Genomic DNA, 72,089 nt, shown 5'->3' on the forward strand with positions numbered 1-72,089 from the left:
TATAACAAACAACGTATTTCGTTATAACGACATACCATATAACGTATTACGTTATAACGTAATGCCATATAACGTATTACGTTATTACGTTATACCTTATAACGTTATACTACATAACGTAATACATTATAACGTTATACCACATAACGTTATGCTATATAACGTAATACGTTATATCGTTATACCGTATAACGTATTACGTTATAACGTTATACCATACAACGTATGACGTTGTAACGTTATACCATATAACGTTATGCTACATAACGTAGTACGTTATAACGTTATACCATATAACGTATTACGTTATAACGTTTTACCATATAACGTATTACGTTATAACGTTATACCATATAACGTATTACGTTATAACGTTATACCATAGAACGTATTAAGTTATAACGTTATACCATATAACGTATTGCGTTTTAACGGTACACCATATACAGTATTACGTTATTACGTTATACCATATAACGTATTGCGTTATAACGTTATACCATATAACGTATTACGTTATAACGTTATACCATATAACGTACTACGTTATAACGTTATACCATAACGTATTACGTTATAAAGTAATACCATATAACGTTATACTATATAACGTTATACGTTATAACGTTATACCATATAACGTAATACGTTATAACGTTATACCATATAACGTATTACGTGATAACGTTATACCATATAACGTATTACGTTATATCGTTATACCATATAACGTTATGCTATATAACGTAATACGTTATAACGTTATACCATATAACCTCATGCTCTATAACGTAATACGTTATAACGTTAAACCATATAACGATATACTATATAACGTAATACGATATAACGTTATACTATATAACGTATTGCGTTTTAACGGTACACCATATAACGTATTACGTTATTACGTTATACCATATAACGTATTACGTGATAACGTTATACCATATAACGTATTACGTTATATCGTTATACCATATAACGTTATGCTATATAACGTAATACGTTATAACGTTATACCATATAACCTCTTGCTCTATAACGTTATACGTTATAACGTTATACCATAAAACGTTATACTATATAACGTAATACGTTATAACGTTATACCATATAACGTTATGCTATATAACGTAATACGTTATAACGGTATACCATATAACGTTATGCTACATAACGTAGTACGTTATAACGTTATACTATATAACGTATTACGTTATAACGTTATACCATATAACGTTATGCTATATAACGTAATACGTTATAACGTTATACCATATAACCTCATACTCTATAACGTTATACGTTATAACGTTATACCATGTAACGTTATGCTACATAACGTAGTACGTTATAACATTATACCATATAACGTATTACGTTATAACGTTATACCATATAACGTACAACGTTATAACGTTATACCATAACGTATTACGTTATAACGTTATACCATATAACGTACTACGTGATAACGTTATGCCATATAACGTATTACGTTATAACGTTATACCATGTAACGTTATGCTATATAACGTAATACGTTATAACGTTATACCATATAACCTCTTGCTCTATAACGTTATACGTTATAACGTTATACCATAAAACGTTATACTATATAACGTAATACGTTATAACGTTATACCATATAACGTTATGCTATATAACGTAATACGTTATAACGGTATACCATATAACGTTATGCTACATAACGTAGTACGTTATAACGTTATACTATATAACGTATTACGTTATAACGTTATACCATATAACGTTATGCTATATAACGTAATACGTTATAACGTTATACAATATAACCTCATACTCTACAACGTTATACGTTATCACGTTATACCATGTAACGTTATGCTACATAACGTAGTACGTTATAACATTATACCATATAACGTATTACGTTATAACGTTATACCATATAACGTACAACGTTATAACGTTATACCATAACGTATTACGTTATAACGTTATACCATATAACGTATTACGTGATAACGTTATGCCATATAACGTATTACGTTATAACGTTATACCATGTAACGTTATGCTATATAACTTAATACGTTATAACGTTATACCATATAACGTTATGCTATACAACGTAATACGTTATAACGTTACACCATATAACGTTATGCTATATAACGTAGTACGTTATAACGTTATACCATATAACGTTATGCTATATTACGTAATACGTTATAACGTTATACCATGTAACGTTATGCTACATAACGTAGTACGTTATAACATTATACCATATAACGTACTACGTTATAACGTTATACCATAACGTATTACGTTATAACGTTATACCATATAACGTATTACGTGATATCGTTATACCATATAACGTATTACGTTATAACGTTATACCATGTAACGTTATGCTATATAACTTAATACGTTATAACGTTATACCATATAACGTTATGCTATGCAACGTAATACGTTATAACGTTATACCATAACGTATTACGTTATAACGATATACCATATAACGTATTACGTGATAACGTTATACCATATAACGTATTACGTTATAACGTTATACCATGTAACGTTATGCTATATAACTTAATACGTTATAACGTTATACCATATAACGTTATACTATATAACGTAATACGTTATAACGTTATACCATATAACGTTATGCTATACAACGTAATACGTTATAACGTTATACCATGTAACGTTATGCTACATAACGTAGTACGTTATAACATTATACCATATAACGTATTACGTTATAACGTTATACCATATAACGTACTACGTTATAACGTTATACCATAACGTATTACGTTATAACGTTATACCATATAACGTATTACGTGATAACGTTATACCATATAACGTATTACGTTATAACGTTATACCATGTAACGTTATGCTATATAACTTAATACGTTATAACGTTATACCATATAACGTTATGCTATATAACGTAATACGTTATAACGTTATACCATATAATCTCATAATCTATAACGTTATACGTTATAACGTTATACCATAAAACGTTATACTATATAACGTAATACGTTATAACGTTATACCATATAACGTTATGATATATAACGTAATACGTTATAACGTTATACCATGTAACGTTATGCTACATAACGTAGTACGTTATAACATTATACCATATAACGTATTACGTTATAACGTTATACCATATAACGCATTACGTTATATCTTTATACCATATAACGTTATGCTACATAACGTAACACGTTATAACGTTATACCATATAACCTCATGCTCTATAACGTTATACGTTATAACGTTATACCATAAAACGTTATACTATATAACGTAATACGTTATAACGTTATACCATATAACGCATTACGTTATAACGTTATACCATATAACGTTATGCTATATAACGTAATACGTTATAACGTTATACCATATAACGTTATACTGTATAACGTAATGCATTATAACGTTATACCATATAACGTATTACGTTATAACGTTATACCATATAACGCTATACAACATAACTTAATACGTTATAACGTTATACCACATAACGCATTACGTTATAACGTTATACCATATAACGTTATGCTATATAACGTAATACGTTATAACGTTATACCATATAACGTATTACGTTATAACGTTATACCAAGTAACGTATTACGTTATAACGACATACCATATAACGTATTACGTTACATAATACGTAATAACGTAATACGTCATAACGTTAATCCATATAACGTATTACGTTATAACGTTATAATATATAAGGTATTACGTTATAACGTCATACCATATAACGTATTACGTTATAACGTTATACCAAGTAACGTATTACGTTATAACGTTATACCATATAACGTATTACGTTATAACGTTATACCATATAACGTATTAGGTTATAACGTTATACAATATAACGTTATGCTATATAACGTAATACGTTATAACGTTATAACGTTATACCACGTAACGTTATAATATATAATCTAATACGCAATAATGTTATACCATATAAGGTTATACTACACAACGTAATACTTTATAACGTTATACCATATAACGTATTACGTTATAACGTTATACCATATAACGTATTACGTTATAACGTTATACCACATAACGCTATACTATATAATCTAATATTCTATAATGTTATACCATATAACGTTATAGTACATAACGTAATATATTATAACGTTATACCATATAACGCTATACAACATAAGTTAATACGTTATAACGTTATACCATATAACGTATTACGTTATAACGTTATACCATATAACGTATTACGTTACAACGTTATACCATACAACGTATTACGTTATAACGTTATACCATATAACGTTATACTGTATAACGTAATGCATTATAACGTTATACCATATAACGTATTACGTTATAACGTTATACCATATAACGCTATACAACATAACTTAATACGTGATAACGTTATACCACATAACGCATTACGTTATAACGTTATACCATATAACGTTATGCTATATAACGTAATACGTTATAACGTTATACCATATAACGTTATACTGTATAACGTAATACATTATAACGTTATACCATATAACGTTATACTGTATAACGTAATACATTATAACGTTATACCATATAACGTATTACGTTATAACGTTATACCATATAACGTATTACTTTACAACGTTATACCATATAACGTTATACCATATAACGTATAACGTTATAACGTTATACCATATAACGTATTACGTTATAACGTTATACCATATAACGTATTACGTTATTACGTTATACCATATAACGTATTACGTTATAACGTTATACCATATAACGTATTACTTTACAACGTTATACCATATAATGTTATACCATATAACGTTATAGTAGATAACGTAATATGTTATAACGTTATACCATATGACGTTATACTATATAACGTAATACGTTATAACGTTATACCATATAACGTTATACTGTATAACATAATACATTATAACGTTATACCATATAACGTATTACGTTATAACGTTATACAATGTAACGTATTCCCTTATAACGTTATACCATATAACGTATTACGTTATAACGTTATACCATATAAATTTATGCTATTTAACGTAATACGTTATAACGAAATACCATATAACGTTATGCTATATAACGTAATACGTTATAACGTTATACCATATAACGTTATACTGTATAACGTAATACATTATAACGTTATACCATATAACGTATTACGTTATAGCATTATCCCATATAACGTATTACGTCATAACGTTATACCAGATAACGTATTATGTTATAGCGTTATCCCATATAACTTTATACTACATAACGTAATACGTTACAACGTAATACCATATAACGTTATGCTATATAACGTAATACGTTATAACGTTATACCATATAACGTTATACTGTATAACGTAATGCATTATAACGTTATACCATATAACGTATTACGTTATAACGTTATACCATATAACGCTATACAACATAACTTAATACGTTATAACGTTATACCACATAACGCATTACGTTATAACGTTATACCATATAACGTTATGCTATATAACGTAATACGTTATAACGTTATACCATATAACGTATTACGTTATAACGTTATACCAAGTAACGTATTACGTTATAACGACATACCATATAACGTATTACGTTATATAATACGTAATAACGTAATACGTCATAACGTTAATCCATATAACGTATTACGTTATAACGTTATAATATATAAGGTATTACGTTATAACGACATACCATATAACGTATTACGTTATAACGTTATACCAAGTAACGTATTACGTTATAACGTTATACCATATAACGTATTACGTTATAACGTTATACCATATAACGTATTAGGTTATAACGTTATACAATATAACGTTATGGTATATAACGTAATACGTTATAACGTTATAATGTTATACCACGTAACGTTATAATATATAATCTAATACGCAATAATGTTATACCATATAACGTTATACTATATAACGTAATACTTTATAACGTTATACCATATAACGTATTACGTTATAACGTTATACCATATAACGTATTACGTTATAACGTTATACCACATAGCGCTATACTATATAATCTAATACTCTATAATGTTATACCATATAACGTTATAGTACATAACGTAATATATTTTAACGTTATACCATATAACGCTATACAACATAACTTAATACGTTATAACGTTATACCACATAACGCATTACGTTATAACGTTATACCATATAACGTTACGCTATATAACGTAATACGTTATAACGTTATACCATATAACGTTATACTGTATAACGTAATACATTATAACGTTATACCATATAACGTTATACTGTATAACGTAATACATTATAACGTTATACCATATAACGTATTACGTTATAACGTTATACCACGTAACGTTATAATATATAATCTAAAACGCAATAATGTTATACCTTATAACGTTATAGTACATAACGTAATACGTTATAACGTTATACCATATGACGTTATACTATATAACGTAAAACGTTATAACGTTATACCATATAACGTATTACGTTATAACGACATACCATATAACGTATTACGTTATAACGTTATACCATATAACGTAATACGTTATATCTTACGTAATAACGTAATACGTTATAACGTTATACCATATGACGTATTACGTTATAACGTTATACCATATAACGTATTACGTTATAGAGTTATACCATATGACGTATTACGTTATAACGTTATACCATATAACGTTATACTACATAACGTAATACGTTATAACGTTATTCCATAAAACGTATTACGTTATTACGTTATACCATATAACGTTATACTACATAACGTAATACGTTATAACGTTATACCATATAACGTATTTCGTTATAACGTTATACCATATAACGTTATACTACATAACGTAATACGTTATAACGTTATTCCATAAAACGTATTACGTTATTACGTTATACCATATAACGTCATACTACATAACGTAATACGTTATAACGTTATACCATATAACGTTATACTATATAACGTTAAATGTTATAACGTTATACCATATAACGTATTACGTTATAGCGTTATCCCATATAACGTATAACGTTATAACGTTATACCAAATAACCTATTACGTTATAACGACATACCATATAACGTATTACGTTATAACGTTATGCCATATAACGTATTACGTTATTACGTTATACCATATAACGTATTACGATATAACGTTATACTACATAACGTAATACGTTATAACGTTATACCATATAACGTTATGCTATATAACGTAATACGTTATAACGTTATACCATATAACGTTATGCTATATAACGTAATACGTCATAACGTTACACCATACAACGTTATGCTATATAACGTAATACGTTATAACGTTATACTGTATAACGTATTACGTCATAACGTCATTCCATATAACGAATTACGTTATAACGTTATACCATATAACGTAATACGTTATAACGTTATACCATATAACGTTATGCTACATAACGTAGTACGTTATAACGTTATACCATATAACGTATTACGTTATAACGTTATACCATATGACGTATTACGTTATAACGACATACCATATAACGTATTACGTTATAACGTTATACCATATAACGTATTAGGTTATAACGCTATACAATATAACGTTATGCTATATAACGTAATACGTTATTACGTTATACCATATAACGTATTACGTTATAACGTTATACCACGTAACGTTATAATATATAATCTAATACGCAATAATGTTATACCATATAACGTTATAGTACATAACGTAATACGTTATAACGTTATACCATATGACGTTATACTATATAACGTAAAACGTTATAACGTTATACCATATAACGTATTACGTTATAGCGTTATCCCATATAACGTATTACGTTATGACGTTATACCAGATAACGTATTACGTTATAACGACATACCATATAACGTATTACGTTATAACGTTATACCATATAACGTATTTCGTTATAACGTTATACCATATAACATTATACTACATAACGTAACACGTTATAACGTTATACCATATAACGTATTACGTTATTACGTTATACCATATAACGTATTACGATATAACGTTATACTACATAACGTAATACGTTATAACGTTATACCATATAACGTTATGCTATATAACGTAATAAGTTATATCGTTATACCGTATAACGTATTACGTTATAACGTTATACCATATAACGTAATACGTTATAACGTTATACCATATAAGGTATTACGTTATAACGTTATACCATATAACGTATTACGATATAACGTTATACCATATAACGTATTACGTTATAACGTTATACCATATAACGTTATGCTATATAACGTAATACGTTATAACGTTATACCATATAACGTTATGCTATATAACGTAATACGTCATAACGTTACATCATACAACGTTATGCTATATAACGTAATACGTTATAACGTTATACCATATAACGATATACTATATAACGTAATAAGTTATAACGTTATACTGTATAACGTATTACGTCATAACGTCATTCCATATAACGAATTAAGTTATAACGTTATACCATATAACGTAATACGTTATAACGTTATACCATATAACGTTATGCTAGATAACGTAGTACGTTATAACGTTATACCATATAACGTATTACGTTATAACGTTATACCATATAACATTATGCTATATAACGTAATACGTTATAACGTTATACCATATAACGTTATGCTATATAACGTAATACGTCATAACGATACACCATACAACGTTATGCTATATAACGTAATACGTTATAACGTTATACCATTTAACGATATACTATATAACGTAATACGTTATAACGTTATACTATATAACGTATTACGTCATAACGTCATTCCATATAACGAATTACGTTATAACGTTATACCATATAACGTAATACGTTATAACGTTATACCATATAACGTTATGCTACATAACGTAGTACGTTATAACGTTATACCATATAACGTATTACGTTATAACGTTATACCATATGACGTATTACGTTATAACGACATACCATATAACGTATTACGTTATAACGTTCTACCATATAACGTGTTAGGTTATAACGCTATACAATATAACGTTATGCTATATAACGTAATACGTTATTACGTTATACCATATAACGTATTACGTTATAACGTTATACCATATAACGTATTTCGTTATAACGTTATACCATATAACATTATACTACATAACGTAACACGTTATAACGTTATACCATATAACGTATTACGTTATTACGTTATACCATATAACGTATTACGATATAACGTTATACTACATAACGTAATACGTTATAACGTTATACCATATAACGTTATGCTATATAACGTAATAAGTTATATCGTTATACCGTATAACGTATTACGTTATAACGTTATACCATATAACGTAATACGTTATAACGTTATACCATATAAGGTATTACGTTATAACGTTATACCATATAACGTATTACGATATAACGTTATACCATATAACGTATTACGTTATAACGTTATACCATATAACGTTATGCTATATAACGTAATACGTTATAACGTTATACCATATAACGTTATGCTATATAACGTAATACGTCATAACGTTACATCATACAACGTTATGCTATATAACGTAATACGTTATAACGTTATACCATATAACGATATACTATATAACGTAATAAGTTATAACGTTATACTGTATAACGTATTACGTCATAACGTCATTCCATATAACGAATTACGTTATAACGTTATACCATATAACGTAATACGTTATAACGCTATACCATATAACGTTATGCTAGATAACGTAGTACGTTATAACGTTATACCATATAACATTATGCTATATAACGTAATACGTTATAACGTTATACCATATAACGTTATGCTATATTACGTAATACGTCATAACGATACACCATACAACGTTATGCTATATAACGTAATACGTTATAACGTTATACCATTTAACGATATACTATATAACGTAATACGTTATAACGTTATACTATATAACGTATTACGTCATAACGTCATTCCATATAACGAATTACGTTATAACGTTATACCATATAACGTAATACGTTATAACGTTATACCATATAACGTTATGCTACATAACGTAGTACGTTATAACGTTATACCATATAACGTATTACGTTATAACGTTATACCATATGACGTATTACGTTATAACGACATACCATATAACGTATTACGTTATAACGTTCTACCATATAACGTGTTAGGTTATAACGCTATACAATATAACGTTATGCTATATAACGTAATACGTTATTACGTTATACCACGTAACGTTATAATATATAATCTAATACGCAATAATGTTATACCATATAACGTTATAGTATATAACGTAATACGTTATAACGTTATACCATATGACGTTATACTATATAACGTAAAACGTTATAACGTTATACCATATAACGTATTACGTTATAGCGTTATCCCATATAACGTATTACGTTATGACTTTATACCAGATAACGTATTACGTTATAACGACATACCATATAACGTATTACGTTATAACGTTATACCATATAACGTATTTCGTTATAACGTTATACCATATAACGTTATACTACATAACGTAATACGTTATAACGTTATACCACACAACGTATTACGTTATTACGTTATACCATATAACGTTATACTACATAACGTAATAAGTTATAACGTTATACTATATAACGTTAAATGTTATAACGTTATACCATATAACGTATTACGTTATAACGTTATACCATATGACGTTATACTATATAACGTAAAACGTTATAACGTTATACCATATAACGTATTACGTTATAGCGTTATCCCATATAACGTATTACGTTATGACGTTATACCAGATAACGTATTACGTTATCACGACATACCATATAACGTATTATGTTATAACGTTATACCATATAACGTATTTCGTTATAACGTTATACCACGTAACGTTATAATATATAATCTAATACGCAATAATGTTATACCATATAACGTTATAGTACATAACGTAATACGTTATAACGTTATACCATATGACGTTATACTATATAACGTAAAACGTTATAACGTTATACCATATAACGTATTACGTTATAACGACATACCATATAACGTATTACGTTATAACGTTATACCATATAACGTAATACGTTATAACGTTATACCATATAACGTTATGCTACATAACGTAGTACGATATAACGTTATACCATATAACGTATTACGTTATAGCGTTACCCCATTTAACGTATTACGTTATAACGTTATACCAAATAACGTATTACGTTATAACGACATACCATATAACGTATTACGTTATAACGTTATGCCATATAACGTATTACGTTATTACGTTATACCTTATAACGTTATACTACATAACGTAATACGTTATAACGTTATACCATATAACGTTATGCTATATAACGTAATACGTTATAATGTTATACCATATAACGTTATGCTACATAACGTAATACGTTATCACGTTATACCATATAACGTAATACGTTATATCGTTATACCATATAACGTATTACGTTATAACGTTATACCATATAACGTAATACGTTATAACGTTATACCATATAACGTTATGCTACATAACGTAGTACGTTATAACGTTATACCATATAACGTATTACGTTATAACGTTATACCATATAACGTATTACGTTATAACGTTATACCATATAACTTATTACGATATAACGTTATACCATATAACGTATAACGTTATAACGTTATACCATATAACGTATTACGTTATAACGTTATACCATATAACATTATGCTATATAACGTAATACGTTATAACGTTATACCATATAACGTTATGCTATATAACGTAATACGTCATAACGATACACCATACAACGTTATGCTATATAACGTAATACGTTATAACGTTATACCATTTAACGATATACTATATAACGTAATACGTTACAACGTTATACTATATAACGTATTACGTCATAACGTCATTCCATATATCGAATTACGTTATAACGTTATACCATATAACGTAATACGTTATAACGTTATACCATATTACGTTATGCTACATAACGTAGTACGTTATAACGTTATACCATATAACGTATTACGTTATAACGTTATACCATATGACGTATTACGTTATAACGACATACCAGATAACGTATTACGTTATAACGTTATACCATATAACGTGTTAGGTTATAACGCTATACAATATAACGTTATGCTATATAACGTAATACTTTATTACGTTATACCATATAACGTATTACGTTATAACGTTATACCACGTAACGTTATAATATATAATCTAATACGCAATAATGTTATACCATATAACGTTATAGTATATAACGTAATACGTTATAACGTTATACCATATGACGTTATACTATATAACGTAAAACGTTATAACGTTATAACATATAACGTATTACGTTATAGCGCTATCCCATATAACGTATTACGTTATGACGTTATACCAGATAACGTATTACGTTATAACGACATACCATATAACGTATTACGTTATAACGTTATACCATATAACGTATTTCGTTATAACGTTATACCATATAACGTTATACTACATAACGTAATACGTTATAACGTTATACCATACAACGTATTACGTTATTACGTTATACCATATAACGTTATACTACATAACGTAATACGTTATAACGTTATACCATATAACGTTATACCATATAACGTTAAATGTTATAACGTTATACCATATAACGTATTACGTTATAACGTTATACCACGTAACGTTATAATATATAATCTAATACGCAATAATGTTATACCATATAACGTTATAGTATATAACGTAATACGTTATAACGTTATACCATATGACGTTATACTATATAACGTAAAACGTTATAACGTTATACCATATAACGTATTACGTTATAGCGTTATCCCATATAACGTATTACGTTATGACGTTATACCAGATAACGTATTACGTTATAACGACATACCATATAACGTATTACGTTATAACGTTATACCATATAACGTATTTCGTTATAACGTTATACCATATAACGTTATACTACATAACGTAATACGTTATAACGTTATACCATACAACGTATTACGTTATTACGTTATACCATATAACGTTATACTACATAACGTAATAAGTTATAACGTTATACTATATAACGTTAAATGTTATAACGTTATACCATATAACGTATTACGTTATAACGTTATACCATATGACGTTATACTATATAACGTAAAACGTTATAACGTTATACCATATAACGTATTACGTTATAGCGTTATCCCATATAACGTATTACGTTATGACGTTATACCAGATAACGTATTACGTTATAACGACATACCATATAACGTATTATGTTATAACGTTATACCATATAACGTATTTCGTTATAACGTTATACCACGTAACGTTATAATATATAATCTAATACGCAATAATGTTATACCATATAACGTTATAGTACATAACGTAATACGTTATAACGTTATACCATATGACGTTATACTATATAACGTAAAACGTTATAACGTTATACCATATAACGTATTACGTTATAACGACATACCATATAACGTATTACGTTATAACGTTATACCATATAACGTAATACGTTATAACGTTATACCATATAACGTTATGCTACATAACGTAGTACGATATAACGTTATACCATATAACGTATTACGTTATAGCGTTACCCCATTTAACGTATTACGTTATAACGTTATACCAAATAACGTATTACGTTATAACGACATACCACATAACGTATTACGTTATAACGTTATGCCATATAACGTATTACGTTATTACGTTATACCTTATAACGTTATACTACATAACGTAATACGTTATAACGTTATACCATATAACGTTATGCTATATAACGTAATACGTTATAATGTTATACCATATAACGTATTACGTTATAGCGTTATCCCATATAACGTATTACGTTATGACGTTATACCATATGACGTTATACTATATAACGTAAAACGTTATAACGTTATACCATATAACGTATTACGTTATAGCGTTATCCCATATAACGTATTACGTTATGACGTTATACCAGATAACGTATTACGTTATAACGACATACCATATAACGTATTATGTTATAACGTTATACCATATAACGTATTTCGTTATAACGTTATACCACGTAACGTTATAATATATAATCTAATACGCAATAATGTTATACCATATAACGTTATAGTACATAACGTAATACGTTATAACGTTATACCATATGACGTTATACTATATAACGTAAAACGTTATAACGTTATACCATATAACGTTATGCTATATAACGTAATACGTTATAACGTTATACCATATAACGTTATACTGTATAACGTAATACATTATAACGTTATACCATATAACGTTATACTGTATAACGTAATACATTATAACGTTATACCATATAACGTATTACGTTATAACGTTATACCATATAACGTATTACTTTACAACGTTATACCATATAACGTTATACCATATAACGTATAACGTTATAACGTTATACCATATAACGTATTACGTTATAACGTTATACCATATAACGTATTACGTTATTACGTTATACCATATAACGTATTACGTTATAACGTTATACCATATAACGTATTACTTTACAACGTTATACCATATAATGTTATACCATATAACGTTATAGTAGATAACGTAATATGTTATAACGTTATACCATATGACGTTATACTATATAACGTAATACGTTATAACGTTATACCATATAACGTTATACTGTATAACATAATACATTATAACGTTATACCATATAACGTATTACGTTATAACGTTATACAATGTAACGTATTCCCTTATAACGTTATACCATATAACGTATTACGTTATAACGTTATACCATATAAATTTATGCTATTTAACGTAATACGTTATAACGAAATACCATATAACGTTATGCTATATAACGTAATACGTTATAACGTTATACCATATAACGTTATACTGTATAACGTAATACATTATAACGTTATACCATATAACGTATTACGTTATAGCATTATCCCATATAACGTATTACGTTATAACGTTATACCAGATAACGTATTATGTTATAGCGTTATCCCATATAACTTTATACTACCTAACGTAATACGTTACAACGTAATACCATATAACGTTATGCTATATAACGTAATACGTTATAACGTTATACCATATAACGTTATACTGTATAACGTAATGCATTATAACGTTATACCATATAACGTATTACGTTATAACGTTATACCATATAACGCTATACAACATAACTTAATACGTTATAACGTTATACCACATAACGCATTACGTTATAACGTTATACCATATAACGTTATGCTATATAACGTAATACGTTATAACGTTATACCATATAACGTATTACGTTATAACGTTATACCAAGTAACGTATTACGTTATAACGACATACCATATAACGTATTACGTTATATAATACGTAATAACGTAATACGTCATAACGTTAATCCATATAACGTATTACGTTATAACGTTATAATATATAAGGTATTACGTTATAACGACATACCATATAACGTATCACGTTATAACGTTATACCAAGTAACGTATTACGTTATAACGTTATACCATATAACGTATTACGTTATAACGTTATACCATATAACGTATTAGATTATAACGTTATACAATATAACGTTATGGTATATAACGTAATACGTTATAACGTTATAATGTTATACCACGTAACGTTATAATATATAATCTAATACGCAATAATGTTATACCATATAACGTTATACTATATAACGTAATACTTTATAACGTTATACCATATAACGTATTACGTTATAACGTTATACCATATAACGTATTACGTTATAACGTTATACCACATAGCGCTATACTATATAATCTAATACTCTATAATGTTATACCATATAACGTTATAGTACATAACGTAATATATTTTAACGTTATACCATATAACGCTATACAACATAACTTAATACGTTATAACGTTATACCACATAACGCATTACGTTATAACGTTATACCATATAACGTTACGCTATATAACGTAATACGTTATAACGTTATACCATATAACGTTATACTGTATAACGTAATACATTATAACGTTATACCATATAACGTTATACTGTATAACGTAATACATTATAACGTTATACCATATAACGTATTACGTTATAACGTTATACCACGTAACGTTATAATATATAATCTAAAACGCAATAATGTTATACCTTATAACGTTATAGTACATAACGTAATACGTTATAACGTTATACCATATGACGTTATACTATATAACGTAAAACGTTATAACGTTATACCATATAACGTATTACGTTATAACGACATACCATATAACGTATTACGTTATAACGTTATACCATATAACGTAATACGTTATATAATACGTAATAACGTAATACGTTATAACGTTATACCATATGACGTATTACGTTATAACGTTATACCATATAACGTATTACGTTATAACGTTATACCATATGACGTATTACGTTATAACGTTATACCATATAACGTTATACTACATAACGTAATACGTTATAACGTTATACCATATAACGTATTTCGTTATAACGTTATACCATATAACGTTATACTACATAACGTAATACGTTATAACGTTATTCCATAAAACGTATTACGTTATTACGTTATACCATATAACGTCATACTACATAACGTAATACGTTATAACGTTATACCATATAACGTTATACTATATAACGTTAAATGTTATAACGTTATACCATATAACGTATTACGTTATAGCGTTATCCCATATAACGTATAACGTTATAACGTTATACCAAATAACCTATTACGTTATAACGACATACCATATAACGTATTACGTTATAACGTTATGCCATATAACGTATTACGTTATTACGTTATACCATATAACGTATTACGATATAACGTTATACTACATAACGTAATACGTTATAACGTTATACCATATAACGTTATGCTATATAACGTAATACGTTATAACGTTATACCATATAACGTTATGCTATATAACGTAATACGTCATAACGTTACACCATACAACGTTATGCTATATAACGTAATACGTTATAACGTTATACCATATAACGATATACTATATAACGTAATACGTTATAACGTTATACTGTATAACGTATTACGTCATAACGTCATTCCATATAACGAATTACGTTATAACGTTATACCATATAACGTAATACGTTATAACGTTATACCATATAACGTTATGCTACATAACGTAGTACGTTATAACGTTATACCATATAACGTATTACGTTATAACGTTATACCATATGACGTATTACGTTATAACGACATACCATATAACGTATTACGTTATAACGTTATACCATATAACGTATTAGGTTATAACGCTATACAATATAACGTTATGCTATATAACGTAATACGTTATTACGTTATACCATATAACGTATTACGTTATAACGTTATACCACGTAACGTTATAATATATAATCTAATACGCAATAATGTTATACCATATAACGTTATAGCTCATAACGTAATACGTTATAACGTTATACCATATGACGTTATACTATATAACGTAAAACGTTATAACGTTATACCATATAACGTATTACGTTATAGCGTTATCCCATATAACGTATTACGTTATGACGTTATACCAGATAACGTATTACGTTATAACGACATACCATATAACGTATTACGTTATAACGTTATACCATATAACGTATTTCGTTATAACGTTATACCATATAACATTATACTACATAACGTAACACGTTATAACGTTATACCATATAACGTATTACGTTATTACGTTATACCATATAACGTATTACGATATAACGTTATACTACATAACGTAATACGTTATAACGTTATACCATATAACGTTATGCTATATAACGTAATAAGTTATATCGTTATACCGTATAACGTATTACGTTATAACGTTATACCATATAACGTAATACGTTATAACGTTATACCATATAAGGTATTACGTTATAACGTTATACCATATAACGTATTACGATATAACGTTATACCATATAACGTATTACGTTATAACGTTATACCATATAACGTTATGCTATATAACGTAATACGTTATAACGTTATACCATATAACGTTATGCTATATAACGTAATACGTCATAACGTTACATCATACAACGTTATGCTATATAACGTAATACGTTATAACGTTATACCATATAACGATATACTATATAACGTAATAAGTTATAACGTTATACTGTATAACGTATTACGTCATAACGTCATTCCATATAACGAATTACGTTATAACGTTATACCATATAACGTAATACGTTATAACGTTATACCATATAACGTTATGCTAGATAACGTAGTACGTTATAACGTTATACCATATAACGTATTACGTTATAACGTTATACCATATAACATTATGCTATATAACGTAATACGTTATAACGTTATACCATATAACGTTATGCTATATAACGTAATACGTCATAACGATACACCATACAACGTTATGCTATATAACGTAATACGTTATAACGTTATACCATTTAACGATATACTATATAACGTAATACGTTATAACGTTATACTATATAACGTATTACGTCATAACGTCATTCCATATAACGAATTACGTTATAACGTTATACCATATAACGTAATACGTTATAACGTTATACCATATAACGTTATGCTACATAACGTAGTACGTTATAACGTTATACCATATAACGTATTACGTTATAACGTTATACCATATGACGTATTACGTTATAACGATATACCATATAACGTATTACGTTATAACGTTCTACCATATAACGTGTTAGGTTATAACGCTATACAATATAACGTTATGCTATATAACGTAATACGTTATTACGTTATACCATATAACGTATTACGTTATAACGTTATACCACGTAACGTTATAATATATAATCTAATACGCAATAATGTTATACCATATAACGTTATAGTATATAACGTAATACGTTATAACGTTATACCATATGACGTTATACTATATAACGTAAAACGTTATAACGTTATACCATATAACGTATTACGTTATAGCGTTATCCCATATAACGTATTACGTTATGACTTTATACCAGATAACGTATTACGTTATAACGACATACCATATAACGTATTACGTTATAACGTTATACCATATAACGTATTTCGTTATAACGTTATAACATATAACGTTATACTACATAACGTAATACGTTATAACGTTATACCATACAACGTATTACGTTATTACGTTATACCATATAACGTTATACTACATAACGTAATAAGTTATAACGTTATACTATATAACGTTAAATGTTATAACGTTATACCATATAACGTATTACGTTATAACGTTATACCATATGACGTTATACTATATAACGTAAAACGTTATAACGTTATACCATATAACGTATTACGTTATAGCGTTATCCCATATAACGTATTACGTTATGACGTTATACCAGATAACGTATTACTTTATAACGACATACCATATAACGTATTATGTTATAACGTTATACCATATAACGTATTTCGTTATAACGTTATACCACGTAACGTTATAATATATAATCTAATACGCAATAATGTTATACCATATAACGTTATAGTACATAACGTAATACGTTATAACGTTATACCATATGACGTTATACTATATAACGTAAAACGTTATAACGTTATACCATATAACGTATTACGTTATAACGACATACCATATAACGTATTACGTTATAACGTTATACCATATAACGTAATACGTTATAACGTTATACCATATAACGTTATGCTACATAACGTAGTACGATATAACGTTATACCATATAACGTATTACGTTATAGCGTTACCCCATTTAACGTATTACGTTATAACGTTATACCAAATAACGTATTACGTTATAACGACATACCATATAACGTATTACGTTATAACGTTATGCCATATAACGTATTACGTTATTACGTTATACCTTATAACGTTATACTACATAACGTAATACGTTATAACGTTATACCATATAACGTTATGCTATATAACGTAATACGTTATAATGTTATACCATATAACGTTATGCTACATAACGTAATACGTTATCACGTTATACCATATAACGTAATACGTTATATCGTTATACCATATAACGTATTACGTTATAACGTTATACCATATAACGTAATACGTTATAACGTTATACCATATAACGTTATGCTACATAACGTAATACGTTATAACGTTATACCATATAACGTATTACGTTATAACGTTATACCATATAACGTATTACGTTATAACGTTATACCATATAACTTATTACGATATAACGTTATACCATATAACGTATAACGTTATAACGTTATACCATATAACGTATTACGTTATAACGTTATACCATATAACATTATGCTATATAACGTAATACGTTATAACGTTATACCATATAACGTTATGCTATATAACGTAATACGTCATAACGATACACCATACAACGTTATGCTATATAACGTAATACGTTATAACGTTATACCATTTAACGATATACTATATAACGTAATACGTTACAACGTTATACTATATAACGTATTACGTCATAACGTCATTCCATATATCGAATTACGTTATAACGTTATACCATATAACGTAATACGTTATAACGTTATACCATATTACGTTATGCTACATAACGTAGTACGTTATAACGTTATACCATATAACGTATTACGTTATAACGTTATACCATATGACGTATTACGTTATAACGACATACCATATAACGTATTACGTTATAACGTTATACCATATAACGTATTTCGTTATAACGTTATACCATATAACGTTATACTACATAACGTAATACGTTATAACGTTATACCATATAACGTTATACTACATAACGTAATACGTTATAACGTTATACCATACAACGTATTACGTTATTACGTTATACCATATAACGTTATACTACATAACGTAATACGTTATAACGTTATACCATATAACGTTATACCATATAACGTTAAATGTTATAACGTTATACCATATAACGTATTACGTTATAACGTTATACCACGTAACGTTATAATATATAATCTAATACGCAATAATGTTATACCATATAACGTTATAGTATATAACGTAATACGTTATAACGTTATACCATATGACGTTATACTATATAACGTAAAACGTTATAACGTTATACCATATAACGTATTACGTTATAGCGTTATCCCATATAACGTATTACGTTATGACGTTATACCAGATAACGTATTACGTTATAACGACATACCATATAACGTATTACGTTATAACGTTATACCATATAACGTATTTCGTTATAACGTTATACCATATAACGTTATACTACATAACGTAATACGTTATAACGTTATACCATACAACGTATTACGTTATTACGTTATACCATATAACGTTATACTACATAACGTAATAAGTTATAACGTTATACTATATAACGTTAAATGTTATAACGTTATACCATATAACGTATTACGTTATAACGTTATACCATATGACGTTTTACTATATAACGTAAAACGTTATAACGTTATACCATATAACGTATTACGTTATAGCGTTATCCCATATAACGTATTACGTTATGACGTTATACCAGATAACGTATTACGTTATAACGACATACCATATAACGTATTATGTTATAACGTTATACCATATAACGTATTTCGTTATAACGTTATACCACGTAACGTTATAATATATAATCTAATACGCAATAATGTTATACCATATAACGTTATAGTACATAACGTAATACGTTATAACGTTATACCATATGACGTTATACTATATAACGTAAAACGTTATAACGTTATACCATATAACGTATTACGTTATAACGACATACCATATAACGTATTACGTTATAACGTTATACCATATAACGTAATACGTTATAACGTTATACCATATAACGTTATGCTACATAACGTAGTACGATATAACGTTATACCATATAACGTATTACGTTATAGCGTTACCCCATTTAACGTATTACGTTATAACGTTATACCAAATAACGTATTACGTTATAACGACATACCATATAACGTATTACGTTATAACGTTATGCCATATAACGTATTACGTTATTACGTTATACCTTATAACGTTATACTACATAACGTAATACGTTATAACGTTATACCATATAACGTTATGCTATATAACGTAATACGTTATAATGTTATACCATATAACGTTATGCTACATAACGTAATACGTTATCACGTTATACCATATAACGTAATACGTTATATCGTTATACCATATAACGTATTACGTTATAACGTTATACCATATAACGTAATACGTTATAACGTTATACCATATAACGTTATGCTACATAACGTAGTACGTTATAACGTTATACCATATAACGTATTACGTTATAACGTTATACCATATAACGTATTACGTTATAACGTTATACCATATAACTTATTACGATATAACGTTATACCATATAACGTATTACGTTATAACGTTATACCATATAACGTATTACGTTATAACGTTATACCATATAACATTATGCTATATAACGTAATACGTTATAACGTTATACCATATAACGTTATGCTATATAACGTAATACGTCATAACGATACACCATACAACGTTATGCTATATAACGTAATACGTTATAACGTTATACCATTTAACGATATACTATATAACGTAATACGTTACAACGTTATACTATATAACGTATTACGTCATAACGTCATTCCATATATCGAATTACGTTATAACGTTATACCATATAACGTAATACGTTATAACGTTATACCATATTACGTTATGCTACATAACGTAGTACGTTATAACGTTATACCATATAACGTATTACGTTATAACGTTATACCATATGACGTATTACGTTATAACGACATACCATATAACGTATTACGTTATAACGTTATACCATATAACGTGTTAGGTTATAACGCTATACAATATAACGTTATGCTATATAACGTAATACTTTATTACGTTATACCATATAACGTATTACGTTATAACGTTATACCACGTAACGTTATAATATATAATCTAATACGCAATAATGTTATACCATATAACGTTATAGTATATAACGTAATACGTTATAACGTTATACCATATGACGTTATACTATATAACGTAAAACGTTATAACGTTATAACATATAACGTATTACGTTATAGCGCTATCCCATATAACGTATTACGTTATGACGTTATACCAGATAACGTATTACGTTATAACGACATACCATATAACGTATTACGTTATAACGTTATACCATATAACGTATTTCGTTATAACGTTATACCATATAACGTTATACTGCAGAACGTAATACGTTATAACGTTATACCATACAACGTATTACGTTATTACGTTATACCATATAACGTTATACTACATAACGTAATACGTTATAACGTTATACCATATAACGTTATACCATATAACGTTAAATGTTATAACGTTATACCATATAACGTATTACGTTATAACGTTATACCACGTAACGTTATAATATATAATCTAATACGCAATAATGTTATACCATATAACGTTATAGTATATAACGTAATACGTTATAACGTTATACCATATGACGTTATACTATATAACGTAAAACGTTATAACGTTATACCATATAACGTATTACGTTATAGCGTTATCCCATATAACGTATTACGTTATGACGTTATACCAGATAACGTATTACGTTATAACGACATACCATATAACGTATTACGTTATAACGTTATACCATATAACGTATTTCGTTATAACGTTATACCATATAACGTTATACTACATAACGTAATACGTTATAACGTTATACCATACAACGTATTACGTTATTACGTTATACCATATAACGTTATACTACATAACGTAATACGTTATAACGTTATACCATACAACGTATTACGTTATGACGTTATACCATATAACGTATTACGTTATGACGTTATACCAGATAACGTATTACGTTATAACGACATACCATATAACGTATTACGTTATAACGTTATACCATATAACGTATTTCGTTATAACGTTATACCATATAACGTTATACTACATAACGTAATACGTTATAACGTTATACCATACAACGTATTACGTTATTACGTTATACCATATAACGTTATACTACATAACGTAATACGTTATAACGTTATACCATATAACGTTATGCTATATAACGTAATACGTTATAATGTTATACCATATAACGTTATGCTACATAACGTAATACGTTATCACGTTATACCATATAACGTAATACGTTATATCGTTATACCATATAACGTATTACGTTATAACGTTATACCATATAACGTAATACGTTATAACGTTATACCATATAACGTTATGCTACATAACGTAGTACGTTATAACGTTATACCATATAACGTATTACGTTATAACGTTATACCATATAACGTAATACGTTATAACGTTATACCAAATAACGTATTACGTTATAACGACATACCATATAACGTATTACGTTATAACGTTATGCCATATAACGTATTACGTTATTACGTTATACCTTATAACGTTATACTACATAACGTAATACGTTATAACGTTATACCATATAACGTTATGCTATATAACGTAATACGTTATAATGTTATACCATATAACGTTATGCTACATAACGTAATACGTTATCACGTTATACCATATAACGTAATACGTTATATCGTTATACCATATAACGTATTACGTTATAACGTTATACCATATAACGTAATACGTTATAACGTTATACCATATAACGTTATGCTACATAACGTAGTACGTTATAACGTTATACCATATAACGTATTACGTTATAACGTTATACCATATAACGTATTACGTTATAACGTTATACCATATAACGTATTTCGTTATAACGTTATACCATATAACGTTATACTGCAGAACGTAATACGTTATAACGTTATACCATACAACGTATTACGTTATTACGTTATACCATATAACGTTATACTACATAACGTAATACGTTATAACGTTATACCATATAACGTTATACCATATAACGTTAAATGTTATAACGTTATACCATATAACGTATTACGTTATAACGTTATACCACGTAACGTTATAATATATAATCTAATACGCAATAATGTTATACCATATAACGTTATAGTATATAACGTAATACGTTATAACGTTATACCATATGACGTTATACTATATAACGTAAAACGTTATAACGTTATACCATATAACGTATTACGTTATAGCGTTATCCCATATAACGTATTACGTTATGACGTTATACCAGATAACGTATTACGTTATAACGACATACCATATAACGTATTACGTTATAACGTTATACCATATAACGTATTTCGTTATAACGTTATACCATATAACGTTATACTACATAACGTAATACGTTATAACGTTATACCATACAACGTATTACGTTATTACGTTATACCATATAACGTTATACTACATAACGTAATACGTTATAACGTTATACCATACAACGTATTACGTTATGACGTTATACCATATAACGTATTACGTTATAGCGTTATCCCATATAACGTATTACGTTATAACGTTATACCAAATAACGTATTACGTTATAACGACATACCATATAACGTATTTCGTTATAACGTTATACCACGTAACGTTATAATATATAATCTAATACGCAATAATGTTATACCATATAACGTTATAGTACATAACGTAATACGTTATAACGTTATACCATATGACGTTATACTATATAACGTAAAACGTTATAACGTTATACCATATAACGTTATGCTATATAACGTAATACGTTATAACGTTATACCATATAACGTTATACTGTATAACGTAATACATTATAACGTTATACCATATAACGTTATACTGTATAACGTAATACATTATAACGTTATACCATATAACGTATTACGTTATAACGTTATACCATATAACGTATTACTTTACAACGTTATACCATATAACGTTATACCATATAACGTATAACGTTATAACGTTATACCATATAACGTATTACGTTATAACGTTATACCATATAACGTATTACGTTATTACGTTATACCATATAACGTATTACGTTATAACGTTATACCATATAACGTATTACTTTACAACGTTATACCATATAATGTTATACCATATAACGTTATAGTAGATAACGTAATATGTTATAACGTTATACCATATGACGTTATACTATATAACGTAATACGTTATAACGTTATACCATATAACGTTATACTGTATAACATAATACATTATAACGTTATACCATATAACGTATTACGTTATAACGTTATACAATGTAACGTATTCCCTTATAACGTTATACCATATAACGTATTACGTTATAACGTTATACCATATAAATTTATGCTATTTAACGTAATACGTTATAACGAAATACCATATAACGTTATGCTATATAACGTAATACGTTATAACGTTATACCATATAACGTTATACTGTATAACGTAATACATTATAACGTTATACCATATAACGTATTACGTTATAGCATTATCCCATATAACGTATTACGTTATAACGTTATACCAGATAACGTATTATGTTATAGCGTTATCCCATATAACTTTATACTACCTAACGTAATACGTTACAACGTAATACCATATAACGTTATGCTATATAACGTAATACGTTATAACGTTATACCATATAACGTTATACTGTATAACGTAATGCATTATAACGTTATACCATATAACGTATTACGTTATAACGTTATACCATATAACGCTATACAACATAACTTAATACGTTATAACGTTATACCACATAACGCATTACGTTATAACGTTATACCATATAACGTTATGCTATATAACGTAATACGTTATAACGTTATACCATATAACGTATTACGTTATAACGTTATACCAAGTAACGTATTACGTTATAACGACATACCATATAACGTATTACGTTATATAATACGTAATAACGTAATACGTCATAACGTTAATCCATATAACGTATTACGTTATAACGTTATAATATATAAGGTATTACGTTATAACGACATACCATATAACGTATCACGTTATAACGTTATACCAAGTAACGTATTACGTTATAACGTTATACCATATAACGTATTACGTTATAACGTTATACCATATAACGTATTAGATTATAACGTTATACAATATAACGTTATGGTATATAACGTAATACGTTATAACGTTATAATGTTATACCACGTAACGTTATAATATATAATCTAATACGCAATAATGTTATACCATATAACGTTATACTATATAACGTAATACTTTATAACGTTATACCATATAACGTATTACGTTATAACGTTATACCATATAACGTATTACGTTATAACGTTATACCACATAGCGCTATACTATATAATCTAATACTCTATAATGTTATACCATATAACGTTATAGTACATAACGTAATATATTTTAACGTTATACCATATAACGCTATACAACATAACTTAATACGTTATAACGTTATACCACATAACGCATTACGTTATAACGTTATACCATATAACGTTACGCTATATAACGTAATACGTTATAACGTTATACCATATAACGTTATACTGTATAACGTAATACATTATAACGTTATACCATATAACGTTATACTGTATAACGTAATACATTATAACGTTATACCATATAACGTATTACGTTATAACGTTATACCACGTAACGTTATAATATATAATCTAAAACGCAATAATGTTATACCTTATAACGTTATAGTACATAACGTAATACGTTATAACGTTATACCATATGACGTTATACTATATAACGTAAAACGTTATAACGTTATACCATATAACGTATTACGTTATAACGACATACCATATAACGTATTACGTTATAACGTTATACCATATAACGTAATACGTTATATAATACGTAATAACGTAATACGTTATAACGTTATACCATATGACGTATTACGTTATAACGTTATACCATATAACGTATTACGTTATAACGTTATACCATATGACGTATTACGTTATAACGTTATACCATATAACGTTATACTACATAACGTAATACGTTATAACGTTATACCATATAACGTATTTCGTTATAACGTTATACCATATAACGTTATACTACATAACGTAATACGTTATAACGTTATTCCATAAAACGTATTACGTTATTACGTTATACCATATAACGTCATACTACATAACGTAATACGTTATAACGTTATACCATATAACGTTATACTATATAACGTTAAATGTTATAACGTTATACCATATAACGTATTACGTTATAGCGTTATCCCATATAACGTATAACGTTATAACGTTATACCAAATAACCTATTACGTTATAACGACATACCATATAACGTATTACGTTATAACGTTATGCCATATAACGTATTACGTTATTACGTTATACCATATAACGTATTACGATATAACGTTATACTACATAACGTAATACGTTATAACGTTATACCATATAACGTTATGCTATATAACGTAATACGTTATAACGTTATACCATATAACGTTATGCTATATAACGTAATACGTCATAACGTTACACCATACAACGTTATGCTATATAACGTAATACGTTATAACGTTATACCATATAACGATATACTATATAACGTAATACGTTATAACGTTATACTGTATAACGTATTACGTCATAACGTCATTCCATATAACGAATTACGTTATAACGTTATACCATATAACGTAATACGTTATAACGTTATACCATATAACGTTATGCTACATAACGTAGTACGTTATAACGTTATACCATATAACGTATTACGTTATAACGTTATACCATATGACGTATTACGTTATAACGACATACCATATAACGTATTACGTTATAACGTTATACCATATAACGTATTAGGTTATAACGCTATACAATATAACGTTATGCTATATAACGTAATACGTTATTACGTTATACCATATAACGTATTACGTTATAACGTTATACCACGTAACGTTATAATATATAATCTAATACGCAATAATGTTATACCATATAACGTTATAGCTCATAACGTAATACGTTATAACGTTATACCATATGACGTTATACTATATAACGTAAAACGTTATAACGTTATACCATATAACGTATTACGTTATAGCGTTATCCCATATAACGTATTACGTTATGACGTTATACCAGATAACGTATTACGTTATAACGACATACCATATAACGTATTACGTTATAACGTTATACCATATAACGTATTACGTTATAACGTTATACCATATGACGTATTACGTTATAACGATATACCATATAACGTATTACGTTATAACGTTCTACCATATAACGTGTTAGGTTATAACGCTATACAATATAACGTTATACCATATAACGTTAAATGTTATAACGTTATACCATATAACGTATTACGTTATAACGTTATACCACGTAACGTTATAATATATAATCTAATACGCAATAATGTTATACCATATAACGTTATAGTATATAACGTAATACGTTATAACGTTATACCATATGACGTTATACTATATAACGTAAAACGTTATAACGTTATACCATATAACGTATTACGTTATAGCGTTATCCCATATAACGTATTACGTTATGACGTTATACCAGATAACGTATTACGTTATAACGACATACCATATAACGTATTACGTTATAACGTTATACCATATAACGTATTTCGTTATAACGTTATACCATATAACGTTATACTACATAACGTAATACGTTATAACGTTATACCATACAACGTATTACGTTATTACGTTATACCATATAACGTTATACTACATAACGTAATACGTTATAACGTTATACCATACAACGTATTACGTTATGACGTTATACCATATAACGTATTACGTTATAGCGTTATCCCATATAACGTATTACGTTATAACGTTATACCAAATAACGTATTACGTTATAACGACATACCATATAACGTATTTCGTTATAACGTTATACCACGTAACGTTATAATATATAATCTAATACGCAATAATGTTATACCATATAACGTTATAGTACATAACGTAATACGTTATAACGTTATACCATATGACGTTATACTATATAACGTAAAACGTTATAACGTTATACCATATAACGTTATGCTATATAACGTAATACGTTATAACGTTATACCATATAACGTTATACTGTATAACGTAATACATTATAACGTTATACCATATAACGTTATACTGTATAACGTAATACATTATAACGTTATACCATATAACGTATTACGTTATAACGTTATACCATATAACGTATTACTTTACAACGTTATACCATATAACGTTATACCATATAACGTATAACGTTATAACGTTATACCATATAACGTATTACGTTATAACGTTATACCATATAACGTATTACGTTATTACGTTATACCATATAACGTATTACGTTATAACGTTATACCATATAACGTATTACTTTACAACGTTATACCATATAATGTTATACCATATAACGTTATAGTAGATAACGTAATATGTTATAACGTTATACCATATGACGTTATACTATATAACGTAATACGTTATAACGTTATACCATATAACGTTATACTGTATAACATAATACATTATAACGTTATACCATATAACGTATTACGTTATAACGTTATACAATGTAACGTATTCCCTTATAACGTTATACCATATAACGTATTACGTTATAACGTTATACCATATAAATTTATGCTATTTAACGTAATACGTTATAACGAAATACCATATAACGTTATGCTATATAACGTAATACGTTATAACGTTATACCATATAACGTTATACTGTATAACGTAATACATTATAACGTTATACCATATAACGTATTACGTTATAGCATTATCCCATATAACGTATTACGTTATAACGTTATACCAGATAACGTATTATGTTATAGCGTTATCCCATATAACTTTATACTACCTAACGTAATACGTTACAACGTAATACCATATAACGTTATGCTATATAACGTAATACGTTATAACGTTATACCATATAACGTTATACTGTATAACGTAATGCATTATAACGTTATACCATATAACGTATTACGTTATAACGTTATACCATATAACGCTATACAACATAACTTAATACGTTATAACGTTATACCACATAACGCATTACGTTATAACGTTATACCATATAACGTTATGCTATATAACGTAATACGTTATAACGTTATACCATATAACGTATTACGTTATAACGTTATACCAAGTAACGTATTACGTTATAACGACATACCATATAACGTATTACGTTATATAATACGTAATAACGTAATACGTCATAACGTTAATCCATATAACGTATTACGTTATAACGTTATAATATATAAGGTATTACGTTATAACGACATACCATATAACGTATCACGTTATAACGTTATACCAAGTAACGTATTACGTTATAACGTTATACCATATAACGTATTACGTTATAACGTTATACCATATAACGTATTAGATTATAACGTTATACAATATAACGTTATGGTATATAACGTAATACGTTATAACGTTATAATGTTATACCACGTAACGTTATAATATATAATCTAATACGCAATAATGTTATACCATATAACGTTATACTATATAACGTAATACTTTATAACGTTATACCATATAACGTATTACGTTATAACGTTATACCATATAACGTATTACGTATAACGTTATACCACATAGCGCTATACTATATAATCTAATACTCTATAATGTTATACCATATAACGTTATAGTACATAACGTAATATATTTTAACGTTATACCATATAACGCTATACAACATAACTTAATACGTTATAACGTTATACCACATAACGCATTACGTTATAACGTTATACCATATAACGTTACGCTATATAACGTAATACGTTATAACGTTATACCATATAACGTTATACTGTATAACGTAATACATTATAACGTTATACCATATAACGTTATACTGTATAACGTAATACATTATAACGTTATACCATATAACGTATTACGTTATAACGTTATACCACGTAACGTTATAATATATAATCTAAAACGCAATAATGTTATACCTTATAACGTTATAGTACATAACGTAATACGTTATAAACGTTATACCATATGACGTTATACTATATAACGTAAAACGTTATAACGTTATACCATATAACGTATTACGTTATAACGACATACCATATAACGTATTACGTTATAACGTTATACCATATAACGTAATACGTTATATAATACGTAATAACGTAATACGTTATAACGTTATACCATATGACGTATTACGTTATAACGTTATACCATATAACGTATTACGTTATAACGTTATACCATATGACGTATTACGTTATAACGTTATACCATATAACGTTATACTACATAACGTAATACGTTATAACGTTATACCATATAACGTATTTCGTTATAACGTTATACCATATAACGTTATACTACATAACGTAATACGTTATAACGTTATTCCATAAAACGTATTACGTTATTACGTTATACCATATAACGTCATACTACATAACGTAATACGTTATAACGTTATACCATATAACGTTATACTATATAACGTTAAATGTTATAACGTTATACCATATAACGTATTACGTTATAGCGTTATCCCATATAACGTATAACGTTATAACGTTATACCAAATAACCTATTACGTTATAACGACATACCATATAACGTATTACGTTATAACGTTATGCCATATAACGTATTACGTTATTACGTTATACCATATAACGTATTACGATATAACGTTATACTACATAACGTAATACGTTATAACGTTATACCATATAACGTTATGCTATATAACGTAATACGTTATAACGTTATACCATATAACGTTATGCTATATAACGTAATACGTCATAACGTTACACCATACAACGTTATGCTATATAACGTAATACGTTATAACGTTATACCATATAACGATATACTATATAACGTAATACGTTATAACGTTATACTGTATAACGTATTACGTCATAACGTCATTCCATATAACGAATTACGTTATAACGTTATACCATATAACGTAATACGTTATAACGTTATACCATATAACGTTATGCTACATAACGTAGTACGTTATAACGTTATACCATATAACGTATTACGTTATAACGTTATACCATATGACGTATTACGTTATAACGACATACCATATAACGTATTACGTTATAACGTTATACCATATAACGTATTAGGTTATAACGCTATACAATATAACGTTATGCTATATAACGTAATACGTTATTACGTTATACCATATAACGTATTACGTTATAACGTTATACCACGTAACGTTATAATATATAATCTAATACGCAATAATGTTATACCATATAACGTTATAGCTCATAACGTAATACGTTATAACGTTATACCATATGACGTTATACTATATAACGTAAAACGTTATAACGTTATACCATATAACGTATTACGTTATAGCGTTATCCCATATAACGTATTACGTTATGACGTTATACCAGATAACGTATTACGTTATAACGACATACCATATAACGTATTACGTTATAACGTTATACCATATAACGTATTTCGTTATAACGTTATACCATATAACATTATACTACATAACGTAACACGTTATAACGTTATACCATATAACGTATTACGTTATTACGTTATACCATATAACGTATTACGATATAACGTTATACTACATAACGTAATACGTTATAACGTTATACCATATAACGTTATGCTATATAACGTAATAAGTTATATCGTTATACCGTATAACGTATTACGTTATAACGTTATACCATATAACGTAATACGTTATAACGTTATACCATATAAGGTATTACGTTATAACGTTATACCATATAACGTATTACGATATAACGTTATACCATATAACGTATTACGTTATAACGTTATACCATATAACGTTATGCTATATAACGTAATACGTTATAACGTTATACCATATAACGTTATGCTATATAACGTAATACGTCATAACGTTACATCATACAACGTTATGCTATATAACGTAATACGTTATAACGTTATACCATATAACGATATACTATATAACGTAATAAGTTATAACGTTATACTGTATAACGTATTACGTCATAACGTCATTCCATATAACGAATTACGTTATAACGTTATACCATATAACGTAATACGTTATAACGTTATACCATATAACGTTATGCTAGATAACGTAGTACGTTATAACGTTATACCATATAACGTATTACGTTATAACGTTATACCATATAACATTATGCTATATAACGTAATACGTTATAACGTTATACCATATAACGTTATGCTATATAACGTAATACGTCATAACGATACACCATACAACGTTATGCTATATAACGTAATACGTTATAACGTTATACCATTTAACGATATACTATATAACGTAATACGTTATAACGTTATACTATATAACGTATTACGTCATAACGTCATTCCATATAACGAATTACGTTATAACGTTATACCATATAACGTAATACGTTATAACGTTATACCATATAACGTTATGCTACATAACGTAGTACGTTATAACGTTATACCATATAACGTATTACGTTATAACGTTATACCATATGACGTATTACGTTATAACGATATACCATATAACGTATTACGTTATAACGTTCTACCATATAACGTGTTAGGTTATAACGCTATACAATATAACGTTATGCTATATAACGTAATACGTTATTACGTTATACCATATAACGTATTACGTTATAACGTTATACCACGTAACGTTATAATATATAATCTAATACGCAATAATGTTATACCATATAACGTTATAGTATATAACGTAATACGTTATAACGTTATACCATATGACGTTATACTATATAACGTAAAACGTTATAACGTTATACCATATAACGTATTACGTTATAGCGTTATCCCATATAACGTATTACGTTATGACTTTATACCAGATAACGTATTACGTTATAACGACATACCATATAACGTATTACGTTATAACGTTATACCATATAACGTATTTCGTTATAACGTTATAACATATAACGTTATACTACATAACGTAATACGTTATAACGTTATACCATACAACGTATTACGTTATTACGTTATACCATATAACGTTATACTACATAACGTAATAAGTTATAACGTTATACTATATAACGTTAAATGTTATAACGTTATACCATATAACGTATTACGTTATAACGTTATACCATATGACGTTATACTATATAACGTAAAACGTTATAACGTTATACCATATAACGTATTACGTTATAGCGTTATCCCATATAACGTATTACGTTATGACGTTATACCAGATAACGTATTACTTTATAACGACATACCATATAACGTATTATGTTATAACGTTATACCATATAACGTATTTCGTTATAACGTTATACCACGTAACGTTATAATATATAATCTAATACGCAATAATGTTATACCATATAACGTTATAGTACATAACGTAATACGTTATAACGTTATACCATATGACGTTATACTATATAACGTAAAACGTTATAACGTTATACCATATAACGTATTACGTTATAACGACATACCATATAACGTATTACGTTATAACGTTATACCATATAACGTAATACGTTATAACGTTATACCATATAACGTTATGCTACATAACGTAGTACGATATAACGTTATACCATATAACGTATTACGTTATAGCGTTACCCCATTTAACGTATTACGTTATAACGTTATACCAAATAACGTATTACGTTATAACGACATACCATATAACGTATTACGTTATAACGTTATGCCATATAACGTATTACGTTATTACGTTATACCTTATAACGTTATACTACATAACGTAATACGTTATAACGTTATACCATATAACGTTATGCTATATAACGTAATACGTTATAATGTTATACCATATAACGTTATGCTACATAACGTAATACGTTATCACGTTATACCATATAACGTAATACGTTATATCGTTATACCATATAACGTATTACGTTATAACGTTATACCATATAACGTAATACGTTATAACGTTATACCATATAACGTTATGCTACATAACGTAATACGTTATAACGTTATACCATATAACGTATTACGTTATAACGTTATACCATATAACGTATTACGTTATAACGTTATACCATATAACTTATTACGATATAACGTTATACCATATAACGTATAACGTTATAACGTTATACCATATAACGTATTACGTTATAACGTTATACCATATAACATTATGCTATATAACGTAATACGTTATAACGTTATACCATATAACGTTATGCTATATAACGTAATACGTCATAACGATACACCATACAACGTTATGCTATATAACGTAATACGTTATAACGTTATACCATTTAACGATATACTATATAACGTAATACGTTACAACGTTATACTATATAACGTATTACGTCATAACGTCATTCCATATATCGAATTACGTTATAACGTTATACCATATAACGTAATACGTTATAACGTTATACCATATTACGTTATGCTACATAACGTAGTACGTTATAACGTTATACCATATAACGTATTACGTTATAACGTTATACCATATGACGTATTACGTTATAACGACATACCATATAACGTATTACGTTATAACGTTATACCATATAACGTATTTCGTTATAACGTTATACCATATAACGTTATACTACATAACGTAATACGTTATAACGTTATACCATATAACGTTATACTACATAACGTAATACGTTATAACGTTATACCATACAACGTATTACGTTATTACGTTATACCATATAACGTTATACTACATAACGTAATACGTTATAACGTTATACCATATAACGTTATACCATATAACGTTAAATGTTATAACGTTATACCATATAACGTATTACGTTATAACGTTATACCACGTAACGTTATAATATATAATCTAATACGCAATAATGTTATACCATATAACGTTATAGTATATAACGTAATACGTTATAACGTTATACCATATGACGTTATACTATATAACGTAAAACGTTATAACGTTATACCATATAACGTATTACGTTATAGCGTTATCCCATATAACGTATTACGTTATGACGTTATACCAGATAACGTATTACGTTATAACGACATACCATATAACGTATTACGTTATAACGTTATACCATATAACGTATTTCGTTATAACGTTATACCATATAACGTTATACTACATAACGTAATACGTTATAACGTTATACCATACAACGTATTACGTTATTACGTTATACCATATAACGTTATACTACATAACGTAATAAGTTATAACGTTATACTATATAACGTTAAATGTTATAACGTTATACCATATAACGTATTACGTTATAACGTTATACCATATGACGTTTTACTATATAACGTAAAACGTTATAACGTTATACCATATAACGTATTACGTTATAGCGTTATCCCATATAACGTATTACGTTATGACGTTATACCAGATAACGTATTACGTTATAACGACATACCATATAACGTATTATGTTATAACGTTATACCATATAACGTATTTCGTTATAACGTTATACCACGTAACGTTATAATATATAATCTAATACGCAATAATGTTATACCATATAACGTTATAGTACATAACGTAATACGTTATAACGTTATACCATATGACGTTATACTATATAACGTAAAACGTTATAACGTTATACCATATAACGTATTACGTTATAACGACATACCATATAACGTATTACGTTATAACGTTATACCATATAACGTAATACGTTATAACGTTATACCATATAACGTTATGCTACATAACGTAGTACGATATAACGTTATACCATATAACGTATTACGTTATAGCGTTACCCCATTTAACGTATTACGTTATAACGTTATACCAAATAACGTATTACGTTATAACGACATACCATATAACGTATTACGTTATAACGTTATGCCATATAACGTATTACGTTATTACGTTATACCTTATAACGTTATACTACATAACGTAATACGTTATAACGTTATACCATATAACGTTATGCTATATAACGTAATACGTTATAATGTTATACCATATAACGTTATGCTACATAACGTAATACGTTATCACGTTATACCATATAACGTAATACGTTATATCGTTATACCATATAACGTATTACGTTATAACGTTATACCATATAACGTAATACGTTATAACGTTATACCATATAACGTTATGCTACATAACGTAGTACGTTATAACGTTATACCATATAACGTATTACGTTATAACGTTATACCATATAACGTATTACGTTATAACGTTATACCATATAACTTATTACGATATAACGTTATACCATATAACGTATTACGTTATAACGTTATACCATATAACGTATTACGTTATAACGTTATACCATATAACATTATGCTATATAACGTAATACGTTATAACGTTATACCATATAACGTTATGCTATATAACGTAATACGTCATAACGATACACCATACAACGTTATGCTATATAACGTAATACGTTATAACGTTATACCATTTAACGATATACTATATAACGTAATACGTTACAACGTTATACTATATAACGTATTACGTCATAACGTCATTCCATATATCGAATTACGTTATAACGTTATACCATATAACGTAATACGTTATAACGTTATACCATATTACGTTATGCTACATAACGTAGTACGTTATAACGTTATACCATATAACGTATTACGTTATAACGTTATACCATATGACGTATTACGTTATAACGACATACCATATAACGTATTACGTTATAACGTTATACCATATAACGTGTTAGGTTATAACGCTATACAATATAACGTTATGCTATATAACGTAATACTTTATTACGTTATACCATATAACGTATTACGTTATAACGTTATACCACGTAACGTTATAATATATAATCTAATACGCAATAATGTTATACCATATAACGTTATAGTATATAACGTAATACGTTATAACGTTATACCATATGACGTTATACTATATAACGTAAAACGTTATAACGTTATAACATATAACGTATTACGTTATAGCGCTATCCCATATAACGTATTACGTTATGACGTTATACCAGATAACGTATTACGTTATAACGACATACCATATAACGTATTACGTTATAACGTTATACCATATAACGTATTTCGTTATAACGTTATACCATATAACGTTATACTGCAGAACGTAATACGTTATAACGTTATACCATACAACGTATTACGTTATTACGTTATACCATATAACGTTATACTACATAACGTAATACGTTATAACGTTATACCATATAACGTTATACCATATAACGTTAAATGTTATAACGTTATACCATATAACGTATTACGTTATAACGTTATACCACGTAACGTTATAATATATAATCTAATACGCAATAATGTTATACCATATAACGTTATAGTATATAACGTAATACGTTATAACGTTATACCATATGACGTTATACTATATAACGTAAAACGTTATAACGTTATACCATATAACGTATTACGTTATAGCGTTATCCCATATAACGTATTACGTTATGACGTTATACCAGATAACGTATTACGTTATAACGACATACCATATAACGTATTACGTTATAACGTTATACCATATAACGTATTTCGTTATAACGTTATACCATATAACGTTATACTACATAACGTAATACGTTATAACGTTATACCATACAACGTATTACGTTATTACGTTATACCATATAACGTTATACTACATAACGTAATACGTTATAACGTTATACCATACAACGTATTACGTTATGACGTTATACCATATAACGTATTACGTTATGACGTTATACCAGATAACGTATTACGTTATAACGACATACCATATAACGTATTACGTTATAACGTTATACCATATAACGTATTTCGTTATAACGTTATACCATATAACGTTATACTACATAACGTAATACGTTATAACGTTATACCATACAACGTATTACGTTATTACGTTATACCATATAACGTTATACTACATAACGTAATACGTTATAACGTTATACCATATAACGTTATGCTATATAACGTAATACGTTATAATGTTATACCATATAACGTTATGCTACATAACGTAATACGTTATCACGTTATACCATATAACGTAATACGTTATATCGTTATACCATATAACGTATTACGTTATAACGTTATACCATATAACGTAATACGTTATAACGTTATACCATATAACGTTATGCTACATAACGTAGTACGTTATAACGTTATACCATATAACGTATTACGTTATAACGTTATACCATATAACGTAATACGTTATAACGTTATACCAAATAACGTATTACGTTATAACGACATACCATATAACGTATTACGTTATAACGTTATGCCATATAACGTATTACGTTATTACGTTATACCTTATAACGTTATACTACATAACGTAATACGTTATAACGTTATACCATATAACGTTATGCTATATAACGTAATACGTTATAATGTTATACCATATAACGTTATGCTACATAACGTAATACGTTATCACGTTATACCATATAACGTAATACGTTATATCGTTATACCATATAACGTATTACGTTATAACGTTATACCATATAACGTAATACGTTATAACGTTATACCATATAACGTTATGCTACATAACGTAGTACGTTATAACGTTATACCATATAACGTATTACGTTATAACGTTATACCATATAACGTATTACGTTATAACGTTATACCATATAACGTATTTCGTTATAACGTTATACCATATAACGTTATACTGCAGAACGTAATACGTTATAACGTTATACCATACAACGTATTACGTTATTACGTTATACCATATAACGTTATACTACATAACGTAATACGTTATAACGTTATACCATATAACGTTATACCATATAACGTTAAATGTTATAACGTTATACCATATAACGTATTACGTTATAACGTTATACCACGTAACGTTATAATATATAATCTAATACGCAATAATGTTATACCATATAACGTTATAGTATATAACGTAATACGTTATAACGTTATACCATATGACGTTATACTATATAACGTAAAACGTTATAACGTTATACCATATAACGTATTACGTTATAGCGTTATCCCATATAACGTATTACGTTATGACGTTATACCAGATAACGTATTACGTTATAACGACATACCATATAACGTATTACGTTATAACGTTATACCATATAACGTATTTCGTTATAACGTTATACCATATAACGTTATACTACATAACGTAATACGTTATAACGTTATACCATACAACGTATTACGTTATTACGTTATACCATATAACGTTATACTACATAACGTAATACGTTATAACGTTATACCATACAACGTATTACGTTATGACGTTATACCATATAACGTATTACGTTATAGCGTTATCCCATATAACGTATTACGTTATAACGTTATACCAAATAACGTATTACGTTATAACGACATACCATATAACGTATTACGTTATAACGTTATGCCATATAACGTATTACGTTATAGCGTTATCCCATATAACGTATTACGTTATGACGTTATACCAGATAACGTATTACGTTATAACGACATACCATATAACGTATTACGTTATAACGTTATACCATATAACGTATTTCGTTATAACGTTATACCATATAACGTTATACTACATAACGTAATACGTTATAACGTTATACCATATAACGTTATGCTATATAACGTAATACGTTATAACGTTATACCATATAAAGTTATGCTACATAACGTAGTACGTTATAACGTTATACCATACAACGTATTACGTTATAACGTTATACCATATAACGTATTACGTTATAACGTTATACCATATAACGTATTACGTTATAACGTTATACCATATAACGTATTACGTTATAACGTTGTACCATATAACGTATTACGTTATAACGTTATACCATATAACGTTATGCTATATAACGTAATACGTTATAACGTTATACCATATAACGTTATGCTATATAACGTAATAAGTCATAACGATACACCATACAACGTAATGCTATATAACGTAATACGTTATAACGTTATACCATATAACGATATACTATATCACGTAATACGTTATAACGTTATACTATATAACGTATTACGTCATAACGTCATACCATATAACGAATTACGTTATAACGTTATACCATATAACGCATTACGTTATAACGTTATACCATATAACTTTATGCTATATAACGTAACACGTTATAACGTTGTACTGTACAACGTAATACGTTATAACGTTATACTATATAACGTATTACATTATAACGTTATACCATATGACGTTATACTATATAATCTAATATTCCATAATGTTATAGCATATAACGTTATAGTACATAACGTAATATGTTATAACGTTATACCATATAACGCTATACAACATAACTTAATACGTTATAACGTTATACCATATAACGTAATACGTTATAACGTTATACCATATAAGGTATTACGTTATAACGTTATACCATATAACGTATTACGATATGACGTTATACCATATAACGTATTACGTTATAACGACATACCATATAACGTATTACGTTAAAACGTTATACCATATAACGTATTTCGTTATAACGTTACACCATATAACGTTATACTACATAACGTAATACGTTATAACGTTATACCATATAACGTTATGCTATATAACGTAATACGTTATAACGTTATACCATATAAAGTTATGCTACATAACGTAGTACGTTATAACGTTATACCATATAACGTATTACGTTATATAATACGTAATAACGTAATACGTTATAACGTTATACCATACAACGTTATGCTATATAACGTAATACGTTATAACGTTATACCATATAACGTATTACGTTATAACGTTATGCTATATATCGTTATACTATGTTACGTAATGCGTTATTACGTTATGCCATATAACGTATTATGTTATAACGTTAACCCATATAACGTTTTACGTTATAGCGTTATACCAGATAACGTATTGCGTTTTAACGATATACCATATAACGTATTACGTTATTACGTTATACCATATAACGTATTGCGTTATAACGTTATACCATTTAACGTATTACGTTATAACGTTATACCACATAACGTTATACTATATAATCTAATACGCTATAATGTTATACCATATAACGTTATAGTACATAACGTATTACGTTATTACGTTATACCATATAACGTATTTCGTTATAACGTTATACCATATAACGTTATACTACATAACGTAATACTTTATAACGTTATACCATACAACGTGTTACGTTATTACGTTATACCATATAACGTTATACTACATAACGTAATACGTTATAACGTTATACCATATAACGTTATACTATATAACGTTAAACGTTATAACGTTATACCATTTAACGTATTACGTTATAACGTTATACCAAATAACGTATTACGTTATAACGACATACCATATAACGTATTACGTTACAACGTTATACCATATAACGCTATAGAACATAACTTAATACGTTATAACTTTATACCATATAAAGTTATGCTATATAATGTAATACGTTATAACGTTATACCATATAACGTTATGCTACGTAACGTAATACGTTATCACGTTATACCATATAACGTAATACGTTATAACGTTATACTGTATAACGTATTACATCATAACGTCATTCCATATAACGAATTACGTTATAACGTTATACCATATAACGTTATGCTATATAACGTAATACGTTATAACGTTATACCATATAACATCATACTCTATAACGTTGTACGTTATAACGTTATACCATAAAACGTTATACTATATAACGTAATACGTTATAACGTTATACCATATAAGGTTATGCTATATAACGTAATACGTTATAACGTTATACCATATAACGCTATACTATATAATGTAATACGTTATAACGTTATGCCATATATCGTTATACTATGTTACGTAATGCGTTATTACGTTATGCCATATAACGTATTATGTTATAACGTTAAGCCATATAACGTTTTACGTTATAACGTTATACAAGATAACGTATTGCGTTTTAACGATATACCATATAACGTATTACGTTATCACGTTATACCATATAACGTATTGCGTTATAACGTTATACCATTTAACGTATTACGTTATAACGTTATACCACATAACGTTATACTATATAATCTAATACGCTATAATGTTATACCATATAACGTTATAGTACATAACGTATTACGTTATTACGTTATAGCATATAACGTATTTCGTTATAACGTTATACCATATAACGTTATACTACATAACGTAATACTTTATAACGTTATACCATACAACGTGTTACGTTATTACGTTATACCATATAACGTTATACTACATAACGTAATACGTTATAACGTTATACCATATAACGTTATACTATATAACGTTAAACGTTATAACGTTATACCATTTAACGTATTACGTTATAACGTTATACCACATAACGTTATGCTATATAATCTAATACGCTATAATGTTATACCATATAACGTTATAGTACATAACGTATTACGTTATTACGTTATACCATATAACGTATTTCGTTATAACGTTATACCATATAACGTTATACTACATAACGTAATACTTTATAACGTTATACCATACAACGTGTTACGTTATTACGTTATACCATATAACGTTATACTACATAACGTAATACGTTATAACGTTATACCATATAACGTTATACTATATAACGTTAAACGTTATAACGTTATACCATATAACGTATTACGTTATAGCGTTATCCCATATACCGTATTACGTTATAACGTTATACCATATAACGTTATGCTACATAACGTAGTACGTTATAACGTTATACCATATAACGTATTACGTTATAACGTTATACCATATAACGTATTATGTTATAACGTTATACCATATAACGTATTTCGTTATAACGTTATACCACGTAACGTTATAATATATAATCTAATACGCAATAATGTTATACCATATAACGTTATAGTACATAACGTAATACGTTATAACGTTATACCATATGAAGTTATACTATATAACGTAAAACGTTATAACGTTATACCATATAACGTAATACGTTATAACGTTATACCATATAACGTTATGCTACATAACGTAGTACGATATAACGTTATACCATATAACGTATTACGTTATAGCGTTACCCCATTTAACGTATTACGTTATAACGTTATACCATATAACGTATTACGTTATAACGTTATACCATATAACGTAATACGTTATAACGTTATACCATATAACGTTATGCTACATAACGTAGTACGTTATAACGTTATACCATATAACGTATTACGTTATAACGTTATACCATATAACGTATTACGTTATAACGTTATACCATATAACTTATTACGATATAACGTTATACCATATAACGTATTACGTTATAACGTTATACCATATAACGTATTACGTTATAACGTTATACCATATAACATTATGCTATATAACGTAATACGTTATAACGTTATACCATATAACGTTATGCTATATAACGTAATACGTCATAACGATACACCATACAACGTTATGCTATATAACGTAATACGTTATAACGTTATACCATTTAACGATATACTATATAACGTAATACGTTACAACGTTATACTATATAACGTATTACGTCATAACGTCATTCCATATAACGAATTACGTTATAACGTTATACCATATAACGTAATACGATATAACGTTATACCATATTACGTTATGCTACATAACGTAGTACGTTATAACGTTATACCATATAACGTATTACGTTATAACGTTATACCATATGACGTATTACGTTATAACGACATACCATATAACGTATTACGTTATAACGTTATACCATATAACGTGTTAGGTTATAACGCTATACAATATAACGTTATGCTATATAACGTAATACTTTATTACGTTATACCATATAACGTATTACGTTATAACGTTATACCACGTAACGTTATAATATATAATCTAATACGCAATAATGTTATACCATATAACGTTATAGTATATAACGTAATACGTTATAACGTTATACCATATGACGTTATACTATATAACGTAAAACGTTATAACGTTATACCATATAACGTATTACGTTATAGCGCTATCCCATATAACGTATTACGTTATGACGTTATACCAGATAACGTATTACGTTATAACGACATACCATATAACGTATTACGTTATAACGTTATACCATATAACGTATTTCGTTATAACGTTATACCATATAACGTTATACTACATAACGTAATACGTTATAACGTTATACCATACAACGTATTACGTTATTACGTTATACCATATAACGTTATACTACATAACGTAATACGTTATAACGTTATACCATATAACGTTATACTATATAACGTTAAATGTTATAACGTTATACCATATAACGTATTACGTTATAACGTTATACCACGTAACGTTATAATATATAATCTAATACGCAATAATGTTATACCATATAACGTTATAGTATATAACGTAATACGTTATAACGTTATACCATATGACGTTATACTATATAACGTAAAACGTTACAACGTTATACCATATAACGTATTACTTTATAGCGTTATCCCATATAACGTATTACGTTATGACGTTATACCAGATAACGTATTACGTTATAACGACATACCATATAACGTATTACGTTATAACGTTATACCATATAACGTATTTCGTTATAACGTTATACCATATAACGTTATACTACATAACGTAATACGTTATAACGTTATACCATACAACGTATTACGTTATTACGTTATACCATATAACGTTATACTACATAACGTAATACGTTATAACGTTATACCATACAACGTATTACGTTATGACGTTATACCATATAACGTATTACGTTATAGCGTTATCCCATATAACGTATTACGTTATAACGTTATACCAAATAACGTATTACGTTATAACGACATACCATATAACGTATTACGTTATAACGTTATACCATATAACGTATTACGTTATAGCGTTATCCCATATAACGTATTACGTTATGACGTTATACCAGATAACGTATTACGTTATAACGACATACCATATAACGAATTACGTTATAACGTTATACCATATAACGTATTTCGTTATAACGTTATACCATATAACGTTATACTACATAACGTAATACGTTATAACGTTATACCATATAACGTTATGCTATATAACGTAATACGTTATAACGTTATAACATATAAAGTTATGCTACATAACGTAGTACGTTATAACGTTATACCATATAACGTATTACGTTATAACGTTATACCATATAACGTATTACGTTATAACGTTATACCATATAACGTATTACGTTATAACGTTATACCATATAACGTATTACGTTATAACGTTGTACCATATAACGTATTACGTTATAACGTTATACCATATAACGTTATGCTATATAACGTAATACGTTATAACGTTATACCATATAACGTTATGCTATATAACGTAATAAGTCATAACGATACACCATACAACGTAATGCTATATAACGTAATACGTTATAACGTTATACCATATAACGATATACTATATAACGTAATACGTTATAACGTTATACTATATAACGTATTACGTCATAACGTCATACCATATAACGAATTACGTTATAACGTTATACCATATAACGCATTACGTTATAACGTTATACCATATAACTTTATGCTATATAACGTAACACGTTATAACGTTGTACTGTACAACGTAATACGTTATAACGTTATACTATATAACGTATTACATTATAACGTTATACCATATGACGTTATACTATATAATCTAATATTCCATAATGTTATAGCATATAACGTTATAGTACATAACGTAATATGTTATAACGTTATACCATATAACGCTATACAACATAACTTAATACGTTATAACGTTATACCATATAACGTATTACGTTATAACGTTATACCATATAACGTAATACGTTATAACGTTATACCATATAAGGTATTACGTTATAACGTTATACCATATAACGTATTACGATATGACGTTATACCATATAACGTATTACGTTATAACGACATACCATATAACGTATTACGTTAAAACGTTATAGCATATAACGTATTTCGTTATAACGTTATACCATATAACGTTATACTACATAACGTAATACGTTATAACGTTATACCATATAACGTTATGCTATATAACGTAATACGTTATAACGTTATACCATATAAAGTTATGCTACATAACGTAGTACGTTATAACGTTATACCATATAACGTATTACGTTATATAATACGTAATAACGTAATACGTTATAACGTTATACCATACAACGTTATGCTATATAACGTAATACGTTATAACGTTATACCATATAACGTATTACGTTATAACGTTATGCTATATATCGTTATACTATGTTACGTAATGCGTTATTACGTTATGCCATATAACGTATTATGTTATAACGTTAACCCATATAACGTTTTACGTTATAGCGTTATACCAGATAACGTATTGCGTTTTAACGATATACCATATAACGTATTACGTTATTACGTTATACCATATAACGTATTGCGTTATAACGTTATACCATTTAACGTATTACGTTATAACGTTATACCACATAACGTTATACTATATAATCTAATACGCTATAATGTTATACCATATAACGTTATAGTACATAACGTATTACGTTATTACGTTATACCATATAACGTATTTCGTTATAACGTTAAACCATATAACGTTATACTACATAACGTAATACTTTATAACGTTATACCATACAACGTGTTACGTTATTACGTTATACCATATAACGTTATACTACATAACGTAATACGTTGTAACGTTATACCATATAACGTTATACTATATAACGTTAAACGTTATAACGTTATACCATTTAACGTATTACGTTATAACGTTATACCAAATAACGTATTACGTTATAACGACATACCATATAACGTATTACGTTACAACGTTATACCATTTAACGCTATAGAACATAACTTAATACGTTATAACTTTATACCATATAAAGTTATGCTATATAATGTAATACGTTATAACGTTATACCATATAACGTTATGCTACGTAACGTAATACGTTATCACGTTATACCATATAACGTAATACGTTATAACGTTATACTGTATAACGTATTACGTCATAACGTCATTCCATATAACGAATTACGTTATAACGTTATACCATATAACGTTATGCTATATAACGTAATACGTTATAACGTTATACCATATAACATCATACTCTATAACGTTATACGTTATAACGTTATACCATAAAACGTTATACTATATAACGTAATACGTTATAACGTTATACCATATAAGGTTATGCTATATAACGTAATACGTTATAACGTTATACCATATAACGCTATACTATATAATGTAATACGTTATAACGTTATGCCATATATCGTTATACTATGTTACGTAATGCGTTATTACGTTATGCCATATAACGTATTATGTTATAACGTTAAGCCATATAACGTTTTACGTTATAACGTTATACAAGATAACGTATTGCGTTTTAACGATATACCATATAACGTATTACGTTATTACGTTATACCATATAACGTATTGCGTTATAACGTTATACCATTTAACGTATTACGTTATAACGTTATACCACATAACGTTATACTATATAATCTAATACGCTATAATGTTATACCATATAACGTTATAGTACATAACGTATTACGTTATTACGTTATAGCATATAACGTATTTCGTTATAACGTTATACCATATAACGTTATACTACATAACGTAATACTTTATAACGTTATACCATACAACGTGTTACGTTATTACGTTATACCATATAACGTTATACTACATAACGTAATACGTTATAACGTTATACCATATAACGTTATACTATATAACGTTAAACGTTATAACGTTATACCATTTAACGTATTACGTTATAACGTTATACCACATAACGTTATGCTATATAATCTAATACGCTATAATGTTATACCATATAACGTTATAGTACATAACGTATTACGTTATTACGTTATACCATATAACGTATTTCGTTATAACGTTATACCATATAACGTTATACTACATAACGTAATACTTTATAACGTTATACCATACAACGTGTTACGTTATTACGTTATACCATATAACGTTATACTACATAACGTAATACGTTATAACGTTATACCATATAACGTTATACTATATAACGTTAAACGTTATAACGTTATACCATATAACGTATTACGTTATAGCGTTATCCCATATACCGTATTACGTTATAACGTTATACCATATAACGTTATGCTACATAACGTAGTACGTTATAACGTTATACCATATAACGTATTACGTTATAACGTTATACCATATAACGTATTATGTTATAACGTTATACCATATAACGTATTTCGTTATAACGTTATACCACGTAACGTTATAATATATAATCTAATACGCAATAATGTTATACCATATAACGTTATAGTACATAACGTAATACGTTATAACGTTATACCATATGAAGTTATACTATATAACGTAAAACGTTATAACGTTATACCATATAACGTAATACGTTATAACGTTATACCATATAACGTTATGCTACATAACGTAGTACGATATAACGTTATACCATATAACGTATTACGTTATAGCGTTACCCCATTTAACGTATTACGTTATAACGTTATACCATATAACGTATTACGTTATAACGTTATACCATATAACGTAATACGTTATAACGTTATACCATATAACGTTATGCTACATAACGTAGTACGTTATAACGTTATACCATATAACATCATACTCTATAACGTTATACGTTATAACGTTATACCATAAAACGTTATACTATATAACGTAATACGTTATAACGTTATACCATATAACGTTATGCTATATAACGTAATACGTTATAACGTTATACCATATAACATCATACTCTATAACGTTATACGTTATAACGTTATACCATAAAACGTTATACTATATAACGTAATACGTTATAACGTTATACCATATAAGGTTATGCTATATAACGTAATACGTTATAACGTTATACCATATAACATCATACTCTATAACGTTATACTGTATAACGTATTACGTCATAACGTCATTCCATATAACGAATTACGTTATAACGTTATACCATATAACGTTATGCTATATAACGTAATACGTTATAACGTTATACCATATAACATCATACTCTATAACGTTATACGTTATAACGTTATACCATAAAACGTTATACTATATAACGTAATACGTTATAACGTTATACCATATAACGTTATGCTATATAACGTAATACGTTATAACGTTATACCATATAACATCATACTCTATAACGTTATACGTTATAACGTTATACCATAAAACGTTATACTATATAACGTAATACGTTATAACGTTATACCATATAAGGTTATGCTATATAACGTAATACGTCATAACGTCATTCCATATAACGTATTTCGTTATAACGTTATACCATATAACGTTATACTACATAACGTAATACTTTATAACGTTATACCATACAACGTGTTACGTTATTACGTTATACCATATAACGTTATACTACATAACGTAATACGTTATAACGTTATACCATATAACGTTATACTATATAACGTTAAACGTTATAACGTTATACCATATAACGTATTACGTTATAGCGTTATCCCATATACCGTATTACGTTATAACGTTATACCAAATAACGTAATACGTTATAACGACATACCATATAACGTATTACGTTACAACGTTATACCATATAACGCTATAGAACATAACTTAATACGTTATAACGTTATACCATATAACGTTATGCTATATAATGTAATACGTTATAACGTTATACCATATAACGTTATGCTACGTAACGTAATACGTTATCACGTTATACCATATAACGTAATACGTTATGACGTTATACCATATAACGTTATGCTACATAACGTAATACGTTATCACGTTATACCATATAACGTAATACGTTATAACGTTATACCATATAACTTATTACGTTATAACGTTATACCAGATAACGTATTACGTTATAACGTTATCCCATATAACGTATTACGTTATAGCTTTATCCCATATAACGTATTACGTTATGACGTTATACCAGATAACGTATTACGTTATAACGACATACCATATAACGTATTACGTTATAACGTTATACCATATAACGTATTTCGTTATAACGTTATACCATATAACGTTATACTACATAACGTAATACGTTATAACGTTATACCATACAACGTATTTCGTTATAACGTTAAACCATATAACGTTATACTACATAACGTAATACTTTATAACGTTATACCATACAACGTATTACGTTATTACGTTATACCATATAACGTTATACTACATAACGTATTACGTTAAAACGTTATACCATATAATGTATTCCGTTATAACGTTAACCATATAACGTATTACGTTATAACGTTATATTGTATAACGTTATACCATATAACGTTATGCTACATAACGTATACGTTATCACGTTATACCACATAACGTTATACGTTATAACGTTATACCATATAACGTATTACGTTATAGCGTTATCCCATATAACGTATTACGTTATGACGTTATACCAGATAACGTATTACGTTATAACGTTATACAATATAACGTTATAACGTTATACCATATAACGTATTACGTTATAACGTTATACCACGTAACGTTATAATATATAATATAATACGCAATAATGTTATACCATATAACGTTATAGTACATAACGTAATACGTTATAACGTTATACCATATGACGTTATACTATATAACGTATTACGTTATAACGTTATACCAGGTAACGTTATAATATATAATCTAATACGCAATAATGTTATACCATATAACGTTATAGTACATAACGTAATACGTTATAACGTTGTACCATATAACGTTATGCTATATAACGTAATACGTTATAACGAAATACCATATAACGTTATGCTATATAATGTAATACGTTATAACGTTATACCATATAACGTTATAGTGTATAACGTAATACATTATAACGTTATACCATATAACGTATTAGGTTATAACGCTTTACCATGTAACGTATTACGTTATAACGTTATACCATATAACGTATTACGTTATAACGTTATACCACGTAACGTTATAATATATAATCTAATACGCAATAATGTTATACCTTATAACGTTATAGTACATAACGTAATACGTTATAACGTTATACCATATAACGCTATACTATATAACGTAATACGTTATAACGTTATGCCATATATCGTTATACTATGTTACGTAATGCGTTATTACGTTATACCATATAACGTATTACGCTTAACGTTAAGCCATATAACGTTTTACGTTATAACGTTATACCATATAACGTTATGCTATATAACGTAATACGTTATAACGTTACACCATATAACCTCATGCTCTATAACGTTATACGTTATTACATTATACCATAAAACGTTATACTATATAACGTAATACGTTATAACGTTATACTGTATAACGTATTACGTCATAACGTCATTCCATATAACGAATTACGTTATAACGTTATACCATATAACGTTATGCTATATAACGTAATACGTTATAACGTTATACCATATAAAGTTATGCTACATAACGTAGTACGTTATAACGTTATACCATATAACGTATTACGTTATATAATACGTAATAACGTAATACGTTATAACGTTATACCATACAACGTTATGCTATATAACGTAATACGTTATAACGTTATACCATATAACGTATTACGTTATAACGTTATGCTATATATCGTTATACTATGTTACGTAATGCGTTATTACCTTATGCCATATAACGTATTATGTTATAACGTTAACCCATATAACGTTTTACGTTATAGCGTTATACCAGATAACGTATTGCGTTTTAACGATATACCATATAACGTATTACGTTATTACGTTATACCATATAACGTATTGCGTTATAACGTTATACCATTTAACGTATTACGTTATAACGTTATACCACATAACGTTATACTATATAATCTAATACGCTATAATGTTATACCATATAACGTTATAGTACATAACGTATTACGTTATTACGTTATACCATATAACGTATTTCGTTATAACGTTAAACCATATAACGTTATACTACATAACGTAATACTTTATAACGTTATACCATACAACGTGTTACGTTATTACGTTATACCATATAACGTTATACTACATAACGTAATACGTTATAACGTTATACCATATAACGTTATACTATATAACGTTAAACGTTATAACGTTATACCATTTAACGTATTACGTTATAACGTTATACCAAATAACGTATTACGTTATAACGACATACCATATAACGTATTACGTTACAACGTTATACCATATAACGCTATAGAACATAACTTAATACGTTATAACTTTATACCATATAAAGTTATGCTATATAATGTAATACGTTATAACGTTATACCATATAACGTTATGCTGCGTAACGTAATACGTTATCACGTTATACCATATAACGTAATACGTTATAACGTTATACTGTATAACGTATTACGTCATAACGTCATTCCATATAACGAATTACGTTATAACGTTATACCATATAACGTTATGCTATATAACGTAATACGTTATAACGTTATACCATATAACATCATACTCTATAACGTTATACGTTATAACGTTATACCATAAAACGTTATACTATATAACGTAATACGTTATAACGTTATACCATATAAGGTTATGCTATATAACGTAATACGTTATAACGTTATACCATATAACGCTATACTATATAATGTAATACGTTATAACGTTATGCCATATATCGTTATACTATGTTACGTAATGCGTTATTACGTTATGCCATATAACGTATTATGTTATAACGTTAAGCCATATAACGTTTTACGTTATAACGTTATACAAGATAACGTATTGCGTTTTAACGATATACCATATAACGTATTACGTTATTACGTTATACCATATAACGTATTGCGTTATAACGTTATACCATTTAACGTATTACGTTATAACGTTATACCACATAACGTTATACTATATAATCTAATACGCTATAATGTTATACCATATAACGTTATAGTACATAACGTATTACGTTATTACGTTATACCATATAACGTATTTCGTTATAACGTTATACCATATAACGTTATACTACATAACGTAATACTTTATAACGTTATACCATACAACGTGTTACGTTATTACGTTATACCATATAACGTTATACTACATAACGTAATACGTTATAACGTTATACCATATAACGTTATACTATATAACGTTAAACGTTATAACGTTATACCATTTAACGTATTACGTTATAACGTTATACCACATAACGTTATACTATATAATCTAATACGCTATAATGTTATACCATATAACGTTATAGTACATAAAGTATTACGTTATTACGTTATACCATATAACGTATTTCGTTATAACGTTATACCATATAACGTTATACTACATAACGTAATACTTTATAACGTTATACCATACAACGTGTTACGTTATTACGTTATACCATATAACGTTATACTACATAACGTAATACGTTATAACGTTATACCATATAACGTTATACTATATAACGTTAAACGTTATAACGTTATACCATTTAACGTATTACGTTATAACGTTATACCACATAACGTTATACTATATAATCTAATACGCTATAATGTTATACCATATAACGTTATAGTACATAAAGTATTACGTTATTACGTTATACCAAATAACGTATTTCGTTATAACGTTATACCATATAACGTTATACTACATAACGTAATACTTTATAACGTTATACCATACAACGTGTTACGTTATTACGTTATACCATATAACGTTATACTACATAACGTAATACGTTATAACGTTATACCATATAACGTTATACTATATAACGTTAAACGTTATAACGTTATACCATATAACGTATTACGTTATAGCGTTATCCCATATACCGTATTACGTTATAACGTTATACCAAATAACGTAATACGTTATAACGACATACCATATAACGTATTACGTTACAACGTTATACCATATAACGCTATAGAACATAACTTAATACGTTATAACGTTATACCATATAACGTTATGCTATATAACGTAATACGTTATAACGTTATACCATATAACATCATACTCTATAACGTTATACGTTATAACGTTATACCATAAAACGTTATACTATATAACGTAATACGTTATAACGTTATACCATATAAGGTTATGCTATATAACGTAATACGTTATAACGTTATACCATATAACGCTATACTATATAATGTAATACGTTATAACGTTATGCCATATATCGTTATACTATGTTACGTAATGCGTTATTACGTTATGCCATATAACGTATTATGTTATAACGTTAAGCCATATAACGTTTTACGTTATAACGTTATACAAGATAACGTATTGCGTTTTAACGATATACCATATAACGTATTACGTTATTACGTTATACCATATAACGTATTGCGTTATAACGTTATACCATTTAACGTATTACGTTATAACGTTATACCACATAACGTTATACTATATAATCTAATACGCTATAATGTTATACCATATAACGTTATAGTACATAACGTATTACGTTATTACGTTATACCATATAACGTATTTCGTTATAACGTTATACCATATAACGTTATACTACATAACGTAATACTTTATAACGTTATACCATACAACGTGTTACGTTATTACGTTATACCATATAACGTTATACTACATAACGTAATACGTTATAACGTTATACCATATAACGTTATACTATATAACGTTAAACGTTATAACGTTATACCATTTAACGTATTACGTTATAACGTTATACCACATAACGTTATACTATATAATCTAATACGCTATAATGTTATACCATATAACGTTATAGTACATAAAGTATTACGTTATTACGTTATACCATATAACGTATTTCGTTATAACGTTATACCATATAACGTTATACTACATAACGTAATACTTTATAACGTTATACCATACAACGTGTTACGTTATTACGTTATACCATATAACGTTATACTACATAACGTAATACGTTATAACGTTATACCATATAACGTTATACTATATAACGTTAAACGTTATAACGTTATACCATTTAACGTATTACGTTATAACGTTATACCACATAACGTTATACTATATAATCTAATACGCTATAATGTTATACCATATAACGTTATAGTACATAAAGTATTACGTTATTACGTTATACCAGATAACGTATTACGTTATAACGACATACCATATAACGTATTACGTTATAACGTTATACCATATAACGTATTTCGTTATAACGTTATACCATATAACGTTATACTACATAACGTAATACGTTATAACGTTATACCATACAACGTATTACGTTATTACGTTATACCATATAACGTTATACTACATAACGTAATACGTTATAACGTTATACCATACAACGTATTACGTTATGACGTTATACCATATAACGTATTACGTTATAGCGTTATCCCATATAACGTATTACGTTATAACGTTATACCAAATAACGTATTACGTTATAACGACATACCATATAACGTATTACGTTATAACGTTATACCATATAACGTATTACGTTATAGCGTTATCCCATATAACGTATTACGTTATGACGTTATACCAGATAACGTATTACGTTATAACGACATACCATATAACGAATTACGTTATAACGTTATACCATATAACGTATTTCGTTATAACGTTATACCATATAACGTTATACTACATAACGTAATACGTTATAACGTTATACCATATAACGTTATGCTATATAACGTAATACGTTATAACGTTATAACATATAAAGTTATGCTACATAACGTAGTACGTTATAACGTTATACCATATAACGTATTACGTTATAACGTTATACCATATAACGTATTACGTTATAACGTTATACCATATAACGTATTACGTTATAACGTTATACCATATAACGTATTACGTTATAACGTTGTACCATATAACGTATTACGTTATAACGTTATACCATATAACGTTATGCTATATAACGTAATACGTTATAACGTTATACCATATAACGTTATGCTATATACCGTAATAAGTCATAACGATACACCATACAACGTAATGCTATATAACGTAATACGTTATAACGTTATACCATATAACGATATACTATATAACGTAATACGTTATAACGTTATACTATATAACGTATTACGTCATAACGTCATACCATATAACGAATTACGTTATAACGTTATACCATATAACGCATTACGTTATAACGTTATACCATATAACTTTATGCTATATAACGTAACACGTTATAACGTTGTACTGTACAACGTAATACGTTATAACGTTATACTATATAACGTATTACATTATAACGTTATACCATATGACGTTATACTATATAATCTAATATTCCATAATGTTATAGCATATAACGTTATAGTACATAACGTAATATGTTATAACGTTATACCATATAACGCTATACAACATAACTTAATACGTTATAACGTTATACCATATAACGTATTACGTTATAACGTTATACCATATAACGTAATACGTTATAACGTTATACCATATAAGGTATTACGTTATAACGTTATACCATATAACGTATTACGATATGACGTTATACCATATAACGTATTACGTTATAACGACATACCATATAACGTATTACGTTAAAACGTTATAGCATATAACGTATTTCGTTATAACGTTATACCATATAACGTTATACTACATAACGTAATACGTTATAACGTTATACCATATAACGTTATGCTATATAACGTAATACGTTATAACGTTATACCATATAAAGTTATGCTACATAACGTAGTACGTTATAACGTTATACCATATAACGTATTACGTTATATAATACGTAATAACGTAATACGTTATAACGTTATACCATACAACGTTATGCTATATAACGTAATACGTTATAACGTTATACCATATAACGTATTACGTTATAACGTTATGCTATATATCGTTATACTATGTTACGTAATGCGTTATTACGTTATGCCATATAACGTATTATGTTATAACGTTAACCCATATAACGTTTTACGTTATAGCGTTATACCAGATAACGTATTGCGTTTTAACGATATACCATATAACGTATTACGTTATTACGTTATACCATATAACGTATTGCGTTATAACGTTATACCATTTAACGTATTACGTTATAACGTTATACCACATAACGTTATACTATATAATCTAATACGCTATAATGTTATACCATATAACGTTATAGTACATAACGTATTACGTTATTACGTTATACCATATAACGTATTTCGTTATAACGTTAAACCATATAACGTTATACTACATAACGTAATACTTTATAACGTTATACCATACAACGTGTTACGTTATTACGTTATACCATATAACGTTATACTACATAACGTAATACGTTGTAACGTTATACCATATAACGTTATACTATATAACGTTAAACGTTATAACGTTATACCATTTAACGTATTACGTTATAACGTTATACCAAATAACGTATTACGTTATAACGACATACCATATAACGTATTACGTTACAACGTTATACCATTTAACGCTATAGAACATAACTTAATACGTTATAACTTTATACCATATAAAGTTATGCTATATAATGTAATACGTTATAACGTTATACCATATAACGTTATGCTACGTAACGTAATACGTTATCACGTTATACCATATAACGTAATACGTTATAACGTTATACTGTATAACGTATTACGTCATAACGTCATTCCATATAACGAATTACGTTATAACGTTATACCATATAACGTTATGCTATATAACGTAATACGTTATAACGTTATACCATATAACATCATACTCTATAACGTTATACGTTATAACGTTATACCATAAAACGTTATACTATATAACGTAATACGTTATAACGTTATACCATATAAGGTTATGCTATATAACGTAATACGTTATAACGTTATACCATATAACGCTATACTATATAATGTAATACGTTATAACGTTATGCCATATATCGTTATACTATGTTACGTAATGCGTTATTACGTTATGCCATATAACGTATTATGTTATAACGTTAAGCCATATAACGTTTTACGTTATAACGTTATACAAGATAACGTATTGCGTTTTAACGATATACCATATAACGTATTACGTTATTACGTTATACCATATAACGTATTGCGTTATAACGTTATACCATTTAACGTATTACGTTATAACGTTATACCACATAACGTTATACTATATAATCTAATACGCTATAATGTTATACCATATTGCGTTATAGTACATAACGTATTACGTTATTACGTTATACCATATAACGTATTTCGTTATAACGTTATACCATATAACGTTATACTACATAACGTAATACTTTATAACGTTATACCATACAACGTGTTACGTTATTACGTTATACCATATAACGTTATACTACATAACGTAATACGTTATAACGTTATACCATATAACGTTATACTATATAACGTTAAACGTTATAACGTTATACCATTTAACGTATTACGTTATAACGTTATACCACATAACGTTATACTATATAATCTAATACGCTATAATGTTATACCATATAACGTTATAGTACATAAAGTATTACGTTATTACGTTATACCATATAACGTATTTCGTTATAACGTTATACCATATAACGTTATACTACATAACGTAATACTTTATAACGTTATACCATACAACGTGTTACGTTATTACGTTATACCATATAACGTTATACTACATAACGTAATACGTTATAACGTTATACCATATAACGTTATACTATATAACGTTAAACGTTATAACGTTATACCATATAACGTATTACGTTATAGCGTTATCCCATATACCGTATTACGTTATAACGTTATACCAAATAACGTAATACGTTATAACGACATACCATATAACGTATTACGTTACAACGTTATACCATATAACGCTATAGAACATAACTTAATACGTTATAACGTTATACCATATAACGTTATGCTATATAATGTAATACGTTATAACGTTATACCATATAACGTTATGCTACGTAACGTAATACGTTATCACGTTATACCATATAACGTAATACGTTATGACGTTATACCATATAACGTTATGCTACATAACGTAATACGTTATCACGTTATACCATATAACGTAATACGTTATAACGTTATACCATATAACTTATTACGTTATAACGTTATACCAGATAACGTATTACGTTATAACGTTATCCCATATAACGTATTACGTTATAGCTTTATCCCATATAACGTATTACGTTATGACGTTATACCAGATAACGTATTACGTTATAACGACATACCATATAACGTATTACGTTATAACGTTATACCATATAACGTATTTCGTTATAACGTTATACCATATAACGTTATACTACATAACGTAATACGTTATAACGTTATACCATACAACGTATTTCGTTATAACGTTAAACCATATAACGTTATACTACATAACGTAATACTTTATAACGTTATACCATACAACGTATTACGTTATTACGTTATACCATATAACGTTATACTACATAACGTATTACGTTAAAACGTTATACCATATAATGTATTCCGTTATAACGTTAACCATATAACGTATTACGTTATAACGTTATATTGTATAACGTTATACCATATAACGTTATGCTACATAACGTATACGTTATCACGTTATACCACATAACGTTATACGTTATAACGTTATACCATATAACGTATTACGTTATAGCGTTATCCCATATAACGTATTACGTTATGACGTTATACCAGATAACGTATTACGTTATAACGTTATACAATATAACGTTATAACGTTATACCATATAACGTATTACGTTATAACGTTATACCACGTAACGTTATAATATATAATATAATACGCAATAATGTTATACCATATAACGTTATAGTACATAACGTAATACGTTATAACGTTATACCATATGACGTTATACTATATAACGTATTACGTTATAACGTTATACCAGGTAACGTTATAATATATAATCTAATACGCAATAATGTTATACCATATAACGTTATAGTACATAACGTAATACGTTATAACGTTATACCATATAACGTTATGCTATATAACGTAATACGTTATAACGAAATACCATATAACGTTATGCTATATAATGTAATACGTTATAACGTTATACCATATAACGTTATAGTGTATAACGTAATACATTATAACGTTATACCATATAACGTATTAGGTTATAACGCTTTACCATGTAACGTATTCCGTTATAACGTTATACCATATAACGTATTACGTTATAACGTTATACCACGTAACGTTATAATATATAATCTAATACGCAATAATGTTATACCTTATAACGTTATAGTACATAACGTAATACGTTATAACGTTATACCATATAACGCTATACTATATAACGTAATACGTTATAACGTTATGCCATATATCGTTATACTATGTTACGTAATGCGTTATTACGTTATACCATATAACGTATTACGCTTAACGTTAAGCCATATAACGTTTTACGTTATAACGTTATACCATATAACGTTATGCTATATAACGTAATACGTTATAACGTTACACCATATAACCTCATGCTCTATAACGTTATACGTTATTACATTATACCATAAAACGTTATACTATATAACGTAATACGTTATAACGTTATACTGTATAACGTATTACGTCATAACGTCATTCCATATAACGAATTACGTTATAACGTTATACCATATAACGTTATGCTATATAACGTAATACGTTATAACGTTATACCATATAAAGTTATGCTACATAACGTAGTACGTTATAACGTTATACCATATAACGTATTACGTTATATAATACGTAATAACGTAATACGTTATAACGTTATACCATACAACGTTATGCTATATAACGTAATACGTTATAACGTTATACCATATAACGTATTACGTTATAACGTTATGCTATATATCGTTATACTATGTTACGTAATGCGTTATTACCTTATGCCATATAACGTATTATGTTATAACGTTAACCCATATAACGTTTTACGTTATAGCGTTATACCAGATAACGTATTGCGTTTTAACGATATACCATATAACGTATTACGTTATTACGTTATACCATATAACGTATTGCGTTATAACGTTATACCATTTAACGTATTACGTTATAACGTTATACCACATAACGTTATACTATATAATCTAATACGCTATAATGTTATACCATATAACGTTATAGTACATAACGTATTACGTTATTACGTTATACCATATAACGTATTTCGTTATAACGTTAAACCATATAACGTTATACTACATAACGTAATACTTTATAACGTTATACCATACAACGTGTTACGTTATTACGTTATACCATATAACGTTATACTACATAACGTAATACGTTATAACGTTATACCATATAACGTTATACTATATAACGTTAAACGTTATAACGTTATACCATTTAACGTATTACGTTATAACGTTATACCAAATAACGTATTACGTTATAACGACATACCATATAACGTATTACGTTACAACGTTATACCATATAACGCTATAGAACATAACTTAATACGTTATAACTTTATACCATATAAAGTTATGCTATATAATGTAATACGTTATAACGTTATACCATATAACGTTATGCTGCGTAACGTAATACGTTATCACGTTATACCATATAACGTAATACGTTATAACGTTATACTGTATAACGTATTACGTCATAACGTCATTCCATATAACGAATTACGTTATAACGTTATACCATATAACGTTATGCTATATAACGTAATACGTTATAACGTTATACCATATAACATCATACTCTATAACGTTATACGTTATAACGTTATACCATAAAACGTTATACTATATAACGTAATACGTTATAACGTTATACCATATAAGGTTATGCTATATAACGTAATACGTTATAACGTTATACCATATAACGCTATACTATATAATGTAATACGTTATAACGTTATGCCATATATCGTTATACTATGTTACGTAATGCGTTATTACGTTATGCCATATAACGTATTATGTTATAACGTTAAGCCATATAACGTTTTACGTTATAACGTTATACAAGATAACGTATTGCGTTTTAACGATATACCATATAACGTATTACGTTATTACGTTATACCATATAACGTATTGCGTTATAACGTTATACCATTTAACGTATTACGTTATAACGTTATACCACATAACGTTATACTATATAATCTAATACGCTATAATGTTATACCATATAACGTTATAGTACATAACGTATTACGTTATTACGTTATACCATATAACGTATTTCGTTATAACGTTATACCATATAACGTTATACTACATAACGTAATACTTTATAACGTTATACCATACAACGTGTTACGTTATTACGTTATACCATATAACGTTATACTACATAACGTAATACGTTATAACGTTATACCATATAACGTTATACTATATAACGTTAAACGTTATAACGTTATACCATTTAACGTATTACGTTATAACGTTATACCACATAACGTTATACTATATAATCTAATACGCTATAATGTTATACCATATAACGTTATAGTACATAAAGTATTACGTTATTACGTTATACCATATAACGTATTTCGTTATAACGTTATACCATATAACGTTATACTACATAACGTAATACTTTATAACGTTATACCATACAACGTGTTACGTTATTACGTTATACCATATAACGTTATACTACATAACGTAATACGTTATAACGTTATACCATATAACGTTATACTATATAACGTTAAACGTTATAACGTTATACCATATAACGTATTACGTTATAGCGTTATCCCATATACCGTATTACGTTATAACGTTATACCAAATAACGTAATACGTTATAACGACATACCATATAACGTATTACGTTACAACGTTATACCATATAACGCTATAGAACATAACTTAATACGTTATAACGTTATACCATATAACGTTATGCTATATAACGTAATACGTTATAACGTTATACCATATAACATCATACTCTATAACGTTATACGTTATAACGTTATACCATAAAACGTTATACTATATAACGTAATACGTTATAACGTTATACCATATAAGGTTATGCTATATAACGTAATACGTTATAACGTTATACCATATAACGCTATACTATATAATGTAATACGTTATAACGTTATGCCATATATCGTTATACTATGTTACGTAATGCGTTATTACGTTATGCCATATAACGTATTATGTTATAACGTTAAGCCATATAACGTTTTACGTTATAACGTTATACAAGATAACGTATTGCGTTTTAACGATATACCATATAACGTATTACGTTATTACGTTATACCATATAACGTATTGCGTTATAACGTTATACCATTTAACGTATTACGTTATAACGTTATACCACATAACGTTATACTATATAATCTAATACGCTATAATGTTATACCATATAACGTTATAGTACATAACGTATTACGTTATTACGTTATACCATATAACGTATTTCGTTATAACGTTATACCATATAACGTTATACTACATAACGTAATACTTTATAACGTTATACCATACAACGTGTTACGTTATTACGTTATACCATATAACGTTATACTACATAACGTAATACGTTATAACGTTATACCATATAACGTTATACTATATAACGTTAAACGTTATAACGTTATACCATTTAACGTATTACGTTATAACGTTATACCACATAACGTTATACTATATAATCTAATACGCTATAATGTTATACCATATAACGTTATAGTACATAAAGTATTACGTTATTACGTTATACCATATAACGTATTTCGTTATAACGTTATACCATATAACGTTATACTACATAACGTAATACTTTATAACGTTATACCATACAACGTGTTACGTTATTACGTTATACCATATAACGTTATACTACATAACGTAATACGTTATAACGTTATACCATATAACGTTATACTATATAACGTTAAACGTTATAACGTTATACCATTTAACGTATTACGTTATAACGTTATACCACATAACGTTATACTATATAATCTAATACGCTATAATGTTATACCATATAACGTTATAGTACATAAAGTATTACGTTATTACGTTATACCATATAACGTATTTCGTTATAACGTTATACCATATAACGTTATACTACATAACGTAATACTTTATAACGTTATACCATACAACGTGTTACGTTATTACGTTATACCATATAACGTTATACTACATAACGTAATACGTTATAACGTTATACCATATAACGTTATACTATATAACGTTAAACGTTATAACGTTATACCATATAACGTATTACGTTATAGCGTTATCCCATATACCGTATTACGTTATAACGTTATACCAAATAACGTAATACGTTATAACGACATACCATATAACGTATTACGTTACAACGTTATACCATATAACGCTATAGAACATAACTTAATACGTTATAACGTTATACCATATAACGTTATGCTATATAATGTAATACGTTATAACGTTATACCATATAACGTTATGCTACGTAACGTAATACGTTATCACGTTATACCATATAACGTAATACGTTATGACGTTATACCATATAACGTTATGCTACATAACGTAATACGTTATCACGTTATACCATATAACGTAATACGTTATAACGTTATACCATATAACTTATTACGTTATAACGTTATACCAGATAACGTATTACGTTATAACGTTATCCCATATAACGTATTACGTTATAGCTTTATCCCATATAACGTATTACGTTATGACGTTATACCAGATAACGTATTACGTTATAGCGACATACCATATAACGTATTACGTTATAACGTTATACCATATAACGTATTTCGTTATAACGTTATACCATATAACGTTATACTACATAACGTAATACGTTATAACGTTATACCATACAACGTATTTCGTTATAACGTTAAACCATATAACGTTATACTACATAACGTAATACTTTATAACGTTATACCATACAACGTATTACGTTATTACGTTATACCATATAACGTTATACTACATAACGTATTACGTTAAAACGTTATACCATATAATGTATTCCGTTATAACGTTAAACCATATAACGTATTACGTTATAACGTTATATTGTATAACGTTATACCATATAACGTTATGCTACATAACGTATACGTTATCACGTTATACCACATAACGTTATACGTTATAACGTTATACCATATAACGTATTACGTTATAGCGTTATCCCATATAACGTATTACGTTATGACGTTATACCAGATAACGTATTACGTTATAACGTTATACAATATAACGTTATAACGTTATACCATATAACGTATTACGTTATAACGTTATACCACGTAACGTTATAATATATAATATAATACGCAATAATGTTATACCATATAACGTTATAGTACATAACGTAATACGTTATAACGTTATACCATATGACGTTATACTATATAACGTATTACGTTATAACGTTATACCAGGTAACGTTATAATATATAATCTAATACGCAATAATGTTATACCATATAACGTTATAGTACATAACGTAATACGTTATAACGTTATACCATATAACGTTATGCTATATAACGTAATACGTTATAACGAAATACCATATAACGTTATGCTATATAATGTAATACGTTATAACGTTATACCATATAACGTTATAGTGTATAACGTAATACATTATAACGTTATACCATATAACGTATTAGGTTATAACGCTTTACCATGTAACGTATTACGTTATAACGTTATACCATATAACGTATTACGTTATAACGTTATACCACGTAACGTTATAATATATAATCTAATACGCAATAATGTTATACCTTATAACGTTATAGTACATAACGTAATACGTTATAACGTTATACCATATAACGCTATACTATATAACGTAATACGTTATAACGTTATGCCATATATCGTTATACTATGTTACGTAATGCGTTATTACGTTATACCATATAACGTATTACGCTTAACGTTAAGCCATATAACGTTTTACGTTATAACGTTATACCATATAACGTTATACTACATAACGTAATACTTTATAACGTTATACCATACAACGTGTTACGTTATTACGTTATACCATATAACGTTATACTACATAACGTAATACGTTATAACGTTATACCATATAACGTTATACTATATAACGTTAAACGTTATAACGTTATACCATTTAACGTATTACGTTATAACGTTATACCACATAACGTTATACTATATAATCTAATACGCTATAATGTTATACCATATAACGTTATAGTACATAAAGTATTACGTTATTACGTTATACCATATAACGTATTTCGTTATAACGTTATACCATATAACGTTATACTACATAACGTAATACTTTATAACGTTATACCATACAACGTGTTACGTTATTACGTTATACCATATAACGTTATACTACATAACGTAATACGTTATAACGTTATACCATATAACGTTATACTATATAACGTTAAACGTTATAACGTTATACCATTTAACGTATTACGTTATAACGTTATACCACATAACGTTATACTATATAATCTAATACGCTATAATGTTATACCATATAACGTTATAGTACATAAAGTATTACGTTATTACGTTATACCATATAACGTATTTCGTTATAACGTTATACCATATAACGTTATACTACATAACGTAATACTTTATAACGTTATACCATACAACGTGTTACGTTATTACGTTATACCATATAACGTTATACTACATAACGTAATACGTTATAACGTTATACCATATAACGTTATACTATATAACGTTAAACGTTATAACGTTATACCATATAACGTATTACGTTATAGCGTTATCCCATATACCGTATTACGTTATAACGTTATACCAAATAACGTAATACGTTATAACGACATACCATATAACGTATTACGTTACAACGTTATACCATATAACGCTATAGAACATAACTTAATACGTTATAACGTTATACCATATAACGTTATGCTATATAATGTAATACGTTATAACGTTATACCATATAACGTTATGCTACGTAACGTAATACGTTATCACGTTATACCATATAACGTAATACGTTATGACGTTATACCATATTACGTTATGCTACATAACGTAATACGTTAACACGTTATACCATATAACGTAATACGTTATAACGTTATACCATATAACTTATTACGTTATAACGTTATACCAGATAACGTATTACGTTATAACGTTATCCCATATAACGTATTACGTTATAGCTTTATCCCATATAACGTATTACGTTATGACGTTATACCAGATAACGTATTACGTTATAGCGACATACCATATAACGTATTACGTTATAACGTTATACCATATAACGTATTTCGTTATAACGTTATACCATATAACGTTATACTACATAACGTAATACGTTATAACGTTATACCATACAACGTATTTCGTTATAACGTTAAACCATATAACGTTATACTACATAACGTAATACTTTATAACGTTATACCATACAACGTATTACGTTATTACGTTATACCATATAACGTTATACTACATAACGTATTACGTTAAAACGTTATACCATATAATGTATTCCGTTATAACGTTAAACCATATAACGTATTACGTTATAACGTTATATTGTATAACGTTATACCATATAACGTTATGCTACATAACGTATACGTTATCACGTTATACCACATAACGTTATACGTTATAACGTTATACCATATAACGTATTACGTTATAGCGTTATCCCATATAACGTATTACGTTATGACGTTATACCAGATAACGTATTACGTTATAACGTTATACAATATAACGTTATAACGTTATACCATATAACGTATTACGTTATAACGTTATACCACGTAACGTTATAATATATAATATAATACGCAATAATGTTATACCATATAACGTTATAGTACATAACGTAATACGTTATAACGTTATACCATATGACGTTATACTATATAACGTATTACGTTATAACGTTATACCAGGTAACGTTATAATATATAATCTAATACGCAATAATGTTATACCATATAACGTTATAGTACATAACGTAATACGTTATAACGTTATACCATATAACGTTATGCTATATAACGTAATACGTTATAACGAAATACCATATAACGTTATGCTATATAATGTAATACGTTATAACGTTATACCATATAACGTTATAGTGTATAACGTAATACATTATAACGTTATACCATATAACGTATTAGGTTATAACGCTTTACCATGTAACGTATTACGTTATAACGTTATACCATATAACGTATTACGTTATAACGTTATACCACGTAACGTTATAATATATAATCTAATACGCAATAATGTTATACCTTATAACGTTATAGTACATAACGTAATACGTTATAACGTTATACCATATAACGCTATACTATATAACGTAATACGTTATAACGTTATGCCATATATCGTTATACTATGTTACGTAATGCGTTATTACGTTATACCATATAACGTATTACGCTTAACGTTAAGCCATATAACGTTTTACGTTATAACGTTATACCATATAACGTTATGCTATATAACGTAATACGTTATAACGTTACACCATATAACCTCATGCTCTATAACGTTATACGTTATTACATTATACCATAAAACGTTATACTATATAACGTAATACGTTATAACGTTATACTGTATAACGTATTACGTCATAACGTCATTCCATATAACGAATTACGTTAACTTTATACCATATAACGTTATGCTATATAACGTAATACGTTATAACGTTATACCATATAACCTCATACTCTATAACGTTATACGTTATAACGTTATACCATAAAACGTTATACTATATAACGTAATACGTTATAACGTTATACCATATAACGTATTAGGTTATAACGCTTTACCATATAACGTATTACGTTATAACGTCATACCATATAACGTATTACGTTATAACGTTATACCATATAACGTTATGCTATACAACGTAATACGTTATAACTTAATACCATATAACGTTATGCTATATAACGTAATACGTCATAACGTTATACCATATAACGTTATGCTACATAACGTAATACGTTATCACGTTATACCATATAACGTTATACGTT

This window comes from Bombus flavifrons, chromosome 2, assembly GCF_040668555.2.
Source record: "Bombus flavifrons isolate JBK064 chromosome 2, iyBomFlav1_principal, whole genome shotgun sequence".
Lineage (NCBI taxonomy): Eukaryota > Metazoa > Arthropoda > Insecta > Hymenoptera > Apidae > Bombus > Bombus flavifrons.